The sequence below is a fragment of the Lissotriton vulgaris genome, unplaced genomic scaffold (genome assembly GCF_964263255.1).
Source record: "Lissotriton vulgaris unplaced genomic scaffold, aLisVul1.2 SCAFFOLD_2802, whole genome shotgun sequence".
Classification (NCBI taxonomy): domain Eukaryota; kingdom Metazoa; phylum Chordata; class Amphibia; order Caudata; family Salamandridae; genus Lissotriton; species Lissotriton vulgaris.
This window is the reverse complement of record NW_028249305.1, coordinates 146,230-218,318: the sequence shown is the minus strand read 5'-3', so window position 1 is coordinate 218,318 and position 72,089 is coordinate 146,230. Positions and strand designations below refer to the sequence as shown.

General features: G+C 41.5%; 1 protein-coding gene across 1 annotated transcript; it reads right to left on the bottom strand.

Annotated features, from left to right (window-relative positions):
- Window positions 1-16,505: 16,505 nt before the first annotated feature.
- LOC147663626 (BPI fold-containing family C protein-like) lies at window positions 16,506-68,523 on the bottom strand. The gene is made up of 16 exons (XM_086950322.1): window positions 68,392-68,523; window positions 60,689-60,818; window positions 53,326-53,434; window positions 52,575-52,703; window positions 48,017-48,172; window positions 46,086-46,149; window positions 45,273-45,333; window positions 41,749-41,840; window positions 40,556-40,729; window positions 40,410-40,454; window positions 35,519-35,680; window positions 33,688-33,776; window positions 26,644-26,704; window positions 24,390-24,453; window positions 20,777-20,853; window positions 16,506-16,776 (listed from the first exon to the last, which is right to left on the bottom strand). Exons 2-16 carry the CDS (start codon window positions 60,792-60,794, stop codon window positions 16,726-16,728), a joined length of 1,440 nt encoding a protein of 479 aa, XP_086806448.1. The 5' UTR covers window positions 60,795-60,818; window positions 68,392-68,523; the 3' UTR covers window positions 16,506-16,725.
- Window positions 68,524-72,089: the final 3,566 nt, after the last annotated feature.

Genomic DNA, 72,089 nt, shown 5'->3' with positions numbered 1-72,089 from the left:
TTAGCCTGTGCCACTCGGAAATCCACAATATCGAGTGTAAGCCTACATTGACTGCCATATGATATGCTGGTGTGCCTTCTGGTGGAGCTTCTTCTCCGGCATATAAATTTCTCCTTTTCTTTTTAAAGATTTTTCCTAAACCCTTAAAACACTTCATTTTGATCACGTATGATATTTCTTACTTATTTGCGTCTTGATAACAACCACCAATCCCTGTGCGACTCTCGCTAATCCCTATCTCAGCACAGTTCTATGTTAACCGACCAATCTCAGCGCAGTTTTACGCTGACGTCACTTGTCCCTTCAGCAGCTTCCCTCGTTTCTCAGCTCGTTTCACGATCTCACATGCGTTTTCATTCATACATCGAAAAATGACTACTTCCGTCCAAGCGATCACTTTTCTCTGACTGTACGGCCACAGTCTAACTGTAATTGCTACCTCAACTGGCACAGCGTCTTTCCTCTTACGGTCGGACACTTGCCTCAACTGATAGGTTACTTACACACAGTAAACGTACGACCAGCGTCCGTTACTCATTCACTCACACATACGCTCCCCCTATCATCGGTCTGTCGGGAAATCAATGGTACCTCATGACCCCCTTTCAACGGTAGACAAATTACTCTGGGTGTTCGATACACCCGAACCACTTAAGTCCTCTGGACATAAGATTTTATCCGGTTGCGCGCGCTCACAACCTTCCCCCAATCACACTACAGGCATTCAACTCCGCTTGACATCACAACACAGGAACAACATAAAACACCGCAATCTTACAACGCATGACCCTTATACTCACTCTCGACCGATTCTGCTGCTTTTCTCTCGGCGCACCATCAGCACCGTCTTCGGCTGCGATTCTTCTTCTGGTCGACGATGACTAGGGACCTTGGGGTAAACTAACCTGGCCTAGGTCGTCTTCCTCAAGAAGATAACCATCATTACTCTGCTACCAACTGCGGGGAATGAGATTTTGATATCAATTTATGAGTATGATAAATTTAATAAAGAATCCCATTCGTCTGTTTTGGACCGCTCGTATCTGTCATTGAGGAAAGGACCACCCCCGCCTTGGTTTAGACAAACCCCATTAACTGACGCCACTCTGAAGAACCACTTACAACTGATAGAGTTTTAAGAGTTTATATAAAGATTAATTTGGATACGATACAATCCACTCAGGATAAAATCTCAAAGTATACAATTACAAAATCAGTTTCAATATCAGCCTCTTAAGCTTCGGTGTGAAGTGGTTCCTTCTGCGTCATCTGCAGTAAGATAAAAACAATCATCAAGTTAATCTGTCCCTACTCTATGCTATGTGTCAACCCTACTTCGCCAGTTTCTTCCCTAAAAAGGTGTCAGCAGTTTGACTTCCAATGAAGTTCAAACTCTCTTTTAGCCTCTAAAGGAAATCTTAAGTTTCAGAAGCAGTACTCTATCTGCCTACCCATCCGTTCTCTCTAAGGGTCCTCGGCCTACTGCTCCCTTGCGCTCTGATGTCTTAGCGCATCTGCTCAAGGCATCTACCCTTGTCTTCGCTCTCGCCTTAGCCTAATGCTAATTGGTCTGTTCTTCCCTGATTGCTCTGATTGCTCTCTCCTCCCCGGGGTGCTGTCCCTAAAATACACAATCACCGTGTGGGTGGAACGCCCCTTGACTCCCACCACGGACTTCCCCCGATGATGTCAACTTCCTGCTTCTTCCATTGGTCCATTCCTTGCGTCGTTCGTTAAGTTGACCCTTCTCCTTTCGATGTCATCTTCATCATCTCATCGTCGACTTTTATTGACTCTTTCAGATCGCATATCATAGAAACTTAGACAAGGTCTTAACTTATCTGTACACTTCTTAACCTTCTAGATCATGTGAATGGTCTTGTCAAAACATAGTCCACCTCAAAAGTGTCTCTCCTCACGTTCGAGCAACAAGTTCCGTCCGGCATTGTCACCTTAAATCTAACAAGTGCTAGACTTCACGGCTCTCACGTCCACATCAAGCTATTTACGACTTTTACAAGCCCTCTAAATTACATTCTTGTGACTATGCTCCTTCGAACTCTTGACCAGTTAGGTTACAAACACAAATGACCTAAACTCTTCCAACATTCCTACAGAAACCCTTTATACAGTATAACCTTTGGCATATATTTATATATTCGTACTTTTAGAAAAGCCCTAGTTATACTTAAATACATTCCACATCAATAATATGTAATATATAGAATACAACTACATCCGCATTAGTTACATTGTCATGTACGTTCTCTATATTTCTCCACGTTACATTTCTCCACGTTTATGCTTTTCCACATTACAATTCTCGCCGCTTCTCCCTCTAAAGTTGTACACGTACACGAATTCTACTGTGCACGTTCTACATTTCATAAGCATCTCTACATTTCTACATCTACCCATCATATATACAGGCCTTCTAAATCTAATGCATTTTAACATATAAATACATTTACATTTCCTATAACATGTTATCACACTCGTTGGCTTTTATGCTATATTTGTCAACTTTATATTACGATATACGTTTCATTCCTACGTTTATAACATATACGTCTAAATATGGTTACGATATACTTTGCATTCAAATTGCGCTCTCTCAAAACTCACTTCTTGCTTCTTCCTCAGTTTTCTGCAACGGGTGACTCTTCCGTCCCAGGCACTTGTGCTTGCTCTGTCACTTTTTTAATTTAAGGTGCAGGAAGTTCCTCAGTGCTCTTCTTCGCGTTATTGTGGGATTTGTAGTTCTAATGGTTTCTTCTCCACATTATGGTTTCCCACTGTGAGATTTCGTTTTGCGAGAAAGTTTTCGTGCATTCTGGTCTGTCAAGCATTTATACGGTCACTCAATAATTGAAATGTTATATATTTGAAACAAAAATGTGATGTTTTACTCACGGATAATAATTTATTGCTTGATTTAATTCCGTCATCTCGTTCAGTACTTTTTGGATACAAATAAATTAATTATAGATTTTCTACATTTCCTCCTCGGGGGAGGTTGCTTCAATCCTGATAGCACTGTCCAAGTAAATTCTTTTTATGAATGATTTTTTTCTATGAAGTGTGACACCATGGGCACAGTTAGGACTTGCTTTTTAATTCAGGAGCGATGTTGGACTATTCTCTGGTTGATTTGTTGGTTTGTCTTCCCGATATACAATTTAGGACACAGACATAGTATGCATACACTGTGTTTCGGGTTTTGCAGTTTGTGAATTCCTTATGAATCCATTTCCCGGAATCATGTATGAACTCTTGACCTTCAACGGTGGAGTTGCATGCTGGGTAATTTCAGAATTTATGATGGCCTTCAATGGGATACATGTTCCATTGGGCTCTTAGACCTGTCTTCTTTGTGTTGCAAGATAAATCTGCTCTGATAATTCTTTGTACAATACTCTTGTTTTTTTTCATTGCGAATAGTGATCTCTCCATTGGGCACTTCAACTGTAATAAAAGATGCCAGTTCTTTAACACCATCTGTCAAACTAGTAGCATTTGATTCACCCACCCGGTACACTTAGTGCACTTTACTAGGGACCTACTGGTGGAACAAATATGCCAATCAGGGAGAATCAATCACAATCTCAATTTACACAGGAAGCACTTGCACTTTGTCACTGATCAGCAGTGGCAAAATGCCCAAAGCATCTAAGCCAGCAAAAACGAAATCCAGAACAGCATCAAAACCACAGGAGGTAGAGGCAAAAAGTCAGGGAAAACCACTCCAAGGATGCCAGGTCTAACACCTGCTATATAAACGAGCACCTCAGTGCTTACAGTTCTGATAGTCCTTGTGTGAGGTCGTCCCAGCCATCGCTCCTTTCTTTGTGATGTTTAGCCACATTTACTCTCTGTCTCAGATTGCAGGCAGAATTTTAAAAAATCTACAGGTAATTTCCTATATTTTAAACCAGTACAATAAAATGTAAAACTTGAACGCTCCATACACTTTTGAGTGCATGCAGCAGCCCCTGTTCGCTGTTCGCAGTGCCCAGCCAAGCAGCTCATTTCGAAGCCACGCCCAGCAGTTCCCCAGCTGCTGCATTGCTTATGTTTCAGCTGCACCACCATTACCACCACTACAACCACCATTATCTTTACTACCTTCATTACCGCTGGCATTATTACTACACATTTTATCAGCTGGACCACCGGTGCCACAACCACTGATACCACAGTTACTACCATCATTACCACCACCACCATTTTGAGCCATTAGGACTGGCTGTAATGAGCTACGCAGTCGAGCAATTTTGGTTGCCGCTCTAGACCCTTTTTATTTCGTAAATGTGCGAAAACTCTGGGCATATTTACAAGCCCCTTGTGCCTCTTTTACGCCGCCGTTGCGTCACTTTTGTGACGCAGCAGCGGCGCAAAAGATGCGCCATGGTGAGAGGTATTTATAACGTGACGCATCTGGGTGATGCGTCACGTTGTAAAGCCCTGCGCCATAAGGAGGCGTTCCGGGCGCAGGGGGAGGGGCGTTCCTGAGCAGGAACGCCTCCTAAAAGTGGCTAAGTGAAATCTACAAGATTTCACTCAGTCACTTTTAGGCCAATGCTGCGTCAAAACCCTGTGCCTGCTTGAAGCAGGCGGAAGGCTTGATGCAGCATTGGACAGATAGGGCACCCCCGAGCCTCTGCTGGAGCTGTGTCATGCTTGCGGCGGAACTCCAGCAATGCACCACCTTTACGGCACAGATACGTCACGCATCTGTGCCGTTTTTGCCCCATGGCGCACCGCTTTGTAAATGCGGCGCACCATGGGTGGCGGAGCTGCGGCGCACAATAACTGGCGCATCCCTGGGGATGCGCCAGTTATTGTAAATCTGCCCCTCTTTATTCCAAAGTCATGTCCAAATGCTAGACTGTGAGATAGAATTTTCTTTCCTTTCCTGAATGACATTTTTTATTGGTGCAGTATTCTGTATTCCTCTTCTTAGAGTGAACTCTAAGGTGTCTTTTGAAATGTTTCTGGGGGCCATGGGTAGGTAGACATCACGGAGAACTCTCTCTCCATGTGAATATTATCTTCATCACCAGTTTGCCGTCATTGGTCCAGATACAAGCATGAACTAGCAAGAATAACATTCTTCGATTTTAACATTCATCATCAATTATAAGGATCTATCACGGTTTTAGTATCCATTTGGGAATCCTTTGGATGCTAGATAAACCGAGTCCTGTCCAACATGCATCGCTATCATTCATGGAAATTAATCATTTTAATACCTAAATGCGTCTGGAGAACGAATCATTTGAATTACTCTTTGTGACACCATTTGTATACTTTACGAAATATAAAATGATGCATGGGCCTAAAGTTTCAGATTATACAGAGGATAGCGTTCAATAACTATGTACAGAAATACATTATGGGTTTACTTTTGGCATGAGCAAAATGTATGAAATATATATTCCCCTTTTGTAGTTTTGAATTACACTGTGAATAATCTAATTGTATATGGTATTGATTTTAAATTCTAAACGTGAAAATAAAATATACGTTTCTCATTTTATATTTTTGTGGAACCGTCCTTCACATTTATATGTATATACTAGCTGTACCCGGCCATGAGTTGCTGTGGCTCATTCTGGTTAAATGGAAGAGAAAGAAAAGAGTAAGCGCATGTTTCAAATATGTTTAATTTCAAAATGCTTGTGGGTATACAATATATTTTTTTGACTATTGTCTTTATGCGTCCCTTGTAGTTGTTGCACATCAAGCAAATCGATAGTGTCTGTTTGGCCTTTCGATTAAAAACACGCGCGTATTGAACACACACATATTCGAATCCAACGTTGTGTATCTATAAACATGCATTAATGTTGCAAAGTGTACCAACTCCTACCCCTCCCTCCACCCACTTCCCGGTCTGCCATCCTGACACCAACTGTGCATCCTAATATATGTAGACTATTATCTCTATGCGTCCTTTCTTAATGTTGCAAAGTGAACCAACTCCTCTCCCCTTCCTCCACCCACTTCCCGGTCTGCCATCCTGACACCAACTGTCCATCCTAATATATGTAGACTATTGTCTCTATGTGTCCCGTGTAGTTGTTGCCCAGCAACCAAATCTATAGGGTCTTTTCTTCCTTTCCATTAAAAACATGGGCGTATTGGACACGCGCGTACTCGAATCCAACGTTGTGTATATATAAACACGCGCTAATGTTGCAAAGTGAACCAACTCCTCCCCCCTCCCTCCACCCACTTCCCAGTCTTCCATCCTGAGACCAACTGTCCATCCTAATATATGTGGACTATTGTCTCTATGCCTCCCTTGTAGTTGTTGTGCAGCAACCAAATCGATAGGGTCTGATTGCCCTTTCCGTTAAAAACATGCGCATATTGGATACGCGCGTTTTCTAATCCAACGTTGTGTATATATTAACACGCGCGTAATCAAATTCAACGTTGTGTCAAAATTTCTAAGCAATCTGTGAAGAACTTTCGGAGATTTTTAGATTTTGAACAAACGAACATTTACATTTTTATGTGTCTTTTCGGGCTTTCGATTAAAAATGCGTGGGTATTCGACATGTGCGTATTGGAATACAACTTTGTGTATATTAAAACACGCGTCTATTCGAATCTAACGTTTTGTGAACATTTCAAAGCAATCGGTGAAGTAATTTAGGAGATTTGCGATTTTGAACAAACGAACATTTACATTTTTATTTATATAGAAGATAGATCATAAACTTTGAAGTGAATAATTAGCTGCCTAAGGTTTTTTCATACTATACATTTTCTCTGTTCAGGAAGTTTCCATTTATAGCAGGGGGTCCTAATTTTCACATTGGACATGGTCAGGTAAGGCACATGAACAGTAATCTAAAGTTTTTCTGATCTTTCACGTTGTCCTTGTTATATGAACATTGTAGTGCTCACAATTAGTTAGTAATCATGAACATAACACATTCTGTGGTACTTGGTTGCTCAGAACTGCAATTATATTTATTTGTGGGAATACTGTTAGCTATTTAAGTTGGATGTGTCTTACTGTTTTATAGTGAACTCATATTCTTTAATGCATTATTAGAATGTTATACTTTCATATGAAATAGCAAATCGGGTTGGGCATTCCCATCTTTATTGCAACCAGTGGCGGCTCCCCTGCTATGGCGGAGGAGCATCACCTCACTGCTTTCTAGCATTGGAAAGAAAAGGAAATATAAAATGATAATAACTATTAGTTATTATCATTTTATGTTTCCTTTTCGGTGGGTGGGTTGGCGGGGCTGCTCTGCTCACGGAGAAGGGCAAGGGAGGAGAGGTTTGCTCACTCCTAAGTGCGTAATGACTGTTTGGTCGGCCCTCTCAGCCTGCGCAAACTAGTCATGTGCACTTTCCCCGTTCTCCATGCCTGCATGGAGAACAAGCCCAGGCCCCATTCTCTGGTTGAGCGTCGAACCAGGATGCTCAAAACCACTCACAATGCTGCAATGCAGCGTTGCGATTGGTCAGGGGAGCCTGGGTGTTTACCAATCGCAATGCTGCATTGCTGTTCTTGACTTCCTGTCCCACAAGATGAACAGGAGCAAGGAGCAGAGACGTGGTACCTGGTACTGGCAGCAAGGTAATTGTGTAATATATATATATTTCTTTTAAATTTTTAAACCTCGCTCTCCCCCATGCCCGCCTTCACCACCCCCCCCTGTGCCGCCTCACCACCTGTGAGTCATGCCGGCCTGCACTGATTGCAACTGTGATATTTTTGTAGCACTGTAACCTGACTCTACCTTTACATCATTCCTTTAAGGTAGGCTTTGCCAGCTCAGCCATGCTACCCAAAACGCAAAGAAGGTTTGCAAGACTATTTTCTGTTATAGACTGAGTATCCAATGTAGTGGTTATTGGAAACATCTGCAGTTTTATTAAATATCTGAGCTTTGAGGAACGCATTAGGAAAGTAAATGGAGTCCTCCTATACTGGCTTTGTAGACCAAATTATGGTTAAAGAGCATATTTTTATGCCTAATAGGTTTCAAGGGATGAAAACTTTTAATGTATCATGGCTGTTGCATTTTTTAGTTGTCAAGTCCAGTTACAATGATACCCACACTAGTAGATCTCATAAAATGTTGGTTCTAGGTCAGGAATCAACTCTCATATCTTGCATCACACAATCATGAGTGGAATATTAAGCAATTAATTCGATAAATGGCACTTGAAGCAGGACAGTGATTTTGCCAGATACATGCAAATTATTATTTTGACCCGGCCCACAAGATAGGGGTGAAGGTCTATGACTGTGCATAAATGTACTGTTATATTACCTTTTAATTCACAAAACAACAAAACATGTGTAAAGCCCACTTGGACACCAGAGGTACTATTGCACCTGTCCTGTAACATTTCAGGCTACCAATTCCCCTACCTCGTGGTGAACATAGCATATGATTCTGCTCAGTGGGAAAGTTAGTAGAATGTGCAAAAAGATCATTTTCTTTCTTTTCTTAATCCTCCCATGGGGGCAACATTTTTCCAAGTAGAGAAATCTCATGGAGATCCAGTCTGACTACCATCCTGGTGTGGGAGTGAGTAAACATCTGATTGATGATAGAATAAGAAGGGTACAGGTGTTGGGAATCTCTTGGAGATTCCTGAGTGGCATAACTGAACACATTTTCAGCTATAACAATGTTTGCCCACTGAAAATGCATTTGTGAATCAGGTCGTTAGAGTGAATTTTTATCCTCTGTTTCGAGAAGTAGGCGGACATTCAGAAGATGGAGTAAATTACATTGGGGTCACCATTTTGATGATGCTATTTTTAATCATATTACACAGGATACCTGGTAGCTGAATGTGAAGCTATCCCTTCACAACAAAATTGCTCCTTCTTTGACTCAATCTAAAATGTTTTACTATGACTCTCTTACACTGGACTCCCGCTTGTTTACATAAATTAAAAATACGAGATAGTGATTTATGTTGGAATTGCAATTTACAACCAGGGACTCACCAACATATGTTCTTTGAATGTTAATTATTAGATTACTTTTGGAGCCTTATACAAAAACACTTGTCTCTAATTTTCTTTTTTTCCTTCATTCTTCCCTTTGCTGAGGTATTTTATTCATCATGCAATACATATTCTATTGTACTCCTTGAGATTATAATTAATACTCAATGATTGTTTGTATTTATTAACCATTGTTTTTACATTATAACCTCTGATCTTTTTTTTCCAAAATCCAGATAGTGCATGCCTACACTAATGTCTGATTTTTATGTATCGCGATGGATTTGCAACTGCATTTCTTCTTTCTAAATACAATAAAATATTTGAAAACAAAAGATTACATTGGGATGGTGGGGAAAGGTTGTTTATATATAGTGGATTCTTTATAAGTTTAGGTGTTTATTTAGTATTTCCACACTCCATACAACAGCTACATTTTAAAAGAGCTGACCTCACTGTTGAAGGCTTTTTGTTGGGCATTACTAAAAAAACTAAGATGTTTGTGGTGAGGTTCCTAGAAGATGGAAATGTGGGGGTGCTTCGACTATCATATCTGAATCTCTATCGTCAGATGTGTGCATTACAGAGATGACAAATATGCTGTCTGAAGGAGCCTTGCAAGAGTTATTATGTTTGGTGGAGATGAAAATTATGATAATTTCACCTTAAACAACCTGAATTGGTTTTGAGGAAATAGTTAAGGTTTAACATGTTCTAACAGCAAAAAACATTTAAGTAAGTAGGCATGGGCAGTGTGTTTAATCTGGATTGTGTTCAAAAGACTCCCCTACAAGATTTTTCCAAGCTGAAATCAAAAAGGAAACAATCTGTGGGACTTGACAGAAGAATGGTATCTGAATAGATAAGCATCTGTAAGGATTTGGGACAAGCTCCTTTGGAGAGTTCAAGTCCTCAAGATGCGTGGCCTTGATTGTTACTTAATGCTCTTGATTTAAAAGCTGGTAAAATTACATTGCTGTGGGAGCACAGATAGATTGTTAGGAAACTGCTAGAAGATTATGATATGCAGGACATAGTTTCTGCCATATATAATAAAAACTGCTTTTATTAATAGTCTCCCCAGTTATTTTCATAAACAAAAGAAACTGGAAGATGGAACTTGTTTAATAAATTGATGGATTGTTGGTCATGGCATTTGGGATTATGTTCTGATAAGAACCTATATGGTTGTGTATAGGAGCTTGAAAAATGTTATGATTCGAAAGAAAGTGCAGAACAACAAGGAGGGGAGGTCTAGTGTCTTAGGGGATTGATGGAAGGTAAGCTGTTGATACATTGTAATTAGAAAATTCATCAAAACTGTTTGGGAGTCACATTGGAGAATGTACTTTCTGTTTTATAAAACAGTGAACATTTGTTTTTATTGTGTCAAATGAAATAAACCCCAGGTCTATTTTATTTCACCTTACGGTTTAAAAAGACTGAGTTTTCAACTATTCAGTATTTTATAATCGCCTGTCATTAACGCTCATTAGTATATGTTAATGACTAGGTTATTTCATATCTTGCAAGATTTTTTCCCATAATGTTTATATTTTTCATCTGTTTTATGACTGTATAGTTTGCTCTTTTCTAAGGCAGTTGTGTTGTGCATATTCCTAATGCTTGAAAGTTAAGCTGTACATTTTTTTTAAATAATGAAAAATGCAACAAGTAGAAGCCAGTGAGTTTATATGGTTGTGTGAGAACCCCAGCATTAGCAGCAGGAGGGCATACAGTCATTAGTGGAAAGTGGGTTATTAGTAGAGGCAGATGTATATTTGCCTCTGGCAATAAGGCCACTACCACAATATAAGGCTCAGTACAGGTATTACAAATTATTCCCTTGCTCAACCCTGGTAGCTTGGCTGAGAGCAGGCAGGCTTAACTTCAAAGACAGGTATGTAAAGCATTTAATAACACAAATTCAGTAAATAATTAAGACACAATAAAAAAAAAACACTAATTTATTAAAATAGGAAATATTTTTATCATTAAAATGAGACCAAAATCAAAAACATCAAATGTAGGGAACCAGAGATATGATTTTTTAAAGATGTAGCACTACATAGCACTTAGAAACCTATAGCTCCTAATGGGACATCTGGTCACGATAGACCTGCTCAAAGTGAAAGTTTCAGGCTGACCACCTTGGAACCCTGTGCAACTACCCCTTGTGGTAGGTCTCGTCAACGTTTTTACCTTTTGACTTAGAAACTTTTCTGGAGCTTACCTAGAACTTTTCTGGAGCTTTTCTTCCCGGAGTTCCTTGAAGCTCTCATCCAGTCCTGATTCGGTGAGGGTAAGCCGGCTTGCCATGCAACGAGCTACCGGACAAAATTATGTAAGACCAACGTCCAGAGCTTTCCAGCGGAGCGAACCAGGGATGCAGGCCGGCTTGCCATTGAAGGTGGGTGGCTCGCCTATTGCGGTTGTCCCGGTCACCTCTCCTACATTCAGACTTAGAAACTTTTGTGGAGCTTTTTCTTCAGGGACATCATGCTGCTCTTCACCAGGCAGGCTTCATTGAAGGTTTGCTGACTTGGGTTTCAGCCTACTCCCGGTAAAACTCTGGAAGTCAGACCTTCAGAGCTCTTCAGTGGGACGAACCTGGAGGGCAGGCCAGGTCACAGTTGAGGGTCGCATGTTTGGCTGGCCAGATCAAGTCGTCCACTTATGGAGATTTTTGCCAAAGTTGTTCCAAACTTCTGGAACTTCTTCATGAAGTACCCCAAAGGGTCCCGATGTGTCCAAAACTTACTCCAAGGGTCTGGAATCTCCAAGAAGGTCCTTGGAAGTTTGGGACTTCAGTTCTTTCAATCCACTTGGACAAACACTTACAAATCCACTAGCAGTGATGGTCCAGATGAGTTCTGTTAACCTGTAGCTTGCAGGGCGTCTACTCTTTAGTCCTTTTGAAGCAAGGTTAGTCCGCAGGGATGTAGTTCCAGAAAGTGCAACAGGTGCAATCTTCAGTGTGCAGAGCCTGGTTGGTGCAAATCAAACTCCTCAGCAGGGACCCTTCTTCTCTTGAATTTCAAGCAGCAGATCTTAGTGGCTCTGTCCCTCTCAGACACTTGTTCCAAGTTCTCTGGGCCAAGCAGGAGGTCACTCCTGTCCAATGAGAAGCAGGACAACACCCAAGATATGACCACATCCTCTAAAGTATGGCATTATTTTCTCACAGAGAGCACCTTTTCTCCAAAATTCATCATTTCTGATTTTCCAGCAGAGGGAGGAGAATTAACTTAACAAGCCCACAGGATGGTTTCATCTGCATAGGTCCACTCCCCTTACATCTGGGAATTTTTCCTTAAGCCCCCATCTAGTTTAATGGCTTTTCTTTCTCCAGTTATTAATAAATAACCTCTTCCAATGTTAACCTATGGCCTAGGGATCTGCAATGGAAAAATTAACTCGCCAATTTCTCCAATACCAGGTCTTATAAAACATGTTTTAGAAGGACTCTGTTTAAACCTACAGGACCCTCTGCCCCTGGAACACCTAGGAAAGACTTTGGGGGTTCTCGGTATATCAGAATATTGCATATCCTCTATTCACAGTGCTCCTAGCACAAAAGTCAATTTCGGGAAGCACTTTAATACAATGTGGGGAGTAAAATGTGCAATTTTACTAACCCCATGGCATATAAAAAATGTTTATTTAGGATTCAACTTATAACCTCCTGACTCCTATATTTGAGACACATAGGGGAGACCCTGGGGGTACCTAATATGCCCAAACATTGTAGTTTATAAATATGTAAGTACCCCAAACAGAAAATTCGAGTTTGGGCACTATTTGCATTTTAAATGCAGCCCTGCAACACAGGGCTACTTTTAAACTTACCTCTGGTTTCAGCGGTGCACACATGCAAGTTCAGAAAAGCTGCTGGCCTTTAAACTTCCAGTCCCTATTATATACTAGGGACTTAAAGGTAGATCCAACCCCCTGCCCTACTATGAACTAGAGCCTTATAGCCTAACACATAGTGTACCCTAGTGTTTGTAGTTGATTTCACTCTATTCTAAGTGTGTATTCAGCATTGCACTGGCCCTGGGTCTGGTTAGGCAGATCCCAGGATCAGGCAGAGTCAGTGACCCCCAGTACCAGTCAGTAAAAAAGTTGGGGGTGCCCTGGGTACAGGATGACTTTGCAACAGTCATAAATAGCAAAGCGGTATCCTTTGAAGACATATCATCAGACAAACATGATGCCAAGATCTGTATCTTTGCGTCACTGTTTCTGATTCAGTGTCTTACTATACTGCATGTAGCCACACAACTAATTGAAAATAATCAGCCTATTGGTCGGTAGTGATTTGTTGAAGCATGTTCGAGTTCAAAGAATAGTTATTACAGATTGTCGTAGAATATTCATTGTTTCCTTCTCACTGAAATTAATGTTCTGTCACTACTTTACCTACAATTTTTTCTCGATTCTTACAGGCACATGCATCAAAGCTTTTTGCGATCGCAAACGGTGCGAATCTCAAAAATCGGCCGTTTGCAATCGCAAAATCAGCTTTTGGGATGCATCAAGGGTGAAAGCCCTCGCAATTTGATAATCCGCAAATATTTGCGAATTCTCAAATTGCGATTGCATTTAAGGAATCGCATTTTGCGATTCCTTAAATGCAATGCATGAAAATGTTAGAAATAGCGATTTCGCAATTATGGAGAGAAAATGACCATGAAGTTGAACCTCATGGTAATTTGCGAAAACTTTGAAAAATGCACTTTTGTGCATTTTTCAAAGTTTCATGTTGTGCACACACATGCCCTTAGAGCATGTGTGTGCACAACATATGTGCACAGATTAATTTCAGGGGTGCAACAGGGTGTCCTTTGTGCACCCCTGCCCCCTTGAAATCGCATTCTCAATTTGTGATTCGCTAATTGCGAATCGCAAATTGATTATGTCTTCCCATTCATTCCTATGGTCCTCTAAGCCCATAGGAATGAATGGGGAGGCATTCCGTAATTGCGACTCGCAATTTGCAAGTCGCATTTAAGGAATGTTTATAAATCTCAAATTTTTCAGTGATTTCTTCATGCATAGGCTTTTGCGATTTCTTAATTGCGATTCCTTAAAAATCGCAATTAAGAAATCGCAAAAGCCAATAATGATGCGTGTGCCTGTTAGTGTGTTACAATGAGAAATGCTCTGAGCCATGCATATTCACTCAGAGGAACCCTAACTTTTTTTCTCCGAGTGGGCTTATTCAAAATACACCAATGCCTTGGTCTGAGTGGTGACCCCCTAGAGCAGGGGTACTCATAGTACGGCCCGCGGGCCGGTGGCGGCCCGGCAAGCCTTCCTAGGTGGCCCGCGGACATTGCAGACACCTGTGTTTAAAATTAAATAAATTAAATAGCGTTCGCAAATACAGCCGCAGCGCTCGGACTTAGACTGTGCTCTGTGAGGGCCCGGGTGATTCCAGTGATTGTCAGAGGGGAGCTGCAGGGGCCTAAGAGGTGAAATTCAACAAAGCCTCATTAACATGTAAATGGTCTTTTAAAGACCCATGAAGTACTTGGTGCGGCTGTGTGCGCGCGGCCGGGAAAGCTGTCTCAGCCCGGGCTGAGGGCTGACACACACACACAGGTGAGAGGACAGAGAGGGAGGGAGGGAGACACAGAGAGAGGAGGGCAGGAGGGAGGGAAACAGAGAGTGGGAGACAGGGAGGGAGACCCAGAGGGAGGGAGGGAGACAGAGAGTGGGAGACAGGGAGGGAGACACAGAGGGAGGGAGGGAGACACAGAGCAGAGGGAAGGAGTCAAGGAGGGAGATACAGAGAGAGGTAGGGAGACAAGGAGGGAGACACGGAGGGAGGGAAACAGAGAGTGGGAGACAGGGAGGGAGACACAGTGGGAGGGAGGGAGACACAGAGGGAGGGAAACAGAGTGGGAGACAGGGAGGGAGACACAGAGGGAGAGTTGGAGACTGGGAGGGAGATACAGAGGGAGAGTGGGAGACTGGAAAGGAGACACAGAGGGAGAGGGAGACACAGAGGGAGACACAGAGGGAGAGTGGGAGACTGGGAGGGAGACACAGAGGGCGAGTGGGGGACAGGGAGGGAAACACAGAGGAAGAGTGGGAGACTGGGAGGGAGACACAGAGGGGGAGTGGGAGACTGGAAGGGAGACACAGAGGGAGAGGGAGACTGGGTGTGAGACACAGAGGGAGAGTGGGAGACTGGGAGGGAAACACAGAGGGAGAGTGGGAGACATAGAGGGAGACACAGAGGGAGGGAGGGAGACACGGAGGGAGGGAGACACAGAGGGAGGGAGGGAGACACAGAGGGAGGGAGGGAAACAGAGAGTGGGAGACAGGGAGGGAGACACAGAGGGAGAGTGGGAGACAGGGAGGGAGACACTGAGGGAGACTGGGAGACAGGGAGGGAGACACAGAGGGAGAGTGGGAGAAAGGGAGGGAGACACAGAGGGAGAGTGGGAGACACAGAGGGAGACACAGAGGGAGAGTGGGAGACTGGAAGGGAGACACAGAGGGAGAGGGAGACACAGAGGGAGACACAGGGGGACGATGGGAGACAGGGAGGGAGATACAAAGGGATAGTAGGAGACAGGGAGAGAGACACAGAGGGAGAGTGGGAGACAGGGAGGGAGACACAGAGGGGGAGTGGGAGACAGGGAGGGAGATACAGAGGGAGAGTGGGAGACAGGGAGGGCGACACAGAGGGAGAGTGGGAGACAGGGAGGGAGACACAGAGAGAGAGTGGGAGACAGGGAGGGAGACACACCGGGAGGGAGGGAGACACAGAGGGAGGGAGGGAGACACAGAGGGAGGGAGAGGGAGGGAGAGAGAGGGAGGGAGGCACAGAGGGAGAGGGAAGGAGGGAGGGAGAGAGAGAGGGAGAGAGAGAGAAGGAGGGAGAGAGAGAAAGATGTGTGTATGCTGGGTCTGGTGGCTCAGTGTAAATGTAAATGTATTGGCATTTATATAGCGCACTACTTACCCGTAGGGTCCCAAGGCGCTTCGACCGCTGCGAACCCCTTCCTGGCTTCCCTGAGAGATGGTCCCTTAATGGGTATCTCTAGGGTGAGACCAGGCATCCCCGGCGGTCTGGTGGACGAAGGTGTCTGCTGCAGGGACCTGTGTTTAACCTCATGGTCACAATTATTGTTTGCTTTATCCCCGCCCCCCCTTTGACCCCGCCCCCACCAGTGCGGCCCTCAGCCACAAACCACACTGTAAATTTGGCCCCCGAGAGAAAGTTTGTGAGTACCCATGCCCTAGAGGGTGGGTCATGGTGATAGATTGTTATCCATGCACTGTTGGGGCTTCAGGGGCCCTTGTGACACCATCTCTGTTAAATCTGAAACGAAACTCAACTCACCTTTTAGGTGTGGAGAACATGCTGCAAAACTACAGGGTCTCCTGCTTCACATACAGAAAACCCATATAATTGACACCAAAGTAATTTTAACAGCCCATGCAGGACATATATGAACCCTGAGTAGAACAATGAAGATATAACACAATGTAGTTGGTAGATGTATAGTTTTATTGTCTACTTTATAAATAAATATATGACATTTTAGAATAGGTGTTGATGAGAGGGTTGCTGGACTGTCTTCATTCATCTCTGTTCCTCGGCCGTTCTTCAACTGTGGAAATATGTCGAAAGCAATAGAGCAGAGATCGAGTAGTGAACAGTGCATTAGGTTATTGTAGGAAGCCATCAAGGATTAAAAACTGCAATCCTCTTAAACTTTTGGTGGTACAAGCTTAACATCGCCACATATCTTGATGATGCCCTGAAAACAATAAAAGTATTGTTAGTTGAAGTATATTTTATTGCTGTGAATTTGCCAGCTCCACTGGTTGGAAAGTTTGCATTTACTAAATATGTAATTTTGTGGGAAAACCCCCTTTCATTGGGAAACCACATAAATAACATTTCCACTGTGCAAGGGATGCAGTTTCTCACCTAAATAGGAGCAGATCACATTAGACCTCAACCCTGTTTTAGGGATAGATGACAAACTCCTAATATAAGGGGGTCCATCCCAAATCAGAAGGGCATCGTCATCAAGGTTATATCAGGGGGAACAATAGTAGATATTTCCCAGATAGGGGCAAAAGGAACTGCAGAGGTCAACCTTACAAGGCCAGAGTAGAGGTATAGCCCAAATTCACAGAATAGTATCTGGAGCATTCAGGGAGGGTTTAAATGTCTCCATGTCTCGAGAAACAGTGAAAAAACAACAGAGGCTGAATGTGAGTATTTCTTAAGATAATCAAGTAGGATATACACTTCACTTATGCTCTTGCTTCCTAATTCATATTTTTTCTCCAGTGCTTCTTATAAGTACATTTCGCTCTCTCACAGGAACAATTCAGAAACAGTCCTCCTTCTATTTCCTTAGCAGGAGGAAGACTGTCTCTTTTTCTATGACTTACTCTTTATGCACATCAGTGACTAGCAATCTATCCACCCAATCAGTCATCGAATCTCCTTAAGGAAACAAAAACTCAACAATAATTAATGGAGATTCATTCACATCTCCAGCCACTGACCACAGATAATATTTCCCTCCATCTCAATCCATCAACCTTCCTGACTGGCAATATGCATTGCAAGCAGTACCGACTAAGTGGTGTATTAGTGTATTGCAAAGAATCTTTAAATTTTACAGCTCCATTCTCAAGTTGTCAAACAAGCTTTATTCGACGATTGCCATAAAAGCAACTGTACATATAAATACAAGCTCCATTCTATTTGGCAATTAGTCCAATACCCATTTTGTGGACAGGAAATGTAAACAATACTGCATGTCAGTGACACTATACTCATCCTTACAAAGCTTCACAAAATGAAATGTAGGTTAACTGTCCATACATACCATGAAAAACACATGTCCTCATATCAAGCACTTTCTATGATTCATGACTCATTAATCAAGTAATCATACCTGCAGAAATCCCACTTGTCTTTCATGTTTTGTCCCTCATGCTGTCTAAGTCCACGAAAACGGTTATCAGACTAAAGAGATATAGCTGTTTGGTCACTGTTAGACCCAGTAGTTTCTGGCTAGCTGGGACACCCCAAAGCTAGACAGAATCCACCAATCTAGATAAGATGCATATGATACACTTATCACAAAGTCTGTGCTACTCTGTGGTAGCTTTGCACAGAGCAGTCAGGCTTTTCCTCAAGATCAAAGTGTAAAGTATTGGCACAGCACCACCCTTGCAATACACTGAGTACACTACAAAAAGGCTCAACACAGTATGAATAAAACACTGGTATTTGTATTGCACATACATTGAAATCAAAAGTACATACACATTAGATATATGCTTTACAAGTATATGCAATTGTCAAACTCTCTCATTAGCAGCAGAATGGCATGAACATTTAAGGCCTTCATAGGCATTCACGTGTACAAGTTTTGACAATGCCTCATGACCCAGCCCCTTGGCCACTCAAACTACACCAGCCAACAATATAAACGTTGCACCCGCTGGCATCAATTTGATTAGATTGTCAGGACCACCTAAAGTGGAAGGAAACAGTTTCTTTGTTTTGTTCATCCCGATTAGGCCATCAAGGCACCCAGCGGCACCTTCACGAGTGTGGGATCCTTATCACCCTATGCAAAAGACTGTGACACCAGAAACTAGCACACTTACAGTTTGGAGAAATGTCCCCCCCCAGGCAGAGGTGCTAGCCACAATTGCTCCAGGCAGACAGCTGTGGGTGCACACAAGGTACAATGAGATCCCTTGGATCCAGTCATGATGTTACCAACAACAGAGTACCTTGTAGCAAGGATCTATGGGGAAGGTGGCAATGACCTCGGACTGAGGCCGCAATGTCAAGTTCTGTTGTTAGCCTGAGGTTGGAGACAGTCCAGGCTTCCGGATGTGGTCCTGTGGACTTGGCAAATGCCCCTCAAAACCCTAGGGCACAACATGCTGTGAAGTGTGAGCTAGCACAGGTTTCTGGCAAGCTCGGGCCCCTTGGACTCGGCAAACTTCCCAAGAACTCCTCGAGCTCCTCATGTTATGGAACCTCTAGGTGGGCCGTTAATCCCTACAAGCACACAGCTCTGCACAGTGTAATTACTGCATCCATTAGGATGGTCCGTGCCCCAACCGACGATAATTTCCAACCATTTCCACCGCACCCAGCACAGTCCTTACAATCTCATGGAGATGAGGAGACTCTTTCTGTCTCTGGGATCGTGCAGATAGGAGGCCAACCAATTGGCTCTTGAAGAGTGCTCAGTGCCACAATAGTTGACAATTAGCTGCAGGTCAGCAGCATCCAGGCAAAATCCACTAAGTGATAGTCCCCTTCTTGGAGCACAACCAACCCCAGGCCACCACAAGCCTGTGGAAAATACAGTTGCAGTCCCTCCTGCCCCAATGTTTTCTCTTGTCGCTTTCCCAGCATTGAACCAGTAGTATGGATCAAATCCTGAAAGCATCTCTAAACTCCTGAGGACGGAGCCCCAATAATTATACCCACATTGATCTTTGAGGATGAGATCAGTTCAAAAGGCCAGCTTTGAAATGCACAGGTCATCTCTAAATGTAGTCCTGTCTGCCATCATACCCAGGGAGGCTTAATCAATATCTTTTATGGGGCCAGGACCCTGCCCCTTGGAATGGAAGTGCCAATTCCACTGCCTCTTATCCATCCTAGGAAGGCTCCTCAGAGTCAGGGATTTGCATTTTTCATTGAGTAGCCCTAGTTTATTGTCATCTTGGAGGAATGCACAGCTGTAGCTGTCCCCACAGCACCCAGATGTGGATTGAAGACAGGCTGACAGGCACATCAGAGAGCCACAAGCATTTAAATGGCCACTTTCCCAAAATGTCATTTCCACATTAGGAATGTTGAAACTACACTCACTACCAGAAAGGATTTGCCTTTACTAATCCATTGATATCAAACACCATACTGCTAATTGTCTGCATGTAGGAAATACAGCTCAATAACCTTTTCATAGATCCCCATGTTCATCAATGCAAGAAGCAGGCCTCACAATGCTCGCCACACCATCTGATGGTATTCACTAGCAGGACATGTAGCACACATGCACATGCCCTCCCTCTTCCCTACACTGCACCCTGCCCCAAGGGAGTACTCGGATGTAGCGAGAGACATGCAGAACTTGGGCAAATGTCTTTTAAATGCCAATCTGAGTAACAGTCCCCTGCACACACAGGCATGCCATGACAAACTTGTGGTACATTTGAAGAGCTACTGCCTTGGGTGGCATAACCAGTGCTGCAATTCCCCAGAGTAGCGTTTGAGTTGTATGCTCTAGGTATGTGTCTTACCACTGGACAAGGGACTTACAGCTAACTCAAACCAGCCAATCATGTATACACCAATCACCAGTATGTATACGACAAGCACAGCACTTTGGCACTGCATGACAGTGGAAAAGTACTCAAAGTCTTAACCCAGAAAAGCAATGTCCAAACAGGAGGTCGGAAGCCAAAAGCCAGAGGAGACCATGCCAAAGATGTCATGCCTAACAGTCACATACTGTTTCTATAAGTTGTCTTTCAGAGTTCCCATCCAAAGGTTATCTGCCCTAAATATAGTCCTTGTTAAAATAAATGACAGATTGGCAGCCTGTAACATACAATTGGACAACCAAAGATCCAATACACCCTCATGCATCAAGCCATCTGCAGGGAAGTCTGGCCTTGCACATGATAATTTCAAGATGTGTGTAAATATAAAGATATGAATATCAGTTTAAAAGTAAATATAAAGATGAACAATGTTCTCACCTGTTCAATTTTAAAGGTAGGCTTTATCAGTGGGAAGAATGGCAGGTTAGGTATATCAATTCCTCTCTTCAATTCGTCTACAAAATAAACATATGATGTTACACAAACTTGTAAAAATGCTAAAGATTATGTTTCCAAAACTTAGAGAACTATCTCATTGAATTTATAGTGAAAGCAGCCGAAGACAGAGAGAAAACCAAATTGAATGTATGTTGTGAGTGTACAGAATGCACAGTTTAATTTTCATTTTTCTTAATATACATTTATTTTTTTAGTACCAATAAAAATATGCCATTTATTGAAAATAAATTCTAAAATGTGTAGTTGTTGTCAGAAAATTCAGGAAACGGTTGCATGTTTATAATACAACAACACCCACCCTATTCCTTAAGACAAACATCCAAATTCTATATAATATAATGTAATAAACCTAGATCCTATCTGATCACATCATTGCAGAACGTGTAATTCCATAATTTCTCACAAAAGACTGCTGAGTGTCATCATGAATCTATTAATCAAGATGTCAAGGCATTGTTTAGTGGTGCAAACTCATTAACTCCATCTTCCTCAGGACAGTCACTTTACAATTAATACATATCCAAATTAAGCATCCAAAATGCCTAAACAAGAAGAGTCAAATCTTCACAATGTACCCAGACATATAATACACCCTAGTTTGATGGTAATACTGCTAGAAATTATTCCGAAATACTTCAACATCCATATGAGCACACCGCTATGTAAAATGAAGCAGATAAGCAGATAAATATTAGCAAAAACTCTCTACCTTTGGTCTAATCGGCCCTATGCTTCCTAAATTCAGGGCTTTTATGTTTATTGTAAAATTTGGGCATTGATGTAAAAAGGTGCACTAGGAATCTCCCATTGCCTTTCAATAGTACACCCTCTTTTCCCAACAGTGGATTACTATTATAGTCATAGTTTGACACTGATGCAGAAAAGAAATGTGACTACGGAATATGTGAACACTCACCCTGTCTATATTGGTTGCTGTTTTTGGTCTACCATTACACTATCTTAGAACTCATAATTCGTTTCAGTACATTACATTGTATCTATTTGTATAAAAATATAATATGTGAGATTGTGCAATCCCTGTATAAAAGCTTTTTGAGTTCTGACATCACAATGCCTGCTGCCAGGGCCAGTAACGGAGTGGAAAGTCAGGACAAGTCTTGCAGCATAATTAAAGCAGCTGTTTGGAGAACAAAGACAAAACTTTGCTTTTTTCCCTCTGCTTTGGTTTTCTAGCTGTACAGTGACAAGCATAAAGGAAATATTTATGACCACATGTTTATTTTTTGCACTCCTTCCGTAATTATAGCAAGTTAGAATCTTTCTGTATTTTTCTACGCATTCAGACCTGCTGCACCTTTTTATTAAAACTGACTTGTATTAAACGGATTCTAACATAATTTTGCTAAAAATATCTAACAGCTTTTTTATGTCTTTCATTTTACACTACAGATTCTATTTTTATTCTTTGTGGCACAATGCAACAAGAATGTAAGTCGTTTGTAGGACAGGTGATGACATGACCATGTTTTATAAGGAATAAAGAACCCCTTGCTGTAAAAGGCAAGGCCATAGCAAACTACCTCGAATTTCCACAACCTTAGTGATGGAAAAAGCCTTTCGCCTCGTTCCTTTATATATGATCATGGAACACCTAGGTGCCTTGCAATATCCTTATAACGTAGGGCAGGGGGTACCTTATCCCATATAAAATAGGCAACTTGTGACACTCACAGTCACCTATTTTAAAGAAATTACAACAGATCTCAGCTGTAATAGCTTATGATAATTGATTTCTGATGTCACAATGCCTACCACCAGACCCAGCAATGAAGGGGAGAGGCAGGTCAGGTCATGGGGCAGTTGTTTAAGGAACAAAAATGAATCGTGGCTTTTCTTTCTTCTGCTTTGTTTTCTTGCTGTACATGGACATGCAGAAAGGAGATATTTAAGGCAATGTGTTTATAGAAAAGTTAGAATCTTTCTGTATGTTTCTAAACATTCCAAGCTACTGTGCCTTTTTTTCACATACAACTGAATTATAAACTTATTCTAATATATTTTTGCAACAAATATCTTACAGATTTTTTGATGTATTTTATTTTGTGCTAGAGAGTCTATTTTTATTCCTCATGTTTGCAAACATGCTCTCCCTTTCATATGAAAGAACTATGCACCAAGGATAAAGGTGGCTTGTGGGTAAGGTGATGGTGTAACTATGTATTATAAGGAACAAACTACCCACTGCCATGCATGATAATGATACTGCAAGTCACCTCAGAGTTCCATAACCCTATAAAGGAACTCTGCCTACGTCCTTGTTCCTTTATATGGTAACCGGACTTATCGGTCACCTGCAATATCCTTATAATGTATGGTAGGGGGTAGTTTATCCTACATATGCATCACGTGTTAAGCCGCTGTGTGATTAGGGGGATTAACACTGAAAATGTTGAAATGTTGATGGGCGTGAAACATATAATTACATGCTAGTACTATATTTTCTTTCATGACTATTTGAATTTAGCGTCTGTCTATTCTCTAAATCACCATATCTAATCATACATGCTGCATCAATGAAATCAAATGCATATTAAACTCAATAAAATACCAAAGAAAAAAACAATGGGACTGAATGTAATGGCTTGACAAAATATTAAATGTGAACTTTCACAGTTTTACTTCAAATAAATCATAAGGGATGATTCCAGTCTTGGCGACAAGTGAATAACATGATTCCTGTTTGAAAAATCTGAGATTTTCCGTGCTATAAATTTAAAGACTAGTGAAAGTTCTATCCCCGTGTGTGATAGTGAAGCTGGACTCTGGAGAGTGTAGCAAATAACTGTGTACGGAAAACTGGTAACAAGGCAAACATAGATCAATTGTATCTAAGGACACTACAAGATAAAAGAGAACCAGGATACGTGGATTCCCCCATCTGGCATGACAAGAACATTTTGTGCCCTCTAAGGTGCGGCTGCCTCAGTGGTGCAAGCAGCCTAGTAACCAGATTGGCAGCTTCAAGCAACTTCCAGGAATAAAGGGTGGATATTTAAATCACAACACACCCTGTTGACACACCCACTACATGTTTAATCTGAATGGGTGGACAGTGCAAGACCTACTTTGATTCGAGATCAGGTTTAGTAAGTAGGAAATCACATGACTAGATTTCAAAGAATCCATCAAAACCCGATGTACCCAGACGAAAACAAAATGTAGAAGTGAGCTCTAACTCACCAAAGTGAGACTGAATCCAAAAACAAGTCTTAAGTATATTGACTTAGCTTCACGTCAGGAACACACATACGTTTTTTAACTCTTGAAAGAAGGCATGGATACAGGACTGGAAAAGGTAGTAATGTCCAATGTTCTTCTGATTAGTAAGGATTTTATGTGAAAAAATTGGAGTTTCCCAATCAATGGGTAAATGCTGATAAAAGAAGTTCGTATTGTGACGTGCATTAAGAAGTATTTACTAGATGGCTTTATCACTTTTAGATACGTTACAACATCACAGGATGCAACGGCATTATCAAATCTCAGTTGATAGGCCTCCACAATATCTTACCATTCAACATCGTTAGCAGCCCTTGTTCTGCCAAGCTCTTTATTGAATTCTCCATTTTAGATACCTAGAAAGTAAAGAAACATATTTTAGCTATAAAGCAAAACACATTTTTATTTTATTTGACAATAATTTGAAGATAGCTTCCCATTTTGTAAGCATGACTTTGTATAATCTGGGCCATTTGATGCCTTTGTAAGGTCTGAGTGTGTAAAATACCTGACATCTTTTAGTAGAATGGTGGCTGTACATTTGTCACTGCTAATGCATGGTAGGCTGCCATGTTTCTTTTCAGTGTTTAGGATGTGGGGAAACCCAATAAACCCTTGTAGGCTTGGGCAATGATTGGTTTAAGTAAATAGTGACTACAAGGGATTTTGTTTCACAATTAGTTTAGAAAAACGTTAAGAAGTTTGAATCAAAGGCTCATGAGATAATTAGGCCAAATGCATCCACATGATTACTTAGATATTGATTGCACAATTTCTTTAGAAAGAGTATATTCAATCTCTTAACTGATTAAGTACAGGAAAAGAGTAGAAGCACACAGCCAAGGGAAGTTATGTTTAAAATCAATTATATTTGAAGAAATCACAAAGAACAAATCATGGGGACAAATGATATAAACAAAACTTTGAATAAAGGTCATGAAAAGCAGTGTGTTGATATTCACTCATCAATTCATAACATTTCATCAGCTCCTAAAAGAATTTTAAATGAAGAAAGCCAAACACAACATATGTATAAAGGTGTTCTTGAGTTTATGAAAGCTGGGGAGTTGATGGCTTTGGTCAACGTTTCGGTCTTTTCTCTTGAGTTTTATAGGACCATCTTCAGGACTTAGTATTTCATCAAGTAAAAAAAACCCTTCAATGAAATTGGTGTCTGGGACTGATCTTCCAAGTGGGTATAGATTTTGTAAAGAAGAATCTGCCAAAGATTAAATCAACACTACTGAACGTGCACTCTTAAGTGCATCAGCAGTGCACTGTGAATCGGAGCATTTCACAGGCCTGTCACAGATAAGAAATGCTATCAAAACGAAATCCTACAAAACAATATACTACTGGCCGGCAGCAATTCATACCCGGACAACGTCCGGATGGGCTACTAGTAGTCACCATATAAAAGCACAAAAGGAAACTACTGACAAGCAACTATCCAACAGACTAACTTCTGCCATTGCACATACAACCTACCAACACACTCTGGAAGGTAGTTTTGAATTCTTTAGCACAGGAACAAGCCATGACTCATTAGAGGTGAAGCCTCGAGCGGGACAGCTGCCCTACTCTCATCAATGATTACCAAGAGCATCTGAATGTAGTTTATGCCATGCAGTTCTTCGATAGGCTTTAATTCTAAAAACAGATATTTTCTTGTGCAGAATCTGTGTCGGCAGAGCAATGCTACAGGCATGAGGATTTCTCAAATCTGAATTGCAATCATGGCTCTTGCACCTGGTGTCTAAGAATAAGAAATAGCATTTTTATATTCCTATTTATCTGTTTCCTAATACAAGTTTGTATCAATTCCAACAGTTTTCAGCTGTTATGCATTTTGAGGGAACACACAATACGCACAAGTTCCCACACGTGGCTGCTGCAGGTAAGAGCGGTGGGGTCGGTTTGGGGAACTTTTGAGAGACGACCACAAGGGAAAATAAATAAATAATTAATGTTCACTCGTGGTTGTCCCCCTCACCTGGCCCCACTGTCCCACCGCTCTTACCGGCCGCGGCGGCATGTTCCTTCACCCAAGAGCGGTCTTAAGGTCTCCTTACTCACTCACAGCGGCGGTTGGTCCAGGTAAGCACGGTGCAGTAGGGCGGGACATGTTGACAGATGACAGAATAGGATTTATTTATTTATTTTTCCCTATTGCGTCGTCTATCAACATCCCCGCCATGCTTACCTGCACGGACCGCCGCGGATTACTCATAAACTCATGAGTTGCTGATAATGTTATACTTCAGGGTCATGTGAAGTACATTTTAGAAGGTGAGGTACTTGCTAATAGGAAGCATTGTACTAACTCACTCTAACTCTTGTAATAGATTTGTGCCTCTTGAGTTCAAAAGGAACGTAAGAATTTTTCCTTGTTAGTTAATTCTGCAGGTCAGCCCATTTAAATGGGTAACAACCTACCGTTTCGCTATCTATTTGAAGTGAATAATGTGGTTTCCTTTTTGCACTCTTATTTATCTTTTACACTTTGTATTTTCCAATGACCTACAATGATAATACGTCATACTTACTTGTGAGGGGTTGACCTTGGCATGACCTTGTTTCTTGGCTTCAGGTGGACTGATCTGAACTCTAAGGCAAGAAGAAACATTAGTTGTCAGATATGTAAACGAAAGTACCTACAACCAAAATGCCTCATCCTAAGCCCACAATAATAATTGGTGCACACTGTGAAATTGCAGTCATTGGACGAATTAATCTGATTGCACTTGGTAGGGTTGCAGGTTCAACTCTGTGCCATGCTGAATTTAGTTGCACCATCATGTTTGGATCTGAATAAACTGCGAGTTACTGCAGGTGAAGAAATTCTGCTTTCAGACTGAAGAAGCAAAAAAAGGTGGTAAACAATGACACTTTTTACTACAGGTGGGTAGCTGATGGTTTTATCAAGTAAGTCTGACTGAACTTAACAACATTTAATGCCTGGTCAATTCTGAAGTGGTTACACTTGACAATGGAGCTGGTGGGGATAGCCAACATGCAATTATGCCAAGCGAGCTACATATCCAGCTCACCATAGATTAGTTCTCAGCAGTGCCACCACTAAAGGGACCTCACAACTTCCACACCCGGGTTTCAGCAGGACAAAGGGAAAATCCTTCTCCTCCTTGTCCTCGTGGCCCAACACAACAATGTAACACTGGTTTTGTATCATCAGTATCACTGTAAATGTTATGTAATTATCTCTGTTTACTCCCACATAAATTTCACATTTCCTATGTGTCTCAGGGAGCATTTTCATGCAGTATGTTTATGACTTATGTCGTGAACAAAGCTTCAAAAACCCCAGATCGACTACAGGCTGTTGGTTGGAGGCTCAAATATGTTAAATTATTGATAGGGTAGAATTATCCTCCTTTTGTCTTCAACTGACTATCAATGGCTTCAACAATGTGTGGGGTGTCTACCATCAGTTTTAATTTGCTTTTGTCCCTCATTTAGTCTTCCGTAATATAGAGAACATCCGAAGATAGCATCGGGCTTAGGAAAGCAAGTAACATTTTTATATTTAATCAAGAGAGTCCCCCAAAGAGCGTCCTGTTTTTACAGGCAAGTCCACCCATGTTGTAGAGTTTTGTACCTGTGTTCAAAGTTCTTATATGTTATGCTTTTAAATCTAGCAAATATTTACCTAGCTTGAGAGCAACAGACATCAGTAGGGGACGTTGGAAGATGAGACACCATTGTGTACATACAATGGGGAGTTATATGCTTCAATTGTACAAGTACATTTTATTCACAACTTTGACTGGTATCATACAGCTTTGGGCTTCAGGCACTGTGAGATACAGTGGTTTGCCTACACACAGAGTTTTCAGTCAGGTGCCATCACCCCAGTTTCAAAGTCACAAACTTTGGTATTGGGCAATGTATCCTCTCTGTGGTAGGGTTAGGCAGACACCAGGCAGCACTCAAGGTATTCCACAGTTAATTATTTGCAGAATCTGCAGTTCACAAATCTTCAAGGACTCTTCAGTCTGGTTACCTTATGCAAACAGTGTGACAAGGGTGAGCCAATGTCTCTATCGCTCAATCCCAATGTGCCAGGTTGGCATAGCCTCAAAGCAGTCAGAGCTTTTAGAGCTTTTTTTAAGCAGGGTGAAATGCCCTCTTTCCGTGGATTCCACAGCTTCCAACACATAAAGCTTTGTGACAAATTTAGCTCCAAGAGCAGGAAGGCAAGTAGCCACAGCAGAAAACTATCCCTCTGTCCCAACGGAAGGTCAAGGTACTGGCTTCCCCATCTCTGGAGGGCAAGATAAATTTAGGGATGACAGAGGTAACTGAGAACATCTCTTTGTTCTTTATTACCAAACTTCAATTGAGCCTATGTTTGTATGCCTCAAACCTTGTATAGATGAAGTTTCTATGATTTCCTACGATATATTTCATGGTCCCTCTTTTATTTTCTGTTGTGTTTTACATCATAATATTTTTTACTAACTTGGTTATATTATATATCATACAACATGGGAAACTGTCTGCCATCCACTGGGCCCTACGGTATAAAACTGATAATAAATTAATAAGTAAATAACTGAGGGGCATATTACCAACAAATAGCGATATTTATCGCTAAGTAGGGTTAGCGTCAATAATTTTATCGCCGTGCATCACCTGTTTTTATCGCTGAGATAACTTGCTATTAGAAAGGTTTATCTCAAAAGCGATAAAAATCAGGCGAAATGCGTGAATATCGCTGAAAATACAGCGATATTCACGCATTAGTGACAAAATGCTCTTAGCCATGTTATCCACCTCCCAGTGGATAACATGGCTAAGAACTGGTCTGAGCAGGCGTTGGTTTTTGGCGATAGCGTGAATATTTCCATCGCTACGCCTGCCTTGCTAATAGGAGATAGCGACGTTAGCGACTGCTTTCAGTCGCTAACAGGTCGGGTACGCCCACTTTGCATGTCATTAGCGATATACATCGCTGACATGCAAAGCGGGCCCCAAACCGCTCGCTATCGCCTAAAAGCTGTCGCTAACATCAGTTAGCAACAGCTTGCTAATAGAGCGATAGAATTATCGCCGCTTAGCGGCCGAAAACGGACGCTAAACCCGCGATAATTGCCTAACGCCAACCTTGGTAATATGCCCCTATATGTTATTGCGAACAATTAACTCCATAGACTGTTTAAATCAAGCTTTTACAATGGGTTTCTCTGTTGTATAAGTCTGTATATTGGTTTTCAGTAGTACATGAACAGCAAGTGAGAAAAAATAAGCTTTCCAGGCTAATACAGCAATAGACCATGAGCAATGAGGGGAAGTATACAATAGTTATCACTGAGCAGATAGTCCCTGCCCATAGAAGATGTGATATTAATAGTTGTAAGAATAACACAGGAGAACACAAAGTCTAGTCTCGCCATGTATTAGCGGTTGCTATATGCGTTCACATTTTTGGTGGGGGTATGTGAGTGTGTTGGCGATCCTTTCCATTTCGAAAACTTGCCACACTTTGTAGAACCAGAGGGCTTCCGAAAGTGGGTCTTTCTTTTAGCAAATGAGTGCGATAAGTTGTGTGCCCGTTATGTGTTGAATGAGTATTTTATCAGCACTGTTTACTTTCTTCATGGTGAAGAGTAATATTCCTAAGAGGGTTCTGAGCAGCTCTGCTGAGATTACTTAACCTAGTCTGCCTTTGGCATGGACGGGGATATCCTTCCAGAACATCTGAATGAGTGCACATTCCCACCAGGTTTGTAGGGACAATCCCACTGTCTCCCCACATCTCCAACAAAGAGTTGACGCTGTGGGGAATATTTTGAAGAGGTGGGTTGGTGTAAGGTACCAGTGGAACATGATTTTATAGGCATGTTCTCTCTGGTAATATTCATTAGAGCTTAGGGTATGTCATGCCAGAGCTCGTTCCAGTCCTTGGCCTCAATTACCTACATTTGACTTTGTAGGGGTGAGCGGTCTCAGGTTTTAAAGCCTGTATCACCTTGTATGTCCTGTAGATCAACCCTTTGAAGATGGAAAAGAAGTTTATTAGGTCCTCGAAGGAAGTCAGTGTCAGTGTTGTCACTTTTGCGTTGGTCGGAAATAGGGCCCAGTAGCGAAGTTTGCAGTATTGGAATCAGGCGTTTTCAGGGACAGAGTACTCTAAGAGTTACACTGTTCAAATGTTTTGACTGAGCCATTGTGGAAGAGACCTCGTATTGTGCGGCAGTCACTCTCTGTCCAGCTAATGAAAGATCTGGGGTAATTGGCTAGTGTAAAGTCAAGGTTTTGGTCTACTGATGTGTTTTGGGACAGGTTCATCATGAAGCCAGGCAGTCCCATTTATCAAGACTGTTCTCTTTGGTGTAGCCAAGTAGGCTTTTTTGGGGTGGGCCACATGAGGCCCCATATTGGGTGGCATGTGACTGACTGATCCATATAGAACTAGTCTCGCTTTCCCTCACCGTCCAGTCTGAAGTGAACCGAAGGTGGGCCACCCAGTACTACTCCAGGAGGGTGAGACAGACTAAGCTCCCTCTCTCAGTGGGAAGCATTAGGAGTTTATGTGACATATGCAACTGTTTCTCATTCCATATGAATGTCCGTAATCTAGTCTGTAGGTTGATGATGTCAACAGGTTTTTGGAAGAGATTGGAAAAGGTTCAGCAGTCAGGGTATGATGATCATTTTCATAACATTTATCCTACCTAGCCAGGATAAGAAGAGCAGTTTCTATTGCCTCAAATCATTCTGAATTTCTTTATGGTACAGTGTTCAAATTGCCAGAGACCAGTCCTCCAGATGGTAGGTAATCTGAACGTCAAGGTATCAAAGGGATATTGAAGCCCATTGGATTGGGCTGGTATCGCCTGTTGGCTGATCATGAGATTAAGCATGCATGATTTGACCTTATTTATTTAAAAATCAGACACTGTTTCAATGATTGCAGTGCATGATTCCACCCTAAGGTAAGCAGAACAATACCCCTTAGGCAAGTTGGAGGGTTCCAGAAAAACTGCCAGACTGTTAGTAAGGTCTAGGACAGTGCCGTAAGACCTACCCTTCTCCATGGTGCAGTATCATACACTTTGAGTGACCATCCTTTATTAGAAAGGAGGTCTCATGCCCCTCAGGGGTGCTAAATCACTATTTTTGGTCCTGATGAAATGCCGACTGACCCTTTGGGCAATCAAGGTATGAAACATGTCGACTTCACTTTGTTGATGGCTATCTAGGTACATTATGATCGTACAATAGCACCTTTGTGTATACTTAGTCCTGGTGCGCTTTCCCCATATATAATTGATTTTACGGCACCTGAGTCTATTTTAGACACACCCCACTTTTCTCCTGACACACTTGCGCACAGCCCCCTCTCATGCATATACCTAAATGGCGTATTCAGATCAAAAGATATTCGACAAAGAGCCACCAGGCCCGTCAGGTGTTGCAGCACCAGCCAGACGAGGAGCGCCCAATGATGAAGCATGACACCCGAACAGGTGTCTGAGGGCATTAAGATCTGACCGTTTGATCTCCCCGTGACAGTATTACTTGCCTCGTAGTTTCAGCACTGTGTGGCCACTTGGCCTATGAGGAACTACTCCTACTTTGACAGTCAATTAGTTTATTTCTGAGAGAAGTATAGGTGTAGGACCTCTGTAAATACCGAGCTTGTCATCCCCCTTTGATATAATACATATAGGGTAGCCTCCAGATGTTCGTCTGGTGGTGCTGATGAGGGCTCTTGTTTCAAATTGAAGAGATGGGAGACAATGTCTGCTTTTGCTTCTTCTGCCTGAATGTTGTTAAGACGCCGGTCTTTAGAGCTCCTTCATACTGCCTGCCATTCCGGATGCAGGCACATCCTCTTTTTTTAGTGTGTCTTCCGGGCTGAGCCCTTCTCCTTGTCCGAGGGATAGGCCCAATAGGGCTTGGGCCTCTGAGAGAGTTATGATTATGCAGTGTTCCCCTGCCCTTTGAAACATGATGCTGATAGGGTGGCCTCATTGGTATTTGATCTGTTTGTTGATGAGAAAATACGTGATGGGGCAGAATGCTCTGTGGCGGCAAAGTGACAAGCCACCAGATCTTAGAATAGATGGATGGTTGGCTTCGGAAAACTATGTCCTGCTAACAGTTGGCCTTCCGAAGTAAATCCTCCTTTTCTTCAAGGTAATGGACACATGTTAGGATGTCCAGCACGTGCCATATCTTGTGTAGTAGGTGAAGACAGAGGGGCCGATTCACAGAACTAACTTAAGACAAATCCTAAACTTACTACGTTTGGTATTTACAGAAGTTAGGATTTTCTCTTAAGTTTCTTTCAAGACAAACTTAAGACAGAGTTAAGACAGACTTAAGACAGACTTAAGACAAACTCCTAACTTAAGTCTGTCTTAAGTTTGTCTTAAGTCTGTCTTAGGTTTGTCTTAAGTATGTCTTAAGTTTGTCTTAAGACAAACTTAAGACAGAATACTACCTTCTGTGAATACCAGAAGTAGTAAGTTTAGGATTTTGCCTTAAGTTAGTTCTGTGAATCTGGCCCTCTGTGAGCTCTATCCAGCCTCTGAGGTAGTAGGCCTTGGTAAAGGTAAAGATGTCAGTGCCTTTTGCTTTGAGTTGGATGCTACTAATGCGTATGTTAATGCTGCTGTGATTTTTTATGTCTTCTTGGTCCATCTGTAGGTCCGCTGTATGTTCTTCCAATGATTAGACTCGTTGCCACAGCATTTCCTGGTTTTCGGCCCTCACATCTACAGTGCTCTCTAGGTTGTCTACTTGTTGTCCTATGCCAGTCTCTGCTTTCCTCAGTTCTTGTAGGCATAATTTGAAATGAGAGCATAATAGGCTAATGTCTAATCTGATCTCCACCAGGAATCATTCCATATAGTTTTGGATGGCTGAGATTATTCCCGGTGGTATAGTTTGTAAGGGTTAGAGGGTCTTTCCCCTGCTGCTCCACGTATCAACTTCAAAGTTTTCTTTGTTGTGCTTTCCTTTGACTATCATACTGCCCGGGTATAGCCGGTGCAATTGTGGGAGTCGATGTGTCAAGTTGTTGAAGGTTTAAAAGTTGCACCACAGATCCGGCATCTTCTGTGTTGGGGAGGACCTGTGTGACGGCTGAGTGCTGTGCAGTGTGAGTTATGCAAAGTAGTCCTATCCTTAATGGTGGCACGGAGGGGTGCATATCACCCTCCTGTGTCCAAAGATCCACTGGAAGTGGTTTGCAAGAGATCTTTACAAAAGGGCCTGGCTTCCAGTGGATCTTTAGACACAGGAGGGTGATATTCATAGTGTTTCCATCACTTTGAACTTCCTCAGAGTTACTCCTGTGGGTGTTATGGCCTAAGACAAATCAGAGTTACTCCCGTAGGTGTTATGGCCTAAGACAGCTCGATAGTGGTGAAATACCAAAAAACTGAAAGGCATTTTGCATTTAACAAAGCTAAACTCTTTTGAAAAGGACAAAAAAAAAGTTTAATTACTCATGTGTCCCAACTATTTTTTCAGTGGTAGAACAAGATGATGTCAACTAACTTCATGGATGCTATTGAAACACAGCACACATGTTTGAATGATTAGACAATCAATGTCACCTGTTAAGTGCCAGTATGCCAGTGACCTTTAGCTTTGTGTCAGGGGATTCATGGTCTGAGAGGGAGAGGTTTCCACTGATGCTGGCAATCTATAGGGAAAAAGAACACATTGTTATACCGAAATCCTTGGAGCCATGCAACATTGTAGACCAAGCTCACGAACAGAAAACAATAAAGCAAATACCATTCAGCACAGCAATACTACAACATATTCGCTAAAACCCCAAAAGCAGCCACCTCACCTGAAAAAAGTAGATTTGAAACAAGAAATGTATTGAATAAGCTTGATCCCAGCCACGCTATCAAAAGATACTCCTTATAAACTGAAACCAAACTTTGAGACTGTCTCCTGCCACCTAGAAAATCAGTCCTTAAACATAAAAAAAACTCAAAGACTGTTTCAATAATTCGGTTTACAACCACAGAACACTACAACCCACTCTGATGCTATCCTTGGCGGACTGGGCAATTGCCACCCGGGCATTTCCCCAGCTTGCTGCACGCTCGACAACTGCTTTCAAAGCAGGGTGGGCTTCTATGACCCCAGAATGTCCTCAGGGTCATTCTAGTTGTGACGTCTTTCGGTGTGGTATAGGTATGAACATTTTGCCAAGGCAGATTTCGGTTTCGAGTCCGGGCTTGGATGCCCTACAGTTCTCATAAATATCCCCAGCAAATAGAACTTTATTTCGAAAATAACTAAAGCTTTTCTGAAATCTCACACTGCAGCATACTTGTTTTCCAGTTGTAAATACTCTTTCAAGAGCCCCTCTACTTAACCCAGCACACGGGAACATAAAGAGTAATCTCACACTCCATTGCGAAGCATGCACTCAAAAAGAACACACCGAAATGCAATTTTGTCTCCTGCCACTTGAGGGAATCTTGCTACAGGAGCACATTTGTAACTGAGGCTGCTGTAGTGTTTCAATGTGCTGTTCAACTAGGACACATGACTAGATTAATTGATCTAGGGCTAGATGTACGACCGTTTTTTGCAGTTGCAAAATAGATCTGCCCCATTTACAAACCCAATTTTACGAGTTGGTAACCTATTACTGACTCATTAAATAGGGTTTGCGACTCGCTATTAGGAAGGGGCGTGCCTAGGGCGTCCCTTGCTAATAGTGACTCGCACTTCAATATACGAATGTTTTGCGACCACAATTGTGGTTGCAAAATGCTTGCAGTTTACCGCTTACTACAAGTAGGTGGTAAGTCACTCGCAAACGGAAAGGGTTCCCCAGGGGACCTCTTCCCCTTTGTGAATGGATGTGAAAATAATTTTAAGAGCAGGCAGTGGTCCTATGGACCTCTGCCTGCTCTTAAAATTCATTTTTTTCTTTTTTTAAATGCATCCCATTTTTTAAGGAAAACAGCCTGCATTTTTAAAAATAAACAGCTGTATTTAAAAAGCAGTCACAGACATGGTGGTCTGCTGACCCCAGCAGGACACCATCCCTGGGAGTGCTAGCCATTCCCAATGGGGGTGCAAATTGCACCTGCCTCATGAATATTAATGAGGCATAAAAAATTGTGACCCTTATTATGAATGACACGCAGTGTTTGAGACACTGTAGTAAATTACATTTTGCAAGTCGCAAATTGCGAGTCCCAAATCAACGCAATTCGCGATTCGCAAATTGTAAGGGTCGTACGTCTGGCCCCTAGTCAGTTGTTTGCAGTTCATTCACTGCGAAGAAGTGATGGATGTCATCTGCGTTCATGGGACCTCTCTGAATCCACAGCATCACCAGATAAAATGTACACCTGTCTCATTGAAAGTGCCAATATTCTCCAGCACACTCAACCCATGCAGTTATGAACTCACCATATTCTGTTTGACAAGCAATTTACTGACAGAGTTTGGCAGCTGGACGTAGATCTCTACACAGAACGCGATTTCCACAGTCATGTTGTCAGGCTTCAGGGTGACTCGTGGTGCGCTGGTGGCTTGCATCGTCCCTGTCAATTGGTGCTGATGATTTGAAACCTAGTGATGGGTCATAAAAAAAAAAGGGGACTCATTATGATCTTTTTTTCGTGTGGTACAACAGTTCTCAATAAAGGTCCAAATTGGTATCCGCCTTACAAAAATAATTTTAATGGGATTGGATTTGCTTACGTCGTCCAACTTTTAAAGCTGCTTTAGAGGGTTTGGGAGATTGTACTTTTTTATTACATTGTAAAAGCGGGTTAGAAATGTGGTTAATATAATTCGTATTTTTAAGGTATGTTTTACTGAAGTTGAAGCCAGATTCATCAAAGACCCGTTTTGCGAGTCTTTAATAGCGATTCATAAGGAATCGCTATTATAGACTTGCAAAACGGGATTCATGTAGGAATCTCAAAATAAAATGTGATTCCTACACATTCCTTATTTGCGATTAGCAAATTGCTAATCGGAAATAAGGAATAACTCCCCATTCATTCCTATGGGCCAAAAGTCCCATAGGAATGAATTGGGAGTATTCCTTATTTGCGATTAGCAATTTGCTAATCGCAAATAAGATAGCGATTTAAAGGCGGCCAGGGGTGTCCAAAGGACACCCAGTAGCACCCCTTAAATGCAAATTTAAACAGGTGTTGCGCACACACATGTCCACAGGACATGTGTGTGTAGCATGCAAAAGAAAAAAATGCACTAAAGTGCTTTTTACTCTTTTTTCGCAATTTACCACGAAGTCAGACTTCGTGGTAAATTGCGACCAAATATTGCAAATTCGCAATTTCAAATTGGTTGATGAATTGCATTTAAGGAATCTCTATTAGAGATTCCTTAAATCCAATTCCTCGCAAATATGCGATTTTGCTAATAGCGATTTTTGCATTTGGGATGATGAATCCCAAATGCAAAAATTGCACTCGCAAAGGGCCGGATTCTCAGAATCGGGCCCTTTGTGAGCGCAATTTCGCTTGATGAATCGGGCTGTTGGTTTTTATTCTTTTTATGCTGTAACTCGTGTCTCTCTTTGCTCGTATGGCTCTGTGTCGAAATATAGCTTATTTGATATGAAATGTGATATGAATACAGGTTCTCACAGCACTGAGGCCTCTGTTTACAAATTGATGAAAGGGGGAAGCGAGTTCCCTCTGACAGCCTTCTGCCACCTGCTTCCCAGATGAAAATTGGTAGATGGAATCAGGCGGAGGTAGAAATATATCCAATCATATCACACGGTGATATCCTCTCCTGTGCCCCTCAAACACCTATCATGAAAGAACCGGATGGTAGTCCTCACTGTCTGATATTCCCATGGCCTTGGGGAAGGAAGACTGTGGTGGTGTGGAAGTGTGTGAGACAGTCATAGCATGGTACAAGCCCTCTACCATCCCCCGCTCAGCCGCGGCCCATCCAGGTAAGAGCAGTGGGGCCGTGTGTGAGGTGGTCCTAACCTGGTAAAAGCCCTAACCCAGCCCATATTTCGATGGACAATGACGAGGGAAAATTAAATAAATCATTAGTCCGTCAAAATACCCACACAAGGTCTCACCGCTCTTACCTGCATGGGCATTGGCTGTACCCACTCCAGGGCTCAGGAAATGTCCGCAGATCCACTGAGGCCTTTAAAAGTGACCTCTGATCACCTACTCATAAGGTGGATGTGGTACCCGCAAGGGAATCACCAGGATTCTCCATTTGTGTAGGATACTGGGACACCCTAGGTAAGGGCTTGGGGCCCCTAGACCGGGGAGTCTTCGGTCCTCTTCCCACAATGCTGTGCTAACACAGGAGGGTGATGGAAATCCGAGGGCTCCCTGCATGGGTTCTGGCAAGGACAGTTTGCACCAGCTGACCTTGCAGGACTGGCAGGAACTACAAGGACATTAGAATAATGGCGCCTCCATCGCTACACCTTTGTATACGACGACCTTTGCAGTTCTCCTGCCAAAGCTTGGCCACCCTTTGTAGCAAGGAAAATTACTGGCGTCAGCTTGGGCAGTGGGGTGGGGAGGTGACGTTGAGGATTTGGCCTGGGCCAAGCTTGTTCCTCGGCAAAGATCTAGATTAAGGCTGTAGACACTGTCGAAGACGACAAAGGCGCAGATATAAAGTATTAGAACATGACAACCACATCAATTTATTAGGGTATACAAGCGTCATTCATCTGTCATGATTGGGGTTGTTATTCTGATGGTGATAAGTAAGGATGCAACAGATTCAAAATGCAATTTGGAAAGTTTCTCAGGTGGGCTTATGTTCATGTTTGGGTAAACTTGCAACTTGGGTCTCACTATGAAATCAAGATCTTCCGGGTAGCTGCATCTGTTGCTGTATACCATTAGGACCTAGCTGCATCTGTTGCTGTATACCATTAGGACCGAGTCACACACGCAAAGGCACAGACATGCATTTCTGCACGAGCAGAGGGCATGGTAATGTGCAATTGCACTTTTAAACTTTTTTCTCAAGCTTCTCCACTGTGTAAATACATTTTCCCGCGGGAAAAAACTTTACACAGGGTCTACAGTTTTGAGGTGCTCCTTCTCATTTCCACCCTGAAAACAGGCTTGTCTCTGAGCTCTACAAGCATTGCCCTCATTGTCAGGTGCGAATATGCCTGCCAGATGTTTGTGAGGTGTCACTGACTTACAAGTCGGAGTCGTAGGTCCTACTTTGGCCAGTGTCCCAATCCAGAAAGGCCCTCAAGACAACAGTGGTGAAAATATCTATGTGAGTGAATGAATTTACAGCTATGCATTTACATTGGTGAGACTTTTAATTGGATTTGCACTTGTAATTTATGTATTTGCAAACCAAGGTGTGACTTAGGGGCGTAAATACATCTGAGACGGGTTCCAAAGCTTTTTAAAACAGCATCTGCAACATTTTGCCCTATCATACATCTACAAAGAACATATGCTTCTCACTCACACCAATCTGAAAGTTACACTTTGCGCTGTGGTCTGAGCTCTAAAAATTTAACTCATTCCATCAGGATGTGTGTTTTAGTAACAAATACGTTATTCGTGTTTTCTATGTAACGAAATTCACATTGGTAGTAGTTTTGTTTTTCAGGATACTTCACTTTTCAAAATGTTTCATACTATTTTATTTTGAAATTAAAGGAAGAAGGTATCTTTAATTTTTATTTACCTCCCGGGTTAATGTGTTCTGTACGAATATGTTCTGTAGTAGTAGTAGAAGGAGTAGTATTAGTATTAGTAATAAACAAGTAGTACTACCCATAGCAGTAGTTTTAGCAGTAAAGTAGAAGCAGTGTAGTAGGCACAGCCGGAGTAGTTGGAGGAAAATAGTTGCAACAGTAGTAGCATTAGTAAGTAGTAGTAACAGTAGAAGGGGCAGAGTAGAAGTGTTAGCTGTAGTAATGTAATAGTAGTAAACATAGTAGTAGTCGTATTAGCAGTAGCAGAAAGAGTATTATTAGTAGCAGCAGTAGCAGGAAAGAATTAAAAGTTGTATGAACAACAAAATTAGTTTTGGTACAATAGTAGAAGCAATAGAAGTAGTAAGTATTAGTAGCAGTAGCAGTATGAGGAGAAAGAGCAGAAGTATTAGCATTAGTAGTAATATGTATTAGATATAGCAGAACGTATTATTGACGTCTGGAAGTAGTAGCAGCATCGATGTATATCACTGGGTGATTTTGCTGTGCTTCATATTGGAATAGTCAGAGCTGGTGTGAAAGTTCACACAATAGTGTTTGTCCACAGGACTGAGATGCATGACTATGATTTGGGGTATGCCCAGACGTGGGTCCCTTGCTCGCTGTGCCACTGGATTCAAGCTAGCCTAACTGATGATAGGTGAAACCACGAAATCTGTCCAAGCATGCTTGTTTCCGGTCCAGGGAGGACCTGCCCTGGCAGTTTGGGCTGGTCTGTTCCCATGAGGAACAGGGTCAAGACTGATAAGCATATGGCTGAGTCCAAACTGGGGTGAAATAGTGAGCAAAAGAATGATGGATGAAACCCAGATCTCTTGCCTGGGGGTGAGTGGTTGAAACGTTTCAGCACTCCGTCAATTATCTTTTTGTGTTTGCTACGATTTGGGGTGTACCAGGTGGAGGAGGTATATAGCTAATGGTTGTTGAAGAGATACTCAAGTAAGCATATCCATATATTATACATAAAATTGTTAATGTATTGGAAACATATAATGCTCAGCAAGTGATCAATTCCAGAGAGAAGTAAAGATCATGGAAAGCAAGGAGAACTTGTAGAACAGTAAGAGTGTTGTTAGCTCAGTGAGATTTGTGCTAACAGTGTTAGATTATTTGCTGGTTTTGTTAGAAAAAAACCATACGGCTTTGGTAATGTGATTGATTGTAGATGACCCTTTACAACATTTTGAGAAGGTAAAATGAACCATCAGGAGGGTCATGGCTTTCTGAGTCCTTAAGGTATGTGGACACCAAAACCTTCCTTGCCAGAGGAGTTGCTTTCAGGCATGCTGATTATCCTGTCAGTACCATGACACTAAAATATACAAATTTGTTTAGAAACTATGCCTTACCTAATTTAGTACAGCCATACTTATCGATAGCCATAGAGGTTGGTGATAAGCCACGTTTTCAGTATGTGCAATGTATGCAGAAATTAGTCCCATCAAGATCCATGCCAAGTGAATGTAGGGGCAGACAGTTCATTTAGGAACTTCTCCGTGTCCTAGCTCACCCAGCTTTAAAAAACTCACTGCAAGACCCCATGCCCAGCAATTGTTTTCAGATGCATAAAAGTTGGCCTCGAATATAACTCACCTCAGGAAAGATTTCTGAAAGTGTAGTAGAGTTCATTGTGGCTAGCTGAGGATAAAGACAAGACATCCAGGTGGTAAATAACAAAGAAAAGGCTAGGAAATGTGTATACATCATGAAAAATGTGTGCACTACTTGGTTTGACTCACAAAAGGGTCCAGGCTGAGAGTGAAATAACCAGATCTGTAATAGGAGTACGCTGCAGATCCGAAGACAGATTCAGAGATCCCAACACAGAGCATTTTGTCAATCAGGCTTGGGAGGGAGAAATATGCTGGTGCAAAAGGAGTTTCTTCAGGGGCTTTGACTGCATAGAACATACCCTATGGAGAGAAAATCAAAATGAATGTGTTTGTACATAATCAATGTTATAAGACTTTTCTTGTAACTCAACCAAGTTCTCGTGGTATTTGCTTATTTAGCATACCACCAATGTATTGATATTTGCATTATTTTGTGAAATTTTACCAAAGTGAGATCAGTTTGAGCAGAAAGTGCCATGCAAAAAATATAAAATGCATGTCTGCTGCTGCATAGAGCTATTTTCTGCTGGAATCAGCCCTCTACCAGTTTCTCTGTTCACTTTTGAATACAAGATATGCTTTTATGTTCAGTTTTCATACGAGATACTGGCTTTGTATATTTGCGCAATAGGCATAATATCACATAATTTTCATTAACATTATGCATATTTTGCATAAGAACAATTTCACAATTTGTCTTAGTCTGACAATAAGATAGTGATATGAAACAGTGCCTAAAATCATGTTGATAGAATTATTTTTGGGTGAACCAACCTATAAGAACTTGAGTCACATGAATTTTAGAGCTATTCAAGGTTTGACAGACTTTCACACTTTCTCAAAGTTTGATGGTTTAAGGATTGGCACCAACTTGTTTTTTTGGAGAAAAAAAAGTAACATACACATGTGGCATAACATGATCCACAACATTTAATGTATATGCAAAGTGATTGTGCAGGTGGGAGCTACATGCCTTGGCTTCCTGTATACTGTCTGCAATGTGTGAATTCAATAGGCACATAAATCAGTGATTCCCAGTTTGCCTAACCCATGCATATGTGTAATCTATGCACTTGCAAGGTTAGGATGGTTGCATGAAAAAACATAGAGAACATAAATCGTATTCTACAAACATCGCAGGCAGAATATCGACTACTAAAATACTTTGAAGGTTAGTATACATAAGTGTTTTCAGATTCTCTTTCACCTCTGAGTTACACGTAATGGCACGAATATGAGCAGGCGGTGAGCACAGGGAACTAGAGATCAATACCTGGAAAATGTAAATGATACCAGAGGGATTGTCGGTAGATATTTACCTTTAGAGGGAAGGTCAAATCATTCGCTGTGGTGACAGGATTACTCACAAGAGTATAATCAAACCCAACATCTTTGTTGACGTTCATCCGGACTGAGAAGAGACAATAGAAATACAAGTTACACAGAGAATCAAAAGAAGGTCTAGACTCCAGATTATGAATGTTCTCAATTAAGAAATGTGTCCACAGAATAAGCATATTGTTTCTAAAACTGACACGCTTGGGCTGAGTTCTATGGAAGTGCATTGGTATATGCACCCACACACAAACAGTGAGTCTGATTTGTACCCTATTAGGCAGTGGCGGCCGGCACAGGTAAGAGCGGTAGGGCGGGGACGAGGCGGGGGAAGTCAATAAGACAACGGGATACGTAAAATAAAAAATAAATAAATAAAATCACTTAATTTTCACTTTCTGCATCGCCGAGTCGGCTTTGCAGTGAACGAAGGTAAGTAGTACTATTTTTTCTTTTATATCCTTTTACCTATCCCGTCATCTGTAGACTTCCCACCAACCCGCCCTGCTCCCTCCCCGCCCCATCACTCTTACCTGTGCCAACCATCATTGCTATAAGGTAGAGGAAACATTCTTCCATCTAATTATCAGTGTGGTTTCTGTACTGTGACGCGTGTCGGCAAATCATCATTCTAGAGTCGGGTCTTTATTTCATTGTCAGTCATAGTTTTAGAAGTTCACCTTATATCGCCGAGGCCCTGCTATAGATAGCACGTTTGCCTTTAAACAAAAGCGAAAAAGGATGAGCGTGTGTGTGGCATTGCGCATGACACCATCTGGATGTATGGCTCTGTGGATCTAAAGCAAGCAAGTTTAGTCTGGGCACTTATGGATATCTCTACTTGCGCTTTCAGATTGGACGTAAATATTTCATGGTCCATTATTTCTTAAGATCCAGAGAGTTTAATGAGTATCCAACTAGCTTCTCAACCTTCATCAGTGTTAATGTGAAGTTCTGCCTGATGCTCATAGAGGGTGTATTATGTACTTCTTAATGAGCAGACTTCAAATTGATAGATGGCCACGCCGTTCAGCTCAATATTTCAGTATATTTTTGTACTCTTATTCTAAGATCCACTTTTATGGAGTATTAGTGAAGTGGAAGTGGTTAGAGATTGACAGCTAGTTTGTTGGCCCAAGTAGGACTAGTGCCAATTATCTGCAATGGGGTGATGGTTGCTTATATTAGATAACTTCGAACCAGCTACTTTCAGAAGGATATGTTCACCATTTTGTTCATGTCTCCTTCATTGCTCTATCAAGACATCATGGTATCTATTTTGATTGCCAACGAATCCCTAAGTTTTAAAGTTTTTGAAGGATGGCACTGGAAAAGGGAGGATTGTTGTGCATGGTGCTGTCTGAGGGTTGTTCAGAATGGTTGCAAGACTTATTTTTGTTTCAGTCGAAGAACAACCACAGATTTACCCACTTTAACTGGGTTTTCACAGGAAGCAGTTTGGCAGTGCTCCTGTATTGTTTATTGCTCATAAGAATTATATGTGTTTTTTAGGCATGCAAACAGACAATGGCGAGAAGTTGGGTGGGGTCAATGGGCAGGAGCAGCACGCTGATCAGGCAGGGCAGATGGGAGAGGCAGTGGCAGCAAGACAGACCATGCAGCACTGGGAGTGGCAGCAAAATAAAGGCTACACAGGTCAGGCAGAAGATGCGATGGCAGCACAACTGGCCATAGAGGGCCTGGGGTTGGAGCAGCACAGTCAAAGAAAGAGGGCAGGAGGGAGGGGAAAGGACATGGACTCAGACAATGGACAGAAGGGAGATGGGATAAGGACAGAAACAGCGACAGCAACAGGCTGCAAACTGGGCAGTGGCAGCTCAAATGTCCATGTAGGGCATTAGAGAGAGAGTCAGCACAATGGACCATGGAGGGCAGGAGGGAGGGGCTGAATCATACTTGTCCCCAGGACTACACTATAAATATTTCATAGATGCACACGCATGCATACAGTCAATGTTAGTGTGCTCTTTACTACCTACTTTTTTCTGGAATGATCAAGTAGCTTATAGAGTAATTTGAGGAGCAGTAGCTTGAACAATGTCATGAGCGATGTTATCATTGATAGATGTCATCGATGATGACATTTCAAATGTCATCAGTGATGTCATCAATGGTGTCATTTAACATGTCATGAGTGATACAATGTATGAGGTCAATAAGCAGTGCATGATTGGGGCACAAGTTACTATAACTGGCAAATTTCTGAGTTGTTTTGGCTCTTAAGCATTCGTTTTTAACTCATTTCAACATTTGAACACCTATCTATAACATTGCAGTTTTTTTCAGGGAATATATGGATGTAAATTATATAACGTGATCAAGGTCACTTGTTGACCGAAACGTGTCAGAGCGGAGGCTTGTGAGGAATAAAGACCTTTCATGCCAATTTACCCACTGGAGTTTGTGACTCTCTTTTCGCCGGGAGGAGGTTTGGAGAGAATGGTGATTAGATTATCTAATATATACATATCATCAACGTTTATATAAATGCAGAGTTAAGAATAGTAAGCCTACATTTACCTATGAATACATATTTTCACAGTACTGTGGTAGTCAGTATTGTTCAATATTTTTCTAGGTTGAAGTAAAAAAAAACTACACACTTACTCATACAAACCATTATTATACAGTCATTATTACTACAACTGCAGCGCTCACACTGTTACAGTGTCACCATAACTTTAACTGTTGCACTATCACTGCTGTGCAGCAGGTTAAGCCCTGAGGCACTCCTACTCTGCTACAGTGAGCATGTCGAACTCAGCTCAAGTCTCAATATTACACAGTCAGCAGATCACACCTGCAGCTCTGTCACTGTTCTACGATCAGTACTCCCTGCAATCAGTGCTTAATTTGTAAAAAAAAAGTGCCAGGGCCTTCATCAGGAGACAACTGAAGCATGCACCACACATTGCCCCTCTCAATGCTGCCAATGGCAGCACCAACACAATTACTACTAATCACACTCCTATAAGTGTCTATTCCAGGCCCCCAAAGCTACATGAATGATTTGGGCAACAGTCAATAATCATTTTAAATGTATGTTGAATTAATAAACAACTGTTGTGCTCATCTTTAAATAAGACAGACAGTGCCACCATGTGGCAGACTGTTACAAGCCCCGGTGTTGACAATTAACTGCTGGTGCTGAGCTCCGGAAACCACCGGTTCAAATTAAGCGCTGCCAGCAGTGCAGCACTCTCCCTGTTAGGAGTCAGCATAAAGTAACTGCCCCGTTCCTGCTGTTCCACAGTCAGACCTGCACTCGCCATCCCAGCCTGTCTAATACTTCCTAACTCTTTCTGCCTTGGACTGTATTTCAGGACTCTTCGCCAAAACAAAGTAAAACTTTTCTCTGGAACATTATCTTTTGAGTAGGCAGCATCAGCACTGGTGAATATGCTACTGCAAAACTCTTCCTAAAATAGGTAACACGGGTCAATTGGTTTAACAAAAGAGCACTGTAAAGAAGGAAATAGACACTTACATTGCTGCAGTTTGAGATTCTTCGACCATTTCTCAATTTGCTCCTTCATGATGGGACACACCTGCAGAAAAACAAAAATAATATTTTAAAATCATCTCCTTGAAGCCTCTCCTTGGTGATTGTAACAAAGAAGACCTTAACTTGTTCCTAACCCGATTCCACGTCAGGTACTTAGTTCTCACACTGGTCAATGTTCCTTCTTTTTTTACATCTCTTCATTGCCCCTCTCTTCTCTGATACCTCAAGCTAGTGTACTGTTTTTCGCCAACTATCCAGAGTATTCTTTTCATACAAACATGATGCTATTGTCATTATTTTTATTAACTTAAAATTAGTCTGAAAGATCATAGTTAGACTTTTCTAAAAAAAAAAAATTATTGTACAACTTTGATATTCATTATTTTCATATTAAATAACATGAATCCTTCTAATATCGCTATTATTAATCAAATTCCCGGGCTACTGAAAATTATTTCTTTTGAATCCTAAATGTTATGCTTGTGCTATCACGTCTTGCAATCACCAATTACTACAAAGTTTAGAAATGAAAAATGTAAGTAATCCCACAGACCTATATTCTATATCATTCTTTGGTCAAAGTCCATCTTGGTGCCTACCGCCACATTATTGGCATATGTGCCAAGGTGGCTGATGGGACTTCAGAATAGTTGCACTGCCCGCTGTAATATCTTTCCTCCAAAGGATAACTGTATAGTTTGGGTGCCTCAGAGGAATCCCCCCATACTCGCTTGCATATTTACTCCATTATGTATCGATGTTCTGGGGTCGATCGTTTTCTTGGTATTACTTTACCTTTTGATTAAATTTTTCACGGCTGATCTTCTTCATAGGTTCAGTCATCATGCCACGGAACATTCTGCAAAGTGGAAAATTCAAGTGCATGAAGTTTGTATTTTTTTCTTTGAAACAGCAGTCTTAAAAGCACCTTTTGTGTTGGTAACTAATATGGATGTACACTACATTACGCCAACAACAGAAGTAAGTGCTAAGGGCCTATGCTACGGTGTATAGTACTCTGGTACAAGGGACACGGACTGTGTCCCAAGATATATCAAACTATGTAATAAACATATACAAATCGCACAGAAAACAAACTTTAGGAAAAGAGTTGGGATTTCCATCGTAAAGTTCAAATTTAGCAGTGAACATTCTCGGATAGGACAGGCACACAGCTATAACATTTTCAAGGTAGCTACCACTGAAGTATGCATGTGAAACCAAAATGAACTACCAAAATGAAGATTGACAGAAGGAAAAAGATACAAATCAAAACTCTAATTGAGGAACATTTAATGGAACATATGTATGTGGGCTTTACTCTCACTAAAATGACCAACCCATAACAATGACTCCTTCTGTGGATAACCCATTAGAAAATCCAGGATGTTGTGTGTGGGCGGTGGAACTTGACAGGGCACTGGCAGGTTTTTAGTGGCAGAGGGAGATTGGTCCAGAATCACATGTGGTTCTGCTCATGGCCTGTGCTGGGATAAGCACTGGTGTTTTTAAAGTGCAATGATCTGCACGTACGTCACCAGACCACATGTCCTCAAGGATGGTACCCTCAGAGAGGCTGTACAATGAGATAAGGAGGTGAAAAAATACAAAGGAATGTTTGGGGACATACGAAAAAGTATAATCAATTTTGAAGATGATGTTCCAGATGACAATTGTCATGTATTTACACAATTGGTTCTGCTTATTATTAGACCTCTCCCATATCTCCTTGACATGGACATACGAGGTCAAGATAACCCCAAGCTCTGCATCCAGTCTCCCCCTCTTCACACACTGTGCTTTCAAGCTGTTCGTCCCCCCATAGAACTATGCGTGTTTTGTTATGAGAAGCAGCTGAACTTAGCCCACACATATATTGATGGACTGTTTACAACCCCCCTCACCCCCCCACATACACACACTCTCTACCTCTTATTCTACTTTCATGCTACGCCACTTATCCTTATAACCCCCGGGTGTATGCCTAACACATTAATACTGAAAACACCAAATGTTAACAAGATGTTGAGGTAAGTTCTTTTGTCTTAATGTCTTTTTGTGATACAGAGATAAAGGTGGTCAGACCTCCTCTTGCCTGGCCTGACTTAGAAGGGATGGCTGGGGCCGAATATTAAGCATACCCATCAATGTAAGGCAGGCCCTTGAGCCAGCTCTCGATAGATTAGGGCATATTATTTTACCAGCGTTCTCCAGTCTGGATTTTCTATCTTAGTATACAAACCCACCACATTCCATGAGATAATACTTAAAGTCTTTGCCTGGTTAATCCCAACACTCATAGGGGCAGATTTACAAGCCCCTTGCACCACTTTTGCGTCCCTTTTCCCCATGTTAAAAGGGACATAAAAGTGGCACACAGGGCTTGTAAATCTGCCCCAAATCTTTTTGTGCAGGTGTGAATATCGTTAGGAGTTTTAGGATAGACTGACTAACACTAAAAGTGCACTTTGGCCATACACTGGCAATCCATGTGCTGCTTTGCGCCAACATTTGTACTGACTATGGCGGGATATTTTGGCCACGGAGTAGCTGAAAATACGTTTTTTTGCAACTCACAAGTAATGCTACCATAGGTGATACTTTCCATAATAACCATCTATATAATCAGGAACTGTCGATATAAAATGGCCCCAGATTAATAACTTTTCACACGAAAGCATGATGAGACTCTAGGCAGGCAAGGTGGAAATGTTTTTGATACTCACTCAATTCCTCCAATCAGATTGACTTTGACGTCTTCAACTTCTGAGCTGCAACTGGTGATAGTGAAGGAGGGGAGCCCATCGCTGGTCTTTGTGATATTGATGACAGCGTTGACGCAAATTCCATCCAGGTTCAGAATGCTGGATCCTTGGTCTTTCCTGGAAAGGGAAGATAAGGATGATAGTTAGAATGAGTAGTGGTCTATGAATATCTAAAAAAAAGACTGCAATGCAGGAACTTTATTAATATTTCTCATTCACAGCACTAAGCATGTTTAAGTAATCAGAATATGTCATGGTATTTATTCAGTCTAGAGACAATTTTGTATTTTTATTTAGAACACTACAGCTGTCTGAGATTTTGTTAAAGATAACATCACCACCATTCAGGCAAATTAATTCCTGATATTGTCTTTTCACTTGTCATTCTAATATTAGTTATGAGAACCACATTACGGTCTTTCCTCAATAGTTTTTTTCGGTTAAAGTTGATATTAAAAAAATAAGACATTAGCTATATTGTTTCTCTTACAGCCCCCATATTTTCGTCATTTTCTTAGGTGGTCTCTTTAGAGTTTCTACTCTATATATTTATTGGGTGTTTCTGGCAGGTACAAAAGAATTTACACCTAAACAGGTGGCCCAGAAATGATCTACTGTATCGACATCTAAATTAAGTAGCGAAAGGCTTCAGTGAAGTTTGTGACAAAAGCATTTTGAATGGCCCCTCATGCTTTTCTGTTTTTTCACCGCGTATTGGTAATGGTGCCTCAATATCCTTAGTGTAATATTTTATACTTCCATGTGTACTCCTTTGACCTGCTATTCGCACCTTTCTGTCTCCTCTTTTCAGTTTTCCTTTGCCCCATTTCAGTTTTCCTTGCACATGGCACCTTCTTTGTACATCTGCCTCATATCACTCTCGCCACTGCACATCTGCCTCCCATTTTTACACTTCTCCTTTCTTGCTTGTACATTATCTGCTATCCCTTGCCTTTTATGCGTTCTAGGAAATTCTTACCTAACCCTGGTTCTCTCTCATACACGGATTCTCTGGCACATGTGGAAGCCCCTCCCCCACCCAAGAACAAACCTATCAGAGACGTGGACATCGAAAGCAGGAGCTTCCCATCCCTCTAGAAGCCACATCACCCTTTGTGATGGTTTTCTCCAGCTGCTCTTGATGCCTGCTGCTGTTTGCCTCCTAGAGCTGGCAGGTTTGCTTTCCTCAGAATGGGTCAACAAGCCCCAGCACACAAAGATCCATTGATTTACTTGCTTCCTTTTTCTACCACTGCTAACTTTACTCAGGTTCGCACTTCACTCATATACTTGCAAATGCTTTCAGGGGACATTATTTTCAGCGTCCTTAGTTTTTTTTGTAAGGCACTGTTAGAGCTGCAATTAAACCCCATTGGAGTGTAGGAAATTTGTCATTATTTATAGTTATATATATAAGAACAGATCACTCTCCAACTTCCTTCCGGCGAATAGAGAGACACGAACCACTGGAAGGTATGGCTTGATGTTGATTTTATTCCTCAAAATATGACTCGTTTCGGAAGGCACTAGTCCTTGCTCACATATATATGTACCGCTATGTTTCATATAATACCCACAAAAGCCTAATTGTAGGCCACGCTTACCAAAACGTAAACAGAAACGGAGAGCTTGAGAGCTGGCTTGCTTCTCCACCCACTAGATACCAAGCAATATCATCTTTAAAAATCTATTCATTATTTCACCCTGCAGCACATTGCAAAATGCTAAAGGCTAAATACCCAGGGTAACTAAACCATAATTCCGGTAAATCACAGTAAGCCTAAGAAATGTGTGCAATGATCAGCACAAATCTGAACAAAACCTGTCAGGGGGCAAATCATCCACACTCCTAAACCAATCCATTTCAGTTTCAGCAGGACGGCCTCACTGACAAGATTCATCAAAGCATTCATTACATCTGATAATCCACCCACCACAAATTAAATAACCCAGTCAACAGTTCTATTCCCACCACAACAGATTATTTAGAGAACTAGTCCTGTCATCTCCCTGCAACTCTGCAGATGAATGTTGCTAATAAATATTTCAACACAAGTAGGGCAAGTATTAAAAGGTGGGGTCAGAATATGACTCATGATTGGTCGAAAGCATAGCACTATTGGACAGTTAGAAATGCACAGCCCTCCCTTAAAAGAATATATTAGACAAGTCCAGAAGAGCATCCCCTTTGGGTCCAGATTTAATTAGCCCTCAACCTGCTCTTGAGAACTACTCTAAATATTCTAGGAAATTACAGAGTTGAGATGTTAATTATTACTCCTGTCATATCAGCTCAATACTGCACAAGCCTGATGCTCTGATCTCAGATCTTAGGGAAGTTAGAACTACTTCCATACAGAGTGCATAAGTGGCCACCCAAAGGGTATTATCTTCTTTCACAAAAGTGAGTCTTGACCAAGGCCCTCATTATGAGTTGGGCGGAATACAGTAAGCTATTTATCACGGATGTACGGCTTTACAACGCGTACATTTACATCGCGTGCCATTACAACGCGTTTTTTTCAACGCAAGTCGTTACCACGACCTGCGTTGGAGGGGGTGCGGACTTAGGAATTTTTTAATTTACTATTCCAACACCAGCCTACATCAGTAGGGAAGGTGTTGGATAGTAAATTAAATAATTCCTTGTCCTGCAGCGCCCTCCAGCGCAAGTCGTGGTAACGACTTGCGTTGAAAAGACCGCGTTGTAACGGCACGGCAGTGTAACAGCCGCGTCGTAAAGGCTGTTCACCATTTATCACAAATGGTAAATACCTTCATTCTGTGTTTCAATTAGGAAAACAAGGCGGGAAACTGACAATTGTTTTTTAACACTAGAATTCTGCATGTTTTTCCCTTTTCCCCACACTTTTTCTCCCAATACATTTCAGCCAGATTGCCATATAGGATATAGGATAGCATGAAACAGAATAGCGTAGCACCGCAATAGCACAACCAGACGGGCGACAACATAACATGATATAACCTCTGTTTAAAAGTAATGGCAAGATGTAAGGATTTATCTGCGCAGCTCACTGGAGTATAAACAATCGCTCTATATACTTTCATCAGTCAGATCAAAAAAAGTTAAAGAAATACAAGGAAGATTTTTGGAAATACAAATGCAGCCATTCTCATCTGGAAAGCCAAATATTGTCCGGAAAACAGTGGGCAAGTAAATGAGACGTTTTTTTAGGATTTTGGGGCCGATTCACAGAACTAACTTAAGACAAAATCCTAAACTTACTACTTTGGTATTCCCACCATTTCTGGGGGCCCCATGATAGACACAGCTCTGGTCTGCAGAGACTGGTTCCCTGGTGACCTTGAATAATTCTTAAACAGATTATTTTAAATACTGTTCGCCTTTAATTTACTGTTAATGTGCGTGATGTGTGAGAGTCTATAATAGATATTTTACAGATAAATGTTGTGCGTATTTTTCATGCAACATCCATTAAAAAGTTTTTTTGAACAAATCGGGACCTTACATATCAGACATGGGAGGGGGCACAAAGATAATGGGTAGTAAATAATACTAGCAAGCTGCTGCTGTGTTTCAATATTAAAAACACACGTCATCCCCCAATATTAGATGTCAACACATTTAGAATTTAGACAGTGTGTGAATGTGCAATTTCAGTGACCTGTACAGAGAGGGCTTGAAAGAGCTGAAATTGGATCATAAATAGAAAGCGTTCTGAACAGGGGTCCCGAAAAAAGGTTTAGCCCTGGGCCCCAACATCTTTAAGATGTCCCTGGGCAAGTTAGGTGATCAATAACATTGACTGCCTCTGAAAAAAGAAATGATAATAATGCCAAATTTGAACTGAAAGAGAATTGATGAAGAGTTGTGCACTGAACTGGTCGGGGTTTTGCTTCCCTAAACTGTTCGCATGATATGATTGCTAAGCACGTGACTCGACTGGTATACTTCTTTCCTTTATCCCCCGTTGGTGAACACATCTAATGAACAACTGTGAGTTACTGTTAAACTTTTGCATTTCTCTTATATGAATTTTATCCACTCTGTATTTTTACTTGTTGATTGTATCCTTGATAATGATTACCTTCCGGCTTTGCACTTTTTCTTGCACTAATGTCTTTTTTCAAATTCTTTTAAAACAAACCACTGCTAAAATACCTATGATTTCTAATATCTATGAGACCATACAGACGTTGCACTTTACTTATAATTTTGCATATTTGCACATACCAACTGCACTTTATGCCTATCAAAGGTCTTTTCTGATTTGCACTATTATACCTGGCGTGTTTCGCACTAAACCTTAACTGCTGCTAAATAATATACTGTGACCAAATTGAACTCTGTATATCAATGAGATATATCTTATGGGCTTAACAAGATTGGCATGGTTATTGATACAATTTTAAATAAGTTTCATTATTTCAACCTACACAAATATGTTTTCATACAGTATTGTTGTATGTTGCTATATGGTTGTACTTGTACAAACCGAATAAAGCATTTTGAAACGAAAACGACTGGTATACTTACACCACCCAGCTGTTAATCTTCCATTTATTACTGACTTCTGCCCTGCTGTTAGAGATTGTCATATGGATCCCAGTCCCCGGGATGAAGGTGATATTCGCGTCAGAAATACTGAACTTGTTTATTTTGATGCTGCAAGTAAAAAAAAAGAAAATCTGCAAATTAGCTACAACCTCTGCAAAATTATGACAAAAAGCACAAAAAAGAGTAAAACGTAATCTCAATTTATGTTGGTGCTGGTTATGAGCATTTTGTATCCAGCGTGTTATGTTATAACAGATTTTCTTCTTTCTTTTACATTTTGCTTTATTTTTTTGCAGTCTAGTGTAGCCTAATTTGTGATTCTAATGCCATGAATATATTTCTTTTGAAAATAAAACATAAAATTACTTAAAACATTTAACTACAAACTATAAGAAGCATAATTACCAGGCACTTTATTCCAAATGTTGGAGCAATATCTATTTTTAATTCAGTACACATTTTTGTTAATGTATTTAAAAAAACATTGACATTTGTAGGTTTATATTTTGAGGTGCTTTGGTAAACTATTGAAAAATAATAAAATTTGATTTGAACCGCTTCTGCGTTAATAATGCCACTCAATCGTTCTGTATATATATATATATATATATATATATATATATATATATATATATAGAGAGAGAGAGAGAGAGAGAGAGAGAGAGAGAGAGAGATAGAGAGAGAGAGAGAGTGTGTGTTGTCAGTTTAGGCCAAAGACATTCCTACTCACTCAGTGACTGCATAGTCCACTTCAACTTTGAGGTTTGCCTTCCCATGCATGTCTCCAATTGGGAGAGAGGTCAACATTGGCTCCAGGTAGTGTATGGCCGTCTGAGCACCTGAAGAGGAGGAAAAAAATAACAAAAGAGAAGCTAAGCGGAAATTGAAGTAATCTGTTGAGCAGTCTGTTTTTCGGTATACGCTGAAGGAAGCTGAAAATACGAAATAATGTCAGAACTGAAAAGTTGCATATACAAGCAACATGCCTCCTTGAGAAAAGTGCCCACCACTGACATCTAAAATCATATCCCCTTTAATAGCCCTCCGACATCTAGATTTTAGAGAATCTTTTTGACACAAATAATAATGATTTTTGGTGATAATATTCCGTAGATGATATCTGATATGTTTTTAAGCAGCCTTTCCCCGCATTGGGAGAGGTTTGTCCCCCATCAAATTTACCTCATTCCCATCAGTTAATAGATCTTTTGCTTTCTGTGGCCTTTTATCAAATAACATCGCATTGGAAGAAAGCTATGAATGTTAATTTTGAAGCCTGTCGTTATGCAATATGAGGTATTTACAACAGGTCTGCACCGCCACTTTTTTTTACGCTACAGTGGTACAGGCCAGTGGCGTAACACAGGCCCTGCATCCCTAGTGGTGCGGGGGAAAGCTCTAGGGGGCCCCCTCAGCACAATATTCTGGCCAGAGAACACCTAATTGAGTCTAGAGGGGACCCTCTATAAACCTTGCAGGGGGGCCACCTCATGTTTAGTTACGCCAGTGGCACAGGCCTCTCAATCATATCTAGTTGCGACACAAAGTCACCCTGCATGCTTTGAATGGCCTCATTGATATAGAGTAAGGCAGCCCAAATCACTGCCTTGTCTTACTCTGCATCAAGGAAGCTTTCCATGGGTGTTGTGGGGTTTTCCAACGCAACACCCATTGATTTTGATACTGCCCTTGATTTACAAAATCACTTAAAGCTGGGGCACCACCAAAACAATACACCTCCCTAGAGAAGGCGGAACTAGGAGAAATGTTTTTATTTCTCTTTGTTTTTTCCTCTTTTAATGTATGCTACTGTTAGATTTGAGGGTCTCTAGTTGGCACAGGTAGGTACTTGTGACAAAAAGGGACCCTTGCCTCTAGTCAGGGTAAGGGGGTACACGTCTAAAATAATCCCTGCTCACCCCCTTGGTATCTTTGTACGAGCAGACAGGCTTATCTCAGAGGCAGTGTGTAAAGCATTTGTGAACACATACAGTAATCTAGTGACAACACTACAGATGGACACCACACAAGTTTTATGTTAATAATAAGTATTCTTTATATAGATTTAACACAAGATCACAAACAACAGAAATCCACAATACTATACTTAAAATGGTAGTTTTAGCTTACTTCTCTTTAGTTCTTAAAGTGCAAAACTTTGAGTCAATGTACCTTAAGATGTGAAGCGCTGGGCATTGAAAGTGTTGCAAGATGGAAATGTGGCAAAGATCGGGAGCAAAGAAATAATGACGTCAAGTTGTTCCTGATGCGGCATGCTTCTCTGATGTTTCCAGAAGTCTCGGTTCGATGCATCAGCTGCAGTGGCGACACCCTTGTTCAGTGATGCGACGACAGCGGCTTTGGCGGCAACAGTCTTTTCTGACGATGCGAGATGCTTCCCCTCGATGCGACAACTGCAGCGGTGACACCCTTGTTCAGTGATGATACGGCAGCAGGTCCGACAGCGGCACACTTCTCTGTGGATGCGAGGCCCTTCTTGTGATGCCATTATAGATAATGGGGTAGCCCTTAAAGTCAAGACGGACCTGGGCGCAATGCGAGAATGAAAACAGTGGTCCGTGACCAGAACCTTCAGGAATGATTTCTAACTATACTTTGTATATATCGTTACAACTAGGTTAGCCAATAAACATGAATAAGCGGAGAACTTTTCATGCATAATCACCTTATTCATGCATGAAAAGTTCTCTGCTTATTCATGGTTATTGGCTAACCTAGTTATAACGATATATACAACGTATAGTTAGAAATTATTCCTGAAGGTTCTGTTCACGGACCACTGTTTTCATTCCTTCTTGTGATGCGGTGCAATGCGACAGCTACATCAGCGACTTCCTTATTCAGTGATGCAACGGCAGCAGCTGCGACGGGGACACTCTTCTTCCTCGTTGCGACACGCTTCTCTTGATGTGGCGCAATGCGTCAGCTACAGTGGTGACATCCACGATGCGATGATAGCGGCTGCGACAGCGACACGCTTCTCCCTCTTGAGTCGCACTTCCAGCTCCTTGCGACACGCAGTCCCTCAGAAGGCCCAAAACAGCAGCAGGCACTCCCAAAGATCTCTGGGGAGCTGGGGGTTGAAGTCTGTTGTCCCTGAGACTTCAGCAGGAGGCAAGCTCTTCTCTCAAGCCCTTGGAGACCCATCACAAGTTGAAATAAAGCACTCAAAGTTCCTTTCTCCTTTCTTTGGCAACCACTGTAGGCCAATCTCCCAAGCAGCACTTCAGCTTAGGGATAGTCTCTCCTCAGTTTCTTCAGGTTCCTCTCCTCAGCAAAGGTTTCTTCTTGTTGTCCAAAAGTGATCTAAATTCTTGGGATCAGGGTCCCAATACTTATACGCCAAAATCCTTTGTCCTCTGAGGGCAGAGGGGACTTTGCCTAGTCCAAACTAGTTCTGGAGCACTCTGTTTACATGACTTTCCTTTCACAGTGCAGGGCAGAAACATCAGACGCCGCACATGAGGTGGAGCCTGCATTGTGAAGGGAAGGCACACCCCTGGAGCACTCTGTTAACATGACTCCTTCTCTCCTTTCACAGTGCAGGGCAGAGACATCAGACAAACACAAGGTGCAATTCCTCCCTCCCATCTAGATGCAGTTCTCTCCATTCACCAATGGGCTGACTCACCCTGTCTCCTGGAACCCCCAATCCCCTGTCACTCAAACTCCAGACAAGTAATACACAACCTAGCAGGGGAAGGCTTGGATGGTTAGACAAGAAAATACCTACTTTCTAAAAGTGGTACACAGAATGTTAAAACCAACTTCACTAAAAGATGTATTTTATCATTAGGAGTTCAGGCATACTAAACTCGAATTTCTATCTAGTTCCCTGAGTAAGTTTATTAGATTACAAGATGTAATAATCAAACTGCCCATTCTGGCCTATGGGGACTAGGTAGCCTTTCAATAGTGAAAAACGAAAATTGTTGTACTTCACTATTAGGACATGCCACACATACCAGGGCATGTCCTACCTTATACTTACAATGTACCCTGCCCTTGAGCCTACCATAGGGGTGTCTGATATGAAAAAAGGGAAGGTTTAGGGACTGGCAAGTGGGTGTACGTGCCCAGTCCACATGGCAGTATCAGACTGCACACAAGCTCTGCAATGGCAGACCTGAGACACACTTTTACAGGCTGCTTCTGTGGGTGGCACAACCAGTGCTGCAAGCCCACCAGCAGTGTTTGGTTTACAGGCCCTGGGCACATGCAGTGCACTGTACTAGGGGATGACAAGTAAACCAAACCAACCAATCACGGAGTTACTAATCAATGCATCAATTTACAATAGGGAGAGTATATGCACTTTAGCACTATTCAGCAGTGGTAAAGTACCCAGAGTCATAAAACAGCCAACAACAGGTCAGAAAAATAGAGGAGGAAGGCAAAAAGTTCAGGGATGACCCTGCAAAAAAGGCCAAGTCCAACAGCTACATTCTGCAGCACACATAGAATGAGAAAAACGCCTCTGTGGATTGTTTTTGAGTAGGAAGGGGGAAACAGCCATTACAAATCAGCTGTCACTAAGCGATACATTTACAACGCAGCGCTTACAACGCGGCTACTGTCACCGTGCAAAGCCTTTACCACATGTGAATTTACAGCGATTATGCCTTTATCACGCATGCCTTTATAATGAATTACATTGTAAACGTATGAACAGTAAAGGCGTAGGCGTGGTATAGGCGATAAAGGCACATGCATGTTAAAGGTAATCAGCGTCTTTACCTCATTCAGCTGTGACGAAAGCCGAATACCTACTGCACCTGGAAGAAACCGGTGACAGAATAGACATCAATATGGTCTTGTCCCCCCTTTTCCTGCCATAGGTATGGGTAATGCACACAAGAGTGTTTTGGGACTCTGCCTGGATTTGGATTGAGAGTAGGTTTTAGGTCTCAGGACTTAAATGCTCAGGGCTGGGGGTGGGTTTTTCAAAGGGCTGGGGGCTGTGGGGCGGGGGGTTGCACAAGGGGGCGGTTTGAGGACTCAGGGATAGGATTGGGATCAGGAGTAGGATTGTGGATGCCGGCCAGGTGTGGGATTGGTTTTAGGGATGGTAATGTAAAGCGGGGCCGCGCCGAGGTCTAGGTTTAGGGCTCAGGGTTGGGGTGGTGTTTCTATTAGGGGTGGTGGCCAGTAAGGTTGTGCCAGTGGCCAGTTTTAGGGCTCAGGTCTGGTAGAGAGGTGTTTTTGTTTTTGAGGAAAAAACATTTACTATGCATATGCTTTTACCATTTATGCAGTAACAACAAAATTCGTTGTAAAGGCATGCGTAGTGAAGGGATAATCATTGTAACATACAGTCTGGTTAAGGTAATGCGTGGTAAAAGTACCCGCGTTGTAATAACCACTGCATTGTAAACGCATGCATAGTAGCCGAAAGCATGGTTCCATCATACAACTGCATGAAGGTGCCCCATCCTGCACAAAAATAATCCTGCCAACAACGCTGATGCCCTTGCATTATGGTGCAAGGTTATCTGCGTTGGTGCTAGGCAACAAATTGAGCGCTGGCTGAAAGGACATGAATATGCCGTATATCATAAATACGGCCCATTCCTGTACTTTCCTTTTGACCTAGGGCAATGCAGCAAAGTGAATGGCTGCCCTTCCCTGCACCCAAAGTTTTTAAATGAGGACCTTGGTCTCCATAGTGAAAAAAAAGGATGTATTTGCCAAAGATGTACTAAAACCTGCATGCTATAATGATTTTATGTATTGTTTCCATAATAATTTTATTATAACAATTTGTTATACTTCCAGTACAGTTTTCTTTTTTCTCACCAATAGCTGGTCATTACTGATAATACCATATTATTATCTTGTGACTACTTCCTTATTGTTTAGTTCTACTATTTAAACAAATGTATTTTTTCACTTTTCCTTTCTTCATCTTTTTAATCTACTCACGTTTCTTTATGCTTTATTGAATTTTCCGTCAACGATTAAATTTAATGTATTTACAGTTGATATTGTTTATGACACGTAAGTTTTCAAAACACAAATAATTTTTTTAGGAATTACTTACAAATATTGCATATTTTTAAATATTACATTTTTGCTAGTAATATTTTTTATTGCAATTATATGTCCTTAATAAAGCATATTTAAATGTAAAATAACTGCCTCGTTATGGGTTTAAATTCCGGCAGGCACCAGTCAAATGCTCATCCTTCCAAGGTTGGAAAGTTGAGCTCCGTTAAGGAGGGTAATAACAACCGGTGCCCTCATTAGTTCTCTCAAGATCCCTCCAAGCCAACATTTTTGAGCCACGGGAACACCTGGGCAAAAACCCACGGCGAGCTATGAAACTATCACACTAAATGAATATCATTTGGATGATCATGAACTTAAAAAGTTCTCCAGGGAGGGTTTCAGTATTTCTAGAGAACAAATCTTGCCATGGAGTGTTTCTATGACAAACTCGAACTCCAACAGGAATACCACTTTTACAAAAGTGAGCTATTAGCATTTTATTTTGATTGTTGCTCCTCGTTCATGCCTTTTTACACCTAGAACAGACAAGCCCTCCAGAGACAGGAGAGTGTTCATGCAATTTATGCACCTGGCATCACGTGACTCCCTCCACCTAAACTCAAACGCCTTCTGCACCTGCATTGAAGGTAAGATGAAAGACACGGGGCATATCCTCAACGAGGCGACATAAAATTATCGCCACGTTTGCGTCCATTTTCAGACAAAAAGCGGCGATAATTATATCGCCTAATCAGCAAGGTCACGCTGTCGCGTGAAACCTTGCATCAGCGCCTGTTGAATGAACGCCCAGCTTTGCATCTCTAATGAGATGCAAAGTGGGCGTTCCTGCTCTGACTTTACTGGAGAAATATCGCTGAGCGACATTTCTCCAATTAACAAGGGGCACGCTAACCTGTAGAGCGACATGCAAAGTAACCTCTGTTATCGCTACTTTCATTACGCCTGTTTCGAGACTGACTTAGCCATGATATCCAATGTAAGGTGGATATCATGGCTAAGTATGCCTCGCCCTATCATCAAGCTAACTCCAAACTTTGTGGGATTATCGCTGGATTTCCAGCGATAATCTCACATTTGGCAGTTAGCGCTTGGAATTTTATCGCTTTTGAGATAAGCGCTGCTAATAAAATTCCACGTTACCCGGCGATAATTATCCTAGCGCTAAGTGCACTTAGCGATTATTATCACCAGTCCTTGATGATATGCCCCCACATCTTGTTCGTGATTTATTTGAATATTTCTTAAATGGCAAGTTGTTATTTTACATGAACTTATAAAGCGCCCTGTTTCCCAAGCATGTTGGCGCTAGACTACATAGTTCATTCACAAAGGCAATGAACGAACATTAAGTACAGGAAAATGACCAATATCTGGTAAAACAATCTGAGCTTAGTTCCTTGCAGATCACATTGTAACCCCAAACCCAAAAACATCAATTTATATTCTTATCTGTTTTAATATCAGACAAATTTGGGCAATGGAAATGTGATTGTATGAAGTATGTGATCTATCTTAGCAAATTAATGTCGTGCTGCATGCAGATTTGTACAAGGATATTATAAGACTATAAAAATACTACAGATGTTTGGCTTGTTCCACATTCCATCTGCCCCTAGACCAGATAAGCCAGTAAAGCTAAAGCTGGGCCCTAAGGAGGATAAAAAAATATGTCTAATTTTTGGGATATGATATGAGAGATCAGGTTTAGTTGTTACTGGTTTCCAGAATGTTGTGCCTTAGGAAGAACACCTTAGTCTGCCCTCTCATTTGGTTCTCCCAGCAATAGCTTCCCTGGTGCTTGGCAATATCTAAGACATTAATGGCCAGGCTATGTCTGGACTAGGCAGAGCTATGCAAGATTTTTTGGATAGCAACATACATTACGCGTGCATACAATGAATCTGAATAGAACTCATTGACATAGATTGAGTTTAACATGAACAACAATATGGCACAGATGCGCCTCTCCTGGCCACTGCTTATCTGAAACAACCACTGAGAGTGCACAGTTTTCTAGTGGATTTCGCTTCCATTAACCAGACTATTGCTCCAGCAGGACTTACCATAGTTGATTCCTTTTTTGGAGAATTGAACCTTCAGAGCTGGGTTATTTTCCATGGACCATGCAGCTTGACATAACAGTAGCGCGAAGTATATTTCGGGCAGCATCCTTAACGCTACTCTTTAATTTTCCTGCAAAAATGGGGAAAAGGGATAAACAGATAATGTAAACCAGACTTGCGATCATTGAGTCAGTGCACATGAAAAGCCATATCCTCCCTTTTTATCACAAAACGTGGCAGGTCAGTGACCTGAATGCAAGTGGTAGTTGCTACTTCAACAAGCAATGTTCTTAGGCCAGGGGACCAGACCAGTGACTTTCATACAGGTGAGCATCCAACAAATAACCACATGCCAAAAAGTTTAGTTTAAAGAGTTTAGAGTTAAGAGAGTACAACATGCTCATGGTAGGAGGGCAGCCATCAGAGGAAAGTCGAGTGACCTGGGAATATACGTTCCATTACGTCAGGGCTTATATTTTATTTGTTGAAGGTTGTATTTGCATATATTGCACCACACACTATGAAATTAAAATGTATCACATGCAAGGGTGTTTTGTGCTTCTGCTCTAATGGTTTACTATAAAACTCCCTAATCTTGTTCCTCCATTTTTACGGTCTTTTCATGCCATGAATATTTTGCAATTGGTTTAGGTAAACAATTTAGGGGTATATTACCAACGTTTAGCGATATTTACCGCTAACGATGCTTAGCAACGAATTTTTTAACGCTAAGCATCGCCGGAAATTATCGCAGAGATAACTTGCTATTAGCAAGGTTTATCTCAGTAGTGATAAAAATCCTCGTGCTAACTGCCAATTGAGAGATTATCGCGGGAAAACCAACGATAATCTCTCGAAGTTTGGCGTTAGCTTGATTATAGGGGCTCACAAACGTAGCCATGATATCCACCTTCCATAGGATATCATGGCTAAGTCAAGAAAATACCAGGTGTAAAAAAAGCAGTGCTAACCGCGGTTAGCACTGCTTTTTTTTTATCACTGACAGGGTTAGCGAAATCCTTGATAATAGGAGAAATGTCGCTTAATATTTCTCCTATTATTTTTCTCTGGAACGCCCCCTTTGCATTTCATTAGAGATGCAAGGGGAAGCGTAGAGAAAAAGGGTGCTAACATGCAAATTTGCGTGTTAGCACCCTGTTGCTGATAAGTAGATAATTTTATCTCTGCTTTCTTGGCTTTTAAGGCCAAAAAAGCTGAGATAAATCCCTTGATAATATGCCCCTTAGAAATCTAAAGATCATAAACTAAGAGAATAGTACTATCTATTGCAATGCGTCCAAATTTGCCTAGCACTCAAAATTCATAAAGATTCACACACTGTACACACTGTCAGTGGTCTAATCAAATGATTTCCATTTACACTGCCTTCCTAATGGTGTTATAGATTGGATAAAACCTTAAAGGAGACCTCATAAACTGTTATCAACTGCCAGTAACTGGTTTTATAGTATACATTCTGCAGAAGGCAAGACAGTCAGTGCTGCAGTTTCTATTCAGACCACATCATTTTCAGTTGCAAGTCCTTTGATGTGGTGTTTCATGCATCAGTAAGTAACTCAAATTGTCAGCACAATCAACCATCTGACATCCAAAAAGTCCTGTAGTCATGATAACTTTTTCTCAGAACAGTTATCATTAGGAAAACACACCTATATACACTGTGAGAAACTGGGTTGTTGGTTGAATGGGGGTGACCCCTGTTCAAGCAACAGCCATGGTCCCTGTCAGGGTGAACCACAATGTCACTAAATTAACCTGTGCTTAGACCTTGGTAGCTTGGCACAAAAAGCAATCAGGCTTGTAAACCATGTATGTAGCACACAAACAGCAATAACATGAGAAACACAACATAAGAAAAATCCCACGCCACTTTAGAAAATTAGAGCAAATTTTAACAAAATATTTGACACCAAAACAAAAAAAATCCAATCAATTGAACCAGAGTTATACATTTTAATGTCATAAATAGCACCTAAATGATCAAAGCACCAACTATGGACATTAAGTTGCACGAGACTGGGTCAAAGTCGAAAAATATGGCCGACCATGATGGAGTGTGAGTCGGATATGAGATGTCGATTGGGTCCAGTTAGTGCTAACCTTGGACCTACCTTTGACATACGGACTTTTGAAGAAAATGTTCAGAAAAGGTAAAGTTCAATTGGCAAGGCTGCCGGCGGGAGCGTCGTCATCAGGGAGCCGCTGGACAAAGTCCCTCTGAAATTTCTAAGTTCTGATTTATTCTCTTTTTTTGGAAGTCAAAAAAACTCCAGTAGGATGAGGGAAGCAATTGTAGCTGACGAGAGTTCCAAGAGTCTAGATACCCCTTTACCCCTTAGGTGAAAAAGTAGGGGTAGCAGCCGCGAATTCAGGTCCGACTGGCGATGCATCTTAGGCAGATAGATGAGCAGATTGTCCCAGTCTTCTTTCTGTTTTCAGAGCAAGTTTTAGTCAAACATTTTTTAAGTCCCCTGTTGTGGATTTTGGTTATGTGAGCACTTTTCACGCCACAAACCTGGGTCCAGGACTGGAGGGGTACCCAATTGGTCGTTTAGGACTCACTCAGGCTGGATTCAGGTGTGGGTTCAAGATAGTTGAAGCCTTTTCTGTCCCTGAGGCTCTGCCCTGGAGGCTAGCCAACTAGCCCTTGAAGTAACTCTGGTAATCCTGGACTCAATTGAGGAAGCAAGGCTCAAGCAGTATAGCATGCCTCTGAGGGTTCAAGGCAGGCTGCAGCCTGCAAAACAGTACTTCTAGGTGCAGCAAAACAGTCTTGTGAAGTACACAGCAGGTCGCAGCAGTGGACAGTTCTCTGAGATGCCTTCCGCAGGTCCAGAAAACATACTGAACAGTATGTCTGAAGGTCCCTTTTTTAGACATCGTGTCTTCTTTGAAATGGTAAAGGTTTCCAGAGAATTCCCTTCGAAGTGCTTGAAGTTTCCTGACTCCCCTGTACCAATGCAGTGGTGACAAGGACTTTGTGTGAAGGCAGGGTAAAGCCTATTCAGTTGCAAGTGGGACAGTGCCCTGCTCTGCTCCCACATCCTGCCACTTGATGTCCCATTCAGGCACACCTAATACCTCTATTTTGTGAATGTCTAGGAGGAATACACAAAGTCCAACTGCCAGCTACACCCAATCATGTTACCTAGGACAGGATGCAGGCAGCAAATAGTAAGGGCATGAAAATGCCAACTTTTTTAAAAGTGCCATTTTCAAAATTGAAATTTAAAGTCCTACTTTACAATTTAAGAGATTTTTTAATTACTATTTCTTAGATTCCAAACATGAAATGACTCATGTTCTCATTCAAAAGTAAGTACTTAGTAAATATAATAAGGCAACCCAATGTTATCCTATGGTACAGGTAGGCTTCAAAGTAGTGATTTTTTTTAGGAGTTTGTCATTACAAGGACATGTCAAACTTAAAAGTACATGGCCAACCTTTTAATTAGAATGCACCCTACTGTGTGGGCTACCTAGAGCCTACCTTAGGGGGGACGTATGTGCAATAAAAGTGAAGCGTAACTCTTGGCAAAGGGCGTTATAGTGCCAAGTCCAACAAGCAGGTTGACACTGAATTGAGGCTGCAATGGCGGACCTGGTGTACATTTAAGGGGCTACTTTAGTGGGCAGTACAATTAGTGATGTAGATCCACTTGTAGCATTTACTTTACAGGCCCAGGGTACATGAAGTGCACATTACTAGGGACTTATACGTACATTAAACAAGCCAGTTATGGATAAGCCAATGTTACCATGTTTTCAAAAGAGAGCACATGCACTTCAGCACTGGCAAGTGGTGGCAAGGTGCCCAGAGTCCTAAGGCCAACAGAAACTAATGCAGAAAAAAAGGAGGGGAGGAAGGCAAAATGTCTGGGGGTAACCCTGCATAAAGGGCAATTTCCAACACGTGTATATGTATTTGAGGAAGTCTGACATGTTTGTGATGATGTTAATGACAATCCAGCCAGAAATGGAGTTAAGTATCATCAGTGCACTTTTGTAACTGCATCATTCCCTGTGTGACTCAGTATGGAACGTGTTATTTTCATGAATACAGAACAAATTCTCAGTTTCTTCCTGCAGATTGATTCGAATGATTGGGCCTAAAGGGCCTTTCTAGGGCTCCTACCTCAGTTTTCCTGTCACTCTAAAAGCATTTAATAAGCACCAGTACCTTTTCCAACAGAGAGATCAAGTAGAATTAAAAGTTCAGGTTGGATATCAAGGCAAGAGAGCATAACATCTTGAATATCAGCTTTTGCTGTCTGTGTACCACTCCCTAATCTAGAAGCTGATTTGGCTGAGATGTAGAACATTGGTTCTTCTAAAAAGCTGATCTGTTACCATATCCTATGCAATTTTGATAATAGATCATGGGTTTGAAACTGGTGTAAAGTTTGAAGTTTCAGCAGGTCGGCCACAGTTTTTTAATTTGTATTATTTGATATTTAGCTTCCTGTCCACTTTCCAGACTTGGGCCCTCATTACAAAGTGAAACACAATGGATTTAACCCAGATCTGTGACCTGGGATGTATGTTTGAGTTGTGAAGAATTTCGTCCATCATCTGTTCATTTTTCATTGGTCTAAAGAGAAGAGTATGTCCAGATATGGGGCCCATGCTCTTTATACCACCACATTTAAGGTAGCCTGGCTAACAAGGCAAGATACACCTAAACCAGTTCAAGGACGCTTTTTTCTTGTCCAGAGAGAACCTGGATTGGTAGTTTGGGCTGGACTGTTTCCCATTGGAAGCAGGGCCAATATTGATCTGCATATGGCTGTGTCCAAACTGGAATGGCATAGCGAGCAAAAAACCAATTGATTTAACCCAGATCTGTGACTGAGGGTGAATGTTTGATTTGTTCAGCATTCAGTCCAACATCTGTGCTTTTTTGCAGACCCACTTATAGCATTTAATGTATAGGCCCTGCGTATGTAATATAACACTATACAATGGACTTATAAATAAATTAAATAAGCCAATAAGGTGTAAGGCAAATTTGCCATGTTTTTCATAGTGAGCACAAGTACTTTATTACTGGTAAGTAGTGGTAAAGTGCACAAGTCCTAAGGCCAACAAATATGAATTCAGCAAAAATAGGAGGGTTGGGGCAAAACGTTTGGGGGTGACCCTGCAGAGAGGGCCAAGTCCAATATATACCTTTTATACTTTATTCAGGTATGATGGACAACTTCTGGAGGTGTTAAACTAAGTATATTCCCTAGAACAATACAATTTACAGTAATAGCTTTATCTGAGCATTTATATTGGGAGGTGGATGATCTTTAGCAGAGTATTGAAACAATATTGCACTGTCTCAAATCTCATACTGATGAATCTGAGTGATAAGCCAGAGATAGTTACAAAAATCAAACTATTTTCACAGGATCTGGAGATTAACCTATGAGTCCAAGCCACTCATGCAGGATCCATCCAGAAGCCAGGAATCTGTTTAAGCAATTACTCCCATGTACTGCCTACCCTTTCACAGGAAGTCCATCACAATCTTAGAGCTATGAGTTTTAGTATTTGCCTTTCATAGAGCACAAATTCACACAAAGGCATCAAATGATTACAAAGCTGGTTAGCACACATTTTCTGTTTAGCTTTAACAACAGCTCTCTTTCTTAGGCCACGCAGGTGACCAAAGTCGTGTCCTCCACATCAAGCCGTTCAAATACACCCTTCCGTTCTTTGACACTCCTCTGTAGAAGCCAGTATTCTGTGCCATCATCTCTTCTTTATCCCAAACATTCTCCTTTTCTTTACCTCTTTTGGTTGCCTCACCTGATCTTTGTCAAAGAAAAAGTAAGGGTTGAGTCAGTGGAAGGGAATTCTATTAGGCTGAAGGGCCAGAAGTCTTCCAGGTCCTTGTGAAAAGTAGTGACCTATCACTTCGGCTGATCACCACTTGCAGGTTATTTCTGGGTTGGTACAGGGGTGATATTCCAAGCACTTATTTTCAAGCATCCTCACTTAAATTTGAAGAGCCTTTTTTTGTCTGGTCTTGAGACCTGTCATATTGGTTGAAAGTAGAGTAGTGACTGCCACAGTTAAGCTATACCTAGTCTCTTTTATGCATTTTCCAGGAAGTCATTATGACATAGGAACTTTAAAGAATGGCATTAAAATGTACCTATCTGAATAGTTCAAGATTACAGGAAATCCTATCAAGTCACCTTGATGTATAAATTCCCCTGGTAAGCTCACCATGCTGTTGAATAGAGTACCTAGCCAAGTGCATTTGAAATGGTATACTTTTTACAAATGTTTACAATGACGTTGAACAACACAGTACCTGTGTCAAGAGGATAATTAATTTAGTAAGGAGTTCCCCAACCAAATTCATAAACATAATATGGTTAGGTCACAACACAGTTCTGAGTCAGTTTCCGTTTCACTACTGGCAACAATGGCACAAGCAAATAGTCAATTCTTGAGCAAACCTTGAGCTAAGTTCAAGTAATACAAAAAAATCATTAAAGTTAAGACCAAGCAATAAATCTCCCAAACCAGTATCAAAATGTTAAAAAAAAATAAAAGTGAATTGATATAAAACAGTTCAAATCAGTTAATGATAACAAATGTATGGATGTGTTAGACACAAAAATACAAAGAAAATAGAAAGCACTACTAAATATCATTATTTTCATGAGAAGTACCTAGGAGAGATTTTAGGCTAACTGCAATGGAGTTGGGGAATGCGAATCCATTGACTTGCACTGCTTAAAGGTTTTTACTCAAGGATTTCTTAGTCTTCTAGTTCGCAAAATTCTCCAATGTGGCAATTTGGGATCCAGACATTGGCAAAAGCCCATCAAACTCCGATATGTTGTCATTGTGCTCCAGCTGAAGCCTTCAGTTTGGGCACCTAAAGCTTTGAGCAGGACACAGATTGATTTTGGAGCCACTTCACCTAGGTCCCAAACTTTAACTTTATACTTCATCACTTTTTTCTTCCAATATGTTTCGGCGAATCAAGTCTGGATGCTTTAACCAAAGAGGGCGGCAAAATGCTGGATACCATCAATGTGAGATCCTGCTGAAGCCTTTTTCACCTTGACAAATGTTCTAAGCTGGTTGAATTGAAATCCTTGTTTCCGTAGTGTGCACTCTCCTTAGAAACCTGGCCTGGGTACCTGTTCCAGATTTATCAAGAAGGCATGCAGCACAGCAAAGCACAGACAGTAAAGCTGCTTTGCGTTTCATGAAAGGGAGAGAGCGGAGCAGTGCCATATATATGAAGATGTGGTGCTGTGCTGCTCTCTCCTTGCACTGTTGAACTTTAGGCATCAAAGGGCCAATGCACACATCCTGCACCAAGTGCAAGAGTGTCTGCTTTGTCCGAAGTATAGGTATTATATCGGAAGGGATCCTTTCCAATTCAACACCTATGCTTCAAGGCTATTCCAACTTTGTATGTGTGCTGCACATCCCCTCATGTACATCTTGTAAACATTGTCACATACCATGTAAAGAGCTCTGATACCTTCGGGTCTAGCTAGCTCTATATACAACTCAAAATAATAATAATAATAATAATAACTAGTAACTAGTGAAATAAACTTGTAAAAGCTTTTGTACTAGCTCACAAGGTCGTGTCTAACATGCACACTGCATTACGAGTGAGAGAGAGGAATACAGATAGTAGTGCAGTGCAGTGCTGCTCATACCTGAAGGTGCTGTCTTGGTCCCAGGTCCTGGTTAGAACAACCTTAGGCTTCCTTGCTTGAACAGGACTGAGAAAGGACCCAGAGTGCTTGACAGATATACAGGTCACAAGGGAATCTGGGCAGAGCAGGGTGTAATTATGCTAATGATAATTATTGCTTTTGGACAAAGGGTGTGGATAGGTGATCGAGGAGAAGAGAATTTGGGATAGTAACCGTGCAGGGTATCTGAGGCAGAGGAGTTATGAGGTGAAGAAGGCCAGAGAGTATGATGCAGGGGGCCAAAGCAAATGCAGCAAAGCTACGTGATGAGGTGAACACCTGTTAAAAAATCTTAAATACAGGAAATGATTGTATGCATGTAAACACATGTTGAGCTGCTGTTGACTCTTAAACTGTCTACTGAAGACTTGTAAATGAAGATGTGTTTAATATGCGAGAAGCTTTGCACAACTTGAAAAACCAGAAATCCCTTCAGCCTTTGATTCAGTCCAAAAGCAATACCGCTTTACATGTCTGGCACTTTTTGTTTGTTGTTGTTTGTTGTGAAATGGCATCAAAAAGATGATTATGAGATGTTGTCCTCTCAAAGGGCATGGACTCTACTGCAAAATGTCCGCTAATTAGTCTGGAAATTTGCCCCCCGCCAGGCCACTGTGGTGGTCCCTTAGTGTCCCTTTAGGAATGGGGAAAAATTGAGAATTGGATTTAACAGAATTGATTCAAATGGTTATACACCATTCTTGCTCTGATTTTCACCCAGAGAGTTCATTCTTGCTCGGATTTTTACCCAGAGAGTTCGACTGATTTGAGCAGTCGGTTTCACAAGAGTGAAATGAATGGGCCGGAAGTGTTTCCGTGTTAACTGTAGTCACAATGGGCTGGTACCCTCCACTACTGGATCCATCAGAGATTATGGGCAACTCATAATGAGGTCCCCTATTGATAGAACTCTTCAGAAAGTCCTAGTCTAGATAATACACATTGATTCGTAGATTACATGTTGTGGTTTATTGGTTACTTTGAATGCCTTATTTAGGAGTTGGGGGATGCTTGTGAAAAAGATGTATATCTGAACTACTATTAAATTATAGTGATGAGATTAATGTATGCACAGACTTTGGATTGGTTTCCAGGGGCGGTTGCTTACTATTTTGAGGCCACGATTACGAATTGCATGGTACTGGCAGGGTGCTAAATCTGCGTAAAAAATACAACGCTGTGGCCCTGATTACAAGTGCAGAGCTAAAAAGTGATTTGTGTGCACACATGTGTTTGCTCAAGGATTGGAATACGAGTTGTGAGATAATTATCAACCCTACCAACATTTATCTGGAAAAATGTCTGAAATTTATTGGGAAAAATATGACAGTCAGTCAGTCAATAAAACTTTATTCGGCCACATTATGGCCATAAAAGTACATTTACACAAAGGGTAGACCAATAAAACTATACGGCTGCATAGTAATAAAGGGCAAAGCTACTATAGCATGTACATTAGTTGTTTTATCAATTTCTTAGCCCTTATATGTATTTGATTTGTCATGACATAACTAGAATACTGACAAGACCTTAATAAGATACATCTATAAATAGGGGTCAAGAAGAGCACAATCCTTAAGAACCAATAGGAATTAATGACTTGTTAGTCACAATATACAAACACATCAGTCCAATTAGATATCTTGAGATCTTCCTTGTCAGACAGGATAACAGAACCAAAAGTTCATATTCTAAATTTTCTTTATTTGAAGTTACGTCATGTAGATTCAACAAAAACAGCCGACACGTGTTTCGTCAATACCATCAGTTGGTACAATGAATTTCTCAAGGCTAGCATGTGTATGGTGAGGATGAGTGCCAGGACTTAGATTTCAATCGGAGTTTGAAGTCCCCGGCAATGGTCTTGATAATAGAAAGACTTCACCCTAACCGTTGTATCGTTCCACTATGTATGTCACGAATAGTGATCATCCACACAATGTAATATATTTGATATCAAAGCGGCGTTCGGTATATAAACCAGTGATAGATAAAATTATAGCCCTGACACCAATTAAGAGGGACAGCAGGGTCGTGCGAAGTACCGGAATTGAGTGAAGAATGGCAGATAAGCAGATCGCAAAGTGTCAGCAAACCAAAGCGCTGTCCCAAAGTCTCTAAATGCTGCAATTAAGCAGAAGGGTCCGCAAACCTGTAAAGGACCTGTAAAGGATGAGGGTGGCATTACAAATATATCACAACAGGAAAGGCCATGGCACAGAAACCTCCCTCATTAAAGCAGCAGATGAAGTAAGGACCATCCTAGACCATGGGGGCACTGCAGTACTGGTGCTGCTAGATCTATCAACAGCCTTTGACACAGTCGATCACGTCACACTGATAGATCGTGTCTCAAACATAGGCATCACACAGAAGGCCAAAGAGTTACGTGCCTTGTTTCTCTCCAACCGTACACAATCTGTTGCCCTCGGCTCCTACAAATCAGCACCTTTCTCCCTCCCGTGCGGTGTGCCACAAGGCTCATCCCTTAGCCCAACACTCTTTAACATATATGTGTTGGACCGGGCCAGGGTCATCAAAGCCCACGGGATGGGACTCACTTCCTACGCCGATGACACACAACTGGTACTCACTATCCATAATGATGGAGGAGCAATCGCGGCCAGCTTCCAAGATGGAATGCATGCGATCAGCACTTGGATTGCCAATAATTGGCTAAAGTTAAATTTCGATAAAACTGAAGTTTTGATCTTCGCAAGTTGCACTTGGTTTGGTGTTCCACATGGTGGCCAGCCATCCTGGGACCTCTACCTCTCCCGGTAACCAAAGTGAGAAATCTAGGTGTCATGTTTGATGACAAACTCACGTTCCTATCACACACAAACACAATTGTCTCATCAACCTTTTACACTCTCAGAATTATAAAAAAAACTCCTCCCATTTCTACCACCCAGTGCCAGAAAAACCCTAATCAGCACACTAGTAATGTCACAAATTGACTACTGCAATGTCCTGTTCCTTAATGCCCAGAAAAAGGTCACCAACAAACTTCAGATGGTGCAGAATTCAGCGGCCAGAATGATAACAGACACCCCCAAATACCAGCCAATTGCATCGCAAGTCCGAAAACTCCATTGGTTACCTATAACAAGCCAAATCAAATTCAAAGCCCTGCGAATCGCCTTGAAGGCCATCCACAATACAGGACCGCACTTCCTGAAGAAGGGTTTCTGTTTCTACACTCCCAACAGAGCCTTGCGCTCTTTAACGGCTAACCTCTTGAAGGTTCCCTGGACAAAAAAGTCTCCTAGGGTGACTGAAGATTCGTTGTTGCCACTGCTAAATTATGGAACACTCTTCCGATGCACATCAAATCATGTCAAAATCTGTTTGCCTTCAGGAAACTTTAAAAGACGTGTCTTTTTGACCAATAAACTTCCATCACTGGTTTTGCCCTCTAGACACTCCATAGCGCCAAGACACCCAAGGGTATTTGCGTGCTCTACAAAGTGCATGAATAAAATAAAATAAAATAAACAGTGTGCAAAATGAAAAACAAAAATTCCAAAAGAATAAACGGCCTAAGCGAGAATAGGGTGCATTAAATACAGTACTCATATGAAATTAAAAGCAGTGCTTCCTACAAGATTACAGTACCAGTCCCAATTCAATGGTTAATCAAACATTTTCCGTTGGCG

Excerpts from the sequence above, each read along its gene's own strand:
- LOC147663626 (XM_086950322.1), bottom strand. The coding sequence starts at position 60,794 with ATGCTGCCCGAAATATACTTCGCGCTACTGTTATGTCAAGCTGCATGG. Across the intron at positions 40,730-41,748 it reads ATTTGACCTTCCCTCTAAAG|GGTATGTTCTATGCAGTCAA; the intron begins GTAAATATCTAC and ends TTCTCTCCATAG. Across the intron at positions 16,777-20,776 it reads CTACCTTTAAAATTGAACAG|GGCATCATCAAGATATGTGG; the intron begins GTGAGAACATTG and ends TATTGTTTTCAG.